This window comes from Trachypithecus francoisi, unplaced genomic scaffold (genome assembly GCF_009764315.1).
Source record: "Trachypithecus francoisi isolate TF-2019V2 unplaced genomic scaffold, Tfra_2.0 Lachesis_group10, whole genome shotgun sequence".
NCBI lineage: Eukaryota > Metazoa > Chordata > Mammalia > Primates > Cercopithecidae > Trachypithecus > Trachypithecus francoisi.
Window position 1 is genome coordinate 86,962,879 of NW_022681455.1, and position 72,089 is coordinate 87,034,967.

Below are 72,089 nucleotides of genomic sequence, written 5' to 3' on the forward strand. Positions count from 1 at the left end.
AGAATTCAGCACTCCCATCCTTACAAGAAAGACCTGGACAAACTAAAACATCAATGACTTTTCCTGGACCCATCAGAACTGAGGTAGTGGGGCAAACCGCCACCCTGCAATCTGGAGACATACACAAATACAGAGCCACAGTCCAAATCTGCTTACACGAAGCATGAGAACCAGGCTCAGATGTGACTCTGGGATGATCAAACAGGGAAACAACTATGACTAATATGCTAAAGGCGCTAATGGAAAAAGTAGACAACATGCAGGAATAGGTGGGTAATATTAAGTGGAGAGATGAATACTCTAAGAATCAAAGGAGGCTGGGTGTGGTGGCTCATGCCTGTAATCTCAGCACTTTGGGAGGCCGAGGCGAGTGGATTATGAGGTCAAGAGATTGAGACCATCCTGGCTAACATGGTGAAACCCCGTCTCTACTAACAATACAAAAATTAGCTGGGTGTGGTGGCGCGTGCCTGTAGTCCCAGCTACTTGGGAGGTTGAGGCAGGAGAATTGCTTGAACCCGGGAGACAGAGGTTGCAGTGAGCCAAGATCGCACCACTGCACTCCAACCTGGGCGACAGAGTGAAACTCCATCTCAAAAAAAAAAGAATCAAAGGAAATGCTACATAAATAAAAAACATGTAACACAGGCTGGGCGTGGTGGCTCACGCCTGTAATCCCAGCACTTTGGAAGGCCAAGCTGAGCAGATCATCTGAGGTCAGGAGTTCAAGACCAGCGTGGCCACCATGGTGAAACCCCATCTCTGCTAAAAATGCAAAAAATTAGCCAGGCATGGTGGTACATGCCTGTAATCCCAGCTACTCAGGAGGCTGAAGCAGGAGAATCACTGGAACCCGAGAGGCAGAGGCTGCAGTAAGCCGAGAGCACACCACTGCATTCCAGCCTGGGCAACAGAGGGAGAGTCCATCTCAAAAAAAAAAAATCAAAAAACATGTAACACAAATGAAGAATGCCTTTGACAGCCTCATCAGAAGATGGGACAAAACTGACTCCAAAAAGAATTGCTCGGCTTGAAAGTTTGTCAAGAGAAACTCCCCAAACTCTTATGCAGAGAAAAAGAAAACAAACAAACAAGAATATCCAAGAACTGAGGGATATTTCAAAAAGGAAACATGTGAGGCCGGGCGCGGTGGCTCAAGCCTGTAATCCCAGCACTTTGGGAGGCCGAGACGGGCGGATCACGAGGTCAGGAGATCAAGACCATCCTGGCTAACACGGTGAAACCCTGTCTCTACTTAAAAATACAAAAAACTAGCCGGGCGACGAGGCGGGCGCCTGTAGTCCCAGCTACTCGGGAGGCTGAGGCAGGAGAATGGCATAAACCCGGGAGGCGGAGCTTGCAGTGAGCTGAGATCCGGCCACTGCACTCCAGCCTGGGTGGCAGAGCAAGACTCCGTCTCAAAAAAAAAAAAAAAAAAAAAAAGAAACATGTGTTTCCTTTTTGAAATATCCTAACTGGATACCAGAAGGAGAAGAGAGAATGGAGGAAAAAAAAAAAAGTTGAAAGTAACAATGGCTGAGAATTTTCCAAAATTAATGATAGACACCAAACAAACAGAAGGCCAGAGAAAACCAAGAAGAATACGTACCAAAATATTTACCCTAGGCACATCATGTTCAAAGTACAGAAAACTAAAGACAAAGACAAAATCTTGAAAGCAGCCAAGGGGGAGAAAATACCTTATCTAGAGCGGAACAATGATGAGAATTATAGCAAACCTCTGTCAGAAAACATGCAAGCCAAGAAAGTGGAGTGAAATATTTAAGGGTTGAGATTTTTTAAAAACCAAAACTTAGAATTCTATACCCAGTGAAATTATTCCTCAATAGTGAAGAGGAAATAAAGACTTTCCAAGCAAAAACTGAGGGACTCCCCTGCCAACAGACAGCCTAGCAAGAAAGAAATGTCAACAGTTCTTCAAGGAGAGGGAACATGATGTAGGTGAGAAACTTGGATACATAGGCGGGGCACAGTGGCTCATGCCTATAATCTCAGCACTTTGGGAAGCCAAGGCAGGAGGATCACTTGAGGTCAGGAGTTCAAGACCAGCCTGGCCAATATGGTGAAACTCCACCTCTACTAAAAATACAAAAAAAAAAATTAACCAGGTGTGGTGGCGCGTGCCTATAATCCCAACTACTTGGAAGGCTGAGGTGGGAGAATCACTTGAATCCAGGAGGCAGAGGTTGCAGTGAGCCAGTTTCATACCACTGCACTCCAGCAGCCTGGGTGACAGAGCAAGACTATCTTAAAAAAAGAAAAAAAGAGGCCGGGCGCGTTGGCTCACGCCTGTAATCCCAGCACTTTGGGAGGCCGAGGCGGGTGGATCACAAGGTCAGGAGATCGAGACCACAGTGAAACTCCGTCTCTACTAAAAATACAAAAAAAAAAAATTAGCCGGGCGCAGTGGCGGGCGCCTGTAGTCCCAGCTACTCGGGAGGCTGAGGCAGGAGAATGGCGTGAACCCAGGAGACAGAGTTTGCAGTGAGCTGAGATCCGGCCACTGCACTCCAGCCTGGGCGACAGAGCGAGACTCTGTCTCAAAAAAAAAAAAAAAAAAAAGAAAAGAAAAAAAGAAACTTGGATACATAAAGAAAAGAAGAGGCCAGGCATGGTGGCCCATGCCTATAATCCCAAAACTTTAGAAGGCTGTGGCAGGAGGATCACTTGAGGCCAGGAGTTTGAGACCAGCCTGGCAACACAGTGAGACATTGCCTCTACAAAAAATTAAAAAAGAATGTTGGAGAAAAAATAATGATAAAATAAAATATTTTATTTTTCTTATCTTTAATTGATATGTAACTGTTCATGCCAAGTGTAGTGGTTTGTACCTATAATCTCATCTACTCAGCAGGCTGAAGCAGGAGGCTCACTTGAGCCCAGGAATTCAAGGCTGAGGTGAGCTATGATCACTACTGCACTCCAGTCTGGGCAACAGAGTGAGATCCTATCTCTAAATAATATTTAAGTATATTATTTATTTATTAGGTGATCACAGCACATAGATTAGTGAATAAATGATAGCAATGTTATAAGGGATAGAAAAGAGGAATTGGGAATGCTTTAAGGTACCTGTACTACACATGAAGTGGTACATTATTGTTTGAAAGTGAATTTTGATTACTCGTAAATGTATATCACAAACTCTAAAACCACCACTACAATTATTTTAACAGTAGTATAATTGAAACACTGAGAGGAGCGAAAACAGTCATAAAATGCTCAATTAAAACCAGAGAAAGCAGGAAAAAAGGGGGAGAAAAAGAAACAAGTGTAATAAACAGAAAACAGTTACAAATATGATAGACATTAGTCAAACTATATCAATAATCACTTTAAATGCGAATGGTCTAAATACATCAATTATAAGTCAGAGATTATCACAGTAGACAAAAAATAAATCCAACCATCAACCTACCTTAAATATAAAGCCCATAATTAGTTGGCTTTAAAGATTACCTTAAGTATTCTGAGTGAACTTGATTCAATCATTTGAATAGTCTTAAGGGCAGAGCTGAAGCTTCATTCCCCCAAAAGAAATTCCACCTGTGGACAGCAGCTTTACCCAGTGCCTAGCAGTTCCAGTCTGCTTTTCCTGATGGCTCCTTGCAATAAATTCCTTTTCTTTTTTTTTTTTTAGACAGAGTCTAGCTCTGTCACCTGGGCTGGAGTGCAGTGGCACAATCTCGGCTCACAGAAACCTCTGCCTCCCAGGTTCAAGCGATTCTCCTGCCTCAGCCTCCTGAGTAGCTGGGATTAAAAGGTGCCCACCACCGAGCCCAGCTAATTTTTTTGTATTTTTAGTAGAGACGGGGTTTCACGTGTTGGCCAGGCTGGTCTCGAACTCCTGACCTCATGATCCGCCCACCTCGGCCTACCAAAGTGCTGGGATTACAAGCGTGAGCCACCGTGCCCGGCCGCAATAAATTTCTTAATAGTTATCTCCTACTGATCCTCTTTCCTTGGTTGAACCCTGACTGACAATGCTTTACCCTCAACAGATAAAAGCAAAAAGGAAACCCTATAGTAAGATTATGGCATAAAACATTCAATATTTTGGCTGGGCGCGGTGGCTCAAGCCTGTAATCCCAGCACTTTGGGAGGCCGAGATAGGCAGATCCACAAGGTCGGGAGATAGAGACCATCCTGGCTAACAGGGTGAAACCCCGTCTCTACTAAAAAGTACAAAAAAAAAACTAGCCGGGCGAGGCGGCGGGCGCCTGTAGTCCCAGCTACTCGGGAGGCTGAGGCAGGAGAATGGCGTAAACCCAGGAGGCGGAGCTTGCAGTGAGCTGAGATCCGGCCACTGCACTCCAGCCTGGGCGACAGAGCAAGACTCCGTCTCAAAAAAAACAAAACAAAACAAACAAAAAAAAAACATTCAATATTTCAAGTGGCATCCTAGAGGGTTTTTTGGGGGCATCCTAGAGGTGTTTGCACTCCATAAAATGCTCCACAGTAAGATTCAGATGAGTAAAGGTTTCAACTTTATTTTGCCAGGTGGGGGAAGGACTAGAGAGAAAGGGGTAGTAGAAAGTAGAAAAGGGCCGGGCGCGGTGGCTCAAGCCTGTAATCCCAGCACTTTGGGAGGCCGAGACGGGCGGATCACGAGGTCAGGAGTTCGAGACCATCCTGGCTAACACTGTGAAACCCCGTCTCTACTAAAAAATACAAAAAAAAAAAAAAAAAAAAAAAACTAGCCGGGCGAGGTGGCGGGCGTCTGTAGTCCCAGCTACTCGGGAGGCTGAGGCAGGAGAATGGCGTGAACCCGGGAGGCGGAGCTTGCAGTGAGCTGAGATCCGGCCACTGCACTCCAGCCCCGGCGACGGAGTGAGACTCCGTCTCAAATAAAAAAAAAAAAAAAAAAAAAAAAGAAAGTAGAAAAGAACCTATATAATGCCATAGTAAATAATAAAATAGAAGTTGAGGTTCTGGAATTGCGTTCCTTAAAATTACCCGTTGGATGTAAATATAATAGAGAATAGAAAAACAATAGAGAGAATCGATGAAACCATAAATTGGTTCTTTGAAATGATCAACAAAATTAACAAATATTTAGCTAGACTAAAGAAAAAGAAGATGCAAATGACTAACGTCAGAAGTGAAAATGAGGACATTACTACTGACCATACAGAAACACAAAGGATTATAAGAAAAGACTATGCACAATTGTATGCCAACAAATTCAATAACCTAGATGAAACAAATTCCTAGAAACACACACACTACCTAAATGATTCAAGAAGAAATAAAAAATCTCAACAGACACATAACGAGAGATTGACTCAGTAATCAAAAACCTTTCAACAAAGGAAAGTCCAGAATCAGATGGTTTCACTGATGAATTCTATGAAACATTTAAAGAATTTTTCTTTTAATTTTTTGAGACGGAGTCTTGCTCTGTTCCCCAAGCTGGAGTGCAGTGGCATGATCTTGGCACACTGCAACTTCTGCCTCCTGGGTTCAAGAGATGCTCCTGCCCCAGCCTCCCGAGGAGCTGGGATTACAAGTGCACACCACCACGCCCGACTAATTTTTGTATTTTTAGTAGAGATGGGGTTTTGCCATGTTGGCCAGGCTGGTCTCAAACTCCTGACCTCAGGTGATCCCCTTGCCTCAGCTTCCCAAAGCGTTGGGATTACAGGCGTGAGCCACTGTACTCGGCCTAAGGAATTTTAATATCAAATACTTCCACAAAACAGAACAGGAGGCAACACATACTAACTCATTCTATGAGGCCAGCATTACCCTGATATAGACACGCAAAGACATCACAAGAAAAGAAAATTAAGCTGGGCGCAGTGGCTCACACCTATAATCGCAACACTCTGGGAGGCCGAGGCAGTAGGATCACTTGAGCTCAGGAGCTTGAGACCAGCCTGGGAAACCTAGTGACACCTCACCTCTACAAAAAAAATTTTTTAATTAGCTGGGTGTGGTGGTGTGTGCCTGTAATCCCAGCTACTCAGGAAGCCTGAGGCCAGAGAATTGCTTGAGCCCGGGAAATCGAGGCTGCAGTGAGCTGTGATCATGCCACTGCACTTCAATCTGGGTGAGAGAGCAAGACCTTGTCTCAAAAAAAAAAGAAAAAGAAAATTACAATAAACATTAGTAAGATGGCAGAAAAGGACAATGCTGACTTTATCTCCTCTCACAGACACACCAAATAAAAATCTACACACAAATTAAATCCCTCTGAGAGAATGCCAAAAACTAGTTGAAAGACTCTAACACACTGAGCAACTGAGAAAATATTCACATCAAAACAGGCAGTAAAAGCCGAGACACTTTTGTGCACAAACCCCACCACAGGGACAGCACTTTACAAACAGGAAGAATCCCCCAACTCCCAGCTTCTCCCTCAGGAATGAAGGGTTTGTTTGTGAGCTCATCTAGCTTGTAGAGTTAAAGGGCACTTCCAGTGGCTGTAGCCCACCCAGGACCAGTCCAGAGAGAATAAGCTAAGAGGCCCAGCTCCAAGTATCTCTCTGAAAGAGGTCTGTCTGCACACTTTTCCAGCTACTGCCTGAGGTTCGGGCTTCTGGGTAGTCTGTATCTTGGAGCAAACAGAGCAGATAAATAATAAACCTCTGAAAGGCTCAAGGGAAGAATGGGCACTTCCTGCACCTTCTCCCCCAGCTCAACTGAGTGATAAATCCAGGTCTGAAGATTTCCTGGAAAAAGTATATGTAGGCACCAAGTGCCCCAATTTTAACAGCTCCCATATGAGGAACTGATTCCTAAATCACCTAGCTCTGGCAGTTGACGGGGCTCTATATTCTGGAGTCTCCCTAGGACACAGAAGACAAAAAAAGCTGGTTGCTAAATGGGTGCACATCCAGTGGATTCCTTCGAAACTCAGAATGTGCAGACTGCATAAAAGTGCAGACATTTGCCACAGATCCTCTTCCAGGCTTAGGACAGAGTGAGTGGGAGATAAACTCTAGCTCTCAGCTTCTCCTTGAGGTAGAAGGAATTGGAACATAAATCTAGCACTCCGACTTTTCAAGCTGCATCTCAAGGGACTGACTTCTGGCTCACATATCTTGGGGCACTGACAGAACTTGGCACACCCTAGTATCCAAAGGGCCATGAAGAACAAAGCAATTTGGAAAAGCAAAAGGATATGAGAGGCATCTAGAGTTAGAATATCTGGCAGGGCTGGTTGGTGAGGTCCATCTCCCAGATAAGGCCAATATGACAAGACTAGAAGAGGTGGCTGTCTTACCTACTGTGCAAAAACCAACACAGAAAGTCAAGAAAAATGAAGAAACAGGGAAATATGTTATAAATATAACAAGATAAATCTCCAGAAACAGAACCTAGTGAAATAAAGATATGTGATTTACCTGATAGGGCATGTGAAACAGACGTTCACCAAGATTAAAAGAGTAATTCTTGAACTGAAAATTTCAACAGAGATGGGAAATATTTAAAATTATCAAGCAGAAATCACAGAGCTGAAGAATAACTGAACTGAAAAATTCAATAGAGTTCAACAGCAGACTAGATCAAGAAGACAGGGTCAGTGAACTAGAAAAGAGGTCAATCACAATTATGCAATCCGAGAAGCAAAAATAAAAAAGAATAAAAGAGTAAAGATAGCTTAAAAGACTTATTGTAAACCATTAAGTAGAACAATTTATGCATTACTGGAGTACTAGGAGGAGAGAGAGAGAGAGAGAAAGACATGGCTGAAAACTTCCCAAGACTGGGGAAGAAAAGAGAAATCTGAATTCAGGAAGCCCAAAGGATGCCAAATAAGAAGAATTCAAAGAGATCTACACAGAAACATATTATAATCAAACTGACAAAAGGTAAAGACAAAGAATTTTGAAGCAGCAAGAGAAAGGCAACTTGGTACATACAAGAAATCCACATTAGACTTAACAGTTTTCAGCAGAAACCTTGCAGGACAGAAGGGAGTGAAACAGTATATTCAAAGTATTCAAGGAAGAAAACTGCCAACCAAAAATATTATGCCCATCAAAACTATCCTTAAAAAACAAGGGGCTGGGCCAGGTGGGGTAGCTCATGCCTGCAATCCCAGCACTTTGGGAGGCTGAGGCAGGCAGGTCACCTGAGGTCAGGAGTTCGAGACCAGCCTAGCCAACATGGTGAAACCCCATCTCTATTAAAAATACAAAAATTAGCCGAGCATGGTGGCAGATGCCTGTAATCCCAGCTACTTGGGAGACTGAGGCAGGAGAATCACTTGAACTCGGGAGGTGGAGGTTGCAGTGAGCTGAGATCACACCACGACACTCCAGCAAGAGCAAGACTCCATGGAAAAAAAAAAAAAAAAAAAAAGAGGGGCTATAAAGACTTTCTCAGACAAACAAAAACTGAGGGAGTTTATCACCACTAGACCTGTCTGACAAGAAATAAGAAATGATATGCGGAGTCCTTCAAGCTGAAAGAATGCTGAACAACAACAGGAAAGCAAAACAAAGCATAAAACTCACTGGCAAATGTACATATACAGGCAAAACATCTTTTATTATTCCAACAGTGGTGAGTAAATGGACTGCAATCCTACTATAAAAGTTTAGGCCAGGCACAGTAGCTCACACCTATAATCCCAGCACTTTGGGAGGCTGAGGTGAGCGGATCACTTGAGGTCAGGAGTTTGAGACCAGCCTGGCCAACATGGAAAACCCCATCTCTACTTAAAAAAATACAAAAATTAGCTGAGTGTAGTAGTACATACCTGTAATCCCAGCTACTTGGGAAGCTGAGGCAGGAGAATCACTCGAATGTGGGAGGTGGAGGTTGCAGTAAGCCAAGATCAGGCCACTAGCCTGGGTGACAGAGCAAGACCCTGTCTCTTAAAAAGAAAAAGAAAAAAAAATCTTTCGAAGTATTAGGCCAGGCTCGGTGGCTCACAGCTGTAATCCCAGCACTTTGGGAAGCTGAGGGGGGCGGATCACCTGAAGTCAACATGGCAAAACCCCATCCCTACTAAAATTACAAAAAAATTAGCTAGGCATGGTGGTGGGCACCTGTAGTCCCAGCTTCTTGGGAGGCTGAGGAAGGAGAATTGCTTGAACTGGGAGGCAGAGGTTGCAGTGAGCCGAAATTGCGACATTACACTCCAGCCTGGGCAATGAGTAAAACTCCATCCCAGAAAAAAAAAAAAAAAAAGGTTTAAAGTATTAAAAACAACTAATACTAAAATATGTTAATGGATACATAATATAAATAGTAGACAATTGTGACATCAATAGCATAATGTGGGAAGAAAAGAGAGAAAAGCATTCTTGCATGCAAGGGAAGTTATCAGCTTAAAGTAGACTGTGAGAACTATATTCTGTGTAAGCCACTTGATAACCACAAAGAAAAAGGGAATCAAAACTTAGTAATGCAAAATAATAATAATAATAATAATAATAATAATAATGAGACAAATGACAGCAAGAAAAAAAAAGAGGAATAAAATAACCACAAGACAAATAAAACAATTAACAAAATGGCAAGAGTAAATCCTTCCTTATCAATAATTACTTTAAATTTGAATGGAATAAAGACATTAAAATCATGCTGAAGAGGTATCTGCACTCCCTTGTTTATTGCAGCATTGTTCGCAATAGCTAGATATGAATTCAACCTAAATATTCATCAACAGATGACTAGATAAAGAAAATATGGTATATACAACAATAAAATATTATTCAGCCTTTAAAAAGAAGAAAATCTTGTCATTTGTGATACTGTGGATGAACCTGGAGGACATCATGCTAAGTCAAATAAGGCAGGCACAGAAAGACAAATGCCACATGATCTCACTTATATGTGGAATCTAAAAAATGTCAAACTGACAGTACTAGAGTAGAAAGGTGGTTATCAGAGGCTGGGGATTGGAAGAAGGAGAGAACAAGGAATCAGAGTATCAAATAAATTATCTAAGAGTACAAAGTTTCCATTAGGATGTAACAAATATATAAGATCTAATGCATAACTATAGTCAAGGATAATGCATTATGTATTTCATAATAGCTAAGAATAAATTTTAAAGGTCTTACAACAAAAAAATGAGGTGATAGGTATGTTAATTAGCTTAATTTAATCATTCCACATTATATAATACATCAAACCATTACATTGTGCCCCGTTCATGTATACAATTATAATATGTCAAATAAAAATATTTTTAAAAAACAAAAAAAAGTAAATGGAATAAACTCCACAATGGAAAGATGTAGAGTGCCTGAACAGATTTAATATTTATATGTTGTCTACAAGAAACTCATTTAGATTCAAGGACACACAAAGGCTGAAAGTGAAGGGATGAAAAAACATATTGCATGCAAATGTTAACCCAAAAAAGGTAGAAGTGGCTATACTCATATCCAACAAGGCAGACTTTAAGTCAAAAACTGTCACTAGACACGAAGAAGGTAATTTAACAAAAAATGGGTCAACAAGATATAACAATTAAAACTATATATGTACCAAACATAAAAGCACCTAACAAAGCAAATATTGACAGATCTAAAAGTACAAATTGACAGCAACAGTGGTAGGAGACTTCAATACTCCACTTTCAGTAACAGACAGGACGTCCAGACAGAAAATCAGTAAGGAGTGGACTTGAACATTATAACAAATGGACTTAACAGACATAAAATAGAACTTTTCATTCAACAGAATATACATTCTTCTTCTTCTTCTTCTTCTTTTTTTTTTTTTTTTGATACAGGGTTTCACTCTGTCACCCAGGTTGGACTACAGTGGTATGATCAGAGCTCAGTGTAATCTTGAACTGGCCTCAAGCAATCCTGCCCCTTCAGCCTCACAGTGCTGGGACTACAGGTGTGAGCCACCAAGCCTGGCCTACACATTCTTAAGCACACATAAAACATTCTCCCAGATAGATCACGTTAGGCCACAACATGTCTTAAATTTAAGGTCAAAATCATATCACGTATCTTTTCCAACTACATGGAGTGAAATTAGAAATCAGTAACAGCAAAAAAAAAAAAATTAAAAAATAAAAAAAAGGAACATTCACAAATATGTGAAAACTAAATATAAACATACTCTTAAATAGCCACTGGACTAAAAAGGAAATAAGAAAATGGACCTCACCCTCTGCATGCCGCCGCCCACCCAGCTCCGCCCACCATGCTACTGCGATGAGCTGCTGTTCCGGAAAGGCCCCGCCAGCTCTGCCTCCGCGCTCAGCCTCTTCCCCGCCGGGAGAGGGTGAGGGTGCGCGGGCCAGCTGCACACCAAGGGCCAGCTGCTCCGGGAGGTGCGCGCGCTCGGGGTCCCCTGCATCCCCCGTACCCAAGTGGATTTGTGGCTGGTGCACAGCGTGGCAGCTAGAGATGCAGACATGGCCCACGGGCTGCTCGGCACCACCGCCACGTTGACCAGAGGAGTTGGCGCCAGCCAGGCTGTGCAGGAGCTGGGCAGTGGGGATCCCCAAGCAGCTCGGAGTAGCCCCTGGGCCGGCGGGGAAGAACAAGGAAAATGAGGCACTAAGAAAAGAGCATGAAGCTGGGGCTCCCAGTTCCCAGCACGAGGAAAATGCGTCAACCCAGAAGAACTCATTACAAAGCAGAACAATGAAGATGAAAACAAATAGCAGATAAACATGACTGGGAGGCAGAAAAAACCATTGAACCTAGAAATGAGCCATCTGAATGGGACAGATACTTTCTCTCTGAAAGATTGTTGTTTTCATCACAGCCTGAAAATTCACCGGAGGGATCTCATCGGGAGATACCCCTCTTCTTCCAGGCAGTATCAATGATAGCATGAATTTCTTCAGCACATTATAATGGAAACTTTAGCCAGGCTATAACTCATGATGTCAATATTCATGAGGCCATGTTGCTGTGTCCCAACAATACATTTAGAAGAGATCCAGTAGGAAGGACTTCACAGGCACAAGAACCATTTCTACAGTTACATTCTCATACCACCAATCCTGGGCAAACCCTTCCTAGAAGTAATTTGACAGGATCTCTTCCACATGTTGACAATCAGATGAGGAATCTAAAAAGCCAAGACCTACTGTATTACCTTCCCATAACTACATTTGAAAAACTTAATGTCATTAGCCACAGACAATGACTTTGATCCAATGGATGTTTCTCGGCTTTTTGACGAACCAGATTTTGATTCTGGCCTTTCTTTAGACTTGTCACAATAGCACCTTATCACTAAGTCTAATTCTTCTCACTCTGTGAAGATGCTATAGGTTTTAGTATAGTCTCATTCCCATGATGACTAAGAAGGTGCTGTAGGAGGCTGCTACCCAGAACCCAGTATGCTTTGTCACATGGATCACAGTAGTGATTATAGTTTCCATGGGGATCTTGCAATTCAAGACATATTTCATAACCACACTTACTACTTACAGCCAAGTGTACCAGAATCTACTTCTGAATCTTTTTCAGGCCTGGAAAGTCACAGAAAATGAGTAGGTACCTCAATGACACAGACAGAAACTTGAGCTGTGATGAATGGCATGCTAAAACTTTGCATATCCCTTTTTCTGTAGATGAAATTGTCCACATGCCTGTTTTTTTGTTTTTTGAGACCGAGTCTTGCTCTGTTGCCCAGGCTGGAGTGCAGTGGTGTGATGTCATCTCACTGCAACCTTCACCTCCTGGGTTCAAGCAATTCTGCCTCAGCCTCCCAAGTAGCTGAGATTCCAGGAATCCGCCACCACGCCTGGCTAGTTTTTGTATTTTTAGTAGAGACGGGTTTTCACGATGTTGTCCAGGCTGGTCTCGAACTCCTGACCTCAGGTGATCTGCTCAGCTCGGCCTCCCAAAGTGCTGGGATTACAGGCGTGAGCCACTGCGCCCAGCCCACCTGTTGATTCTTTCAATAGCATATTAAGTAGGTATTATCTGACAGACCTACAAGACTTGCTCATCTGTGATATCAGATGAAGAAGGAAAAATAAAGTTGCTGCTCAGAACTGTTATAAATGCAAATTAGACAATTTTGAATCTAGAGGATGATGTATGTAAATTGCAAGCAAAGAAGGAAACTCTTGAGAGCAAGCCCAATGTAATAAAGCTATTAACATAATGCAACAGAAACTGCATGACATTTGTGTTTTTAGATTAATAAGAGATGACCAAGGTAGGCCAGTCAACCCAAACCAGTATGTTCTTCAATACAGCTGTGATGGAAGAAGAGCAAACACTCAGGTAAGAAGAAGCTGTAGCAGGAAATATAAGTTGAAAGAAAATAAAAAAAAGAGCAACCACTGGGGATCTAATTATTTTAAGATATATTTTAGATTTTATGATTTAAAATGCAAAATAGCCTTATTTTCATTTAGTTTGTTAGCACTGAAGTATAGTGGGCTTTTCAAACACTATTTTAGTTTAATCTTTGTATTTAGCTTATAAATTTTTCTATATGGAAATAAACTTTATATGCGAATTTTTTAAAAAAGAAAATTTTAAAATATCTCAAGCTGGAAATGGTGGTACATACCTGTAGTCTCAGCCACTTGGGAGGCTCAGATGGGAGGATTGTTAGTTTGAGTTCTGCCTGGGCAAAATAGCAAGATCCTGTGTGTATACATACATACATATACATACATGTATACATACATACATACACACAAATGAAGACAAAAATACTACCTATCAAAGCTTATGGGATGTAGTAAAAGCACTTGGGGAATTTTATAGTGATAAATGTCTACATTATAAAGGAAGAAAGATCCCAAATAACCTAACTTTACCCCTCAAAGAAAAAGAACAAACTAAACTCAAAGTTAACAGAAAGAAGGAAATAATAAAGATCAGGACAGAAATAAATCAAAGAGAGAACAGAAAAACTGCAGAAAATCAACAAAATCAGGTTGGTTTTTCAAAAAATATAAAAGTTGACAAACCCGTAGCTACACTAAGAAAAAAAAGAAGACTCAAAATCAGAAATGAAAGAGGGGACATTACAACTGATGTCACAGAAATAAAAAGGACCATAAGGGACTATTATGAACAATTATATGCCAACAAATTGGATAACCTAGAGAAAATGGGTATTTCTAGAAACATAGAACCTACAAAGATTGAATCAAGACCAGAAAACCGGCCGGGCGCGGTGGCTCAAGCCTGTAATCCCAGCACTTTGGGAGGCCAAGACGGGCGAATCACGAGGTCAGGAGTTCGAGACCATCCTGGCTAACACGGTGAAACCCCGTCTCTACTAAAAAATACAAAAAACTAGCCGGGCGAGGTGGCAGGCGCCTGTAGTCCCAGCTACTCGGGAGGCTGAGGCAGGAGAATGGCGTAAACCCAGGAGGCGGAGCTTGCAGTGAGCTGAGATCCGGCCACCGCACTCCAGCCTGGGCGACAGAGCGAGACTCCGTCTCAAAAAAAAAAAAAAAAAAAAAAGACCAGAAAACCTGAACATACCAATCACAAATAAAAACATTAAAGTTGTAATAAAATACTTTTCATCAAACAAAAGCCCAGGACCAGGCCGGGCGCGGTGGCTCAAGCCTGTAATCCCAGCACTTTGGGAGGCCGAGATGGGCGGATCACGAGGTCAGGAGATCGAGACCATCCTGGCTAACACGGTGAAACCCCGTCTCTACTAAAAAAAATACAAAAACTAGCCGGGCGAGGTGGCGGGCACCTGTAGTCCCAGCTACTCGGGAGGCTGAGGCAGGAGAATGGCGTAAACCCGGGAGGCGGAGCTTGCAGTGAGCTGAGATCCGGCCACTGCACTCCAGTCCGGGCGACAGAGCGAGACTCCGCCTCAAAAAAAAAAAAAAAAAAAGCCCAGGACCAGATGGCTAAGAATTAATACTGACCAGGTGCAGTGGTTCAGCCTGTAATCCTAGCACTTTGGGAGGTTGAGGCAGGCAGATCACCTGAGGTGAGCAGTTTAAGACCAGCCTGGCCAACATGGTGAAACTCCATCTCTTCTAAAAATACAAAAATTAGCCAGGCATGGTGGCAGACGCTTGTAATTACAGCTACTCAGGAGGCCAAGGCAGGAGAATCGCTTGAACCTGGAAGGCGGAGGTTGCATGAGCCAGGATTGCACCATTGTATTCCAGCCTGGGTGACAAGAGCAAAACTCTGTCTCAAAAAAAAAAAAAAAAAAAATTTATACCAATCCCTCTTAAACTCTGCCAAAAAGTAGAAGTTCCAAACTCATTTTCTGAGGGCAGCATCACCCTAATACTAAAGTCAGACATCACAGTAACATAACATCCTTTTATGATAAAAGAACTCTCAACAAAATAAGTATAGAAGACAAATTTCTCAATGTAATAAAGGCAATTGATGAAAAGTCCACATTCTCAACTAATATCATTAATGGGGAAAAAACTGAAAGCTTTTCCTTTAAGATGTGTATAAGGCAAGGATGCCCACTCAGTACTTCCACTCAACACAGTACTAAAAATACTAGCAAGAGCAATCAGGCAAGAAGGCATCATATCAGAAAAAAAGAAGTACAGTTATCCATTTGTAGATGACATGATCCTAAATATAAATAACCTAACAACTTCACAGAAAAAAATGTTAGAATAAATGAATTAATAAGTTGTAAGATACAAAATCAACATACAAGTATCAGTTGCATTTCTTTACACCGATAACAGTCTATCCAAAAAAAAAATCAAGAAAAAAATCACATTTACAGTAGCATCAAAAGAATAAAATAGTTTGGTTTTAAAAAAAAACAACAAAAAAAAAAACAGAGTTTCGCTCTGTTACCCAGGCTGGAGTGCAGTGGCACGATCTCAGCTCACTGCACCCTCCGCCTGCCAGGTTCAAGCAATTCTCTGCCTCAGCCTCCCAAGTAGCTGGGATTACAGGTACCCACCACCACACCCAATAATTTTTGTATTTTTAGTAGAGATGGGGTTTCACCATCTTGGCCAGGCTGGTCTTGAACTCCTGACCTCGTGATTCACCCAACTCGGACTCCCATAGTGCTGAGATTACAGGCATGAGCTACTGCGCCTAGCCCAGAAATAATTTTAATAAATGTAATAAATTTTAATAAATAATAATAAAGATCTGTTCCCTGAAAACTATAAAACATTGATGAAAGAAACCAAAGACACAAAAAAGGGAAAGATATCCCATGTTCATAGATTTGAAGAATACTACTTAAATGTCCATACTAACCAAAATGATACAGATTCAACACAACCCCTATCAAAATTCCAATGATATTCTTCACAGAAAAAAAAAAAGAAAAAAACTTAAAAACACAAAAGACCCCAAATAGCAAAAACAATCTTGAGAAAGGAAAACAAAGTTGGAGGCATCACAATTCATGATTTCAAATTATATTACAAAGCTAATCAAAACAGTATGGTACTAGCATAAAAACAGACACATACACCAATGGAAAAGAACAGCAGTTCCAGAAACAAACCCAATCATGTATGTTCAAATAATTTTCTACAAGGCCACCAAGAAGACACAATGGAAAAAGGATAGTATCATTAACAAATGGTGTTGGGAAAACAGGCTATCCATACGCAAAAGAGCTACACTAGACCCTTACCTTACACCATGTATAAAAAATCAACTCAAAATGGATTAAAAACCTAAACCTGGCCGGGCGCAGTGGCTCAAGCCTGTAATCCCAGCACTTTGGGAGGCCGAGACGGGCGGATCATGAGGTCAGGAGATCGAGACCATCCTGGTTAACACGGTGAAACCCCGTCTCTACTAAAAAAAATACAAAAAAACAAGCCGGGCGAGGTGGCGGGCGCCTGTAGTCCCAGCTACTCAGGAGGCTGAGGCAGGAGAATGGCGTAAACCCGGGAGGTGGAGTTTGCAGTGAGCTGAGATCCGGCCACTGCAATCCAGCCCGGGCGACAGAGCGAGACTCCAGCTCAAAAAAAAAAAAACCTAAACCTAAGACCAGAAATCATAAAATTACTAGAAGAGAACAGGTAACAAGCTAGAAAAACTCCTTGATATTGGGCTTGGCTATGATTTTTTGAATATTACACCAAAAGCACAGGCAACAAAAGCAGAAACAAACAAGTGAGACTACATCAAACTAACAAGCTTCTACACGGCAAAGGAAACAATCAAGAGTGAAGAGATAATCTCTTGAATAGGAGGACATATTTGCAAATGGGAGCACATACACCTAAGGGGTTAATATCCAAAATACATAAGTAATTCAAACAACTCAATAGCAAGAAAATAACCCAATTTAAAACTAGGCAAAGCATCTGAATAGACATTTCTTAAAAAGAAGACATACGAATGGTGTACACATATATGAAAAAGTGCTCAGCATCAGTAATCATCAGGGAAATGTAAATCAAAACAATAATATCAGCTCACACCTGTCAGAATGGCTATTATTAAAAAGACAAAAAATAACAAGTGTTGGTCAGGATGTGGAGAAACAGAAACTCCCGTACACTGTTGGTGGGAATGTAAACTAGTACAGCCATTATGGAAAATGGTATGGAGGTTCATCAAAAAACTAAAAATAGAACTACCTTATGATCCAGCAATCCCATTTTTTGGGTATATATCCAAGGAAATGAAGTCAGTACGTTAAAGAGATATCTGCACTCCCATTTTCATTGTAGCATTATTCACAATAGTCAAGATACAAAATCAATGTAAGTGTTCAACAGATGAATGGATAAAGAAAATGTAGTATATACACACAGTAGAATACTCTTCAGCCATTAAAAAGGAAATCCTGCCACTTATGACAATATGGATGAAACTAGTGAATATTAAGTGAAATAAGCCAGGCGCAAAAAAATAAGTATTGTATAATCTCACTTACATGTGGAATCTAAAAAAGTCAAACTGACAGAAACAGAGAGTAGAATGGTGGTTATCAGTGGTGAGGAAAGGGAGCTAGGAAGATGTTGGTCAAATGAAACAAACTTTCAGTTAGGAAGCATAAGTTCAACAGATCAATTATACAGCATATAGACAATAGTTAATCACATATTGGATACTTGAAAATTGCCAAGAGAATTGTTCTAGCCACAAAAAATGGTAAGTATACATGATAATGCATATGTTCATTATCTTTACTTTAGACATCCTACAATGTGAACATACATATTGAAACATCATGTTGTATACAATATACAATTTTGTCAACTGAAATAATTTATTAAAATAAAACAAATGAACAGAGGTTCTGAGATCAGTGAGATAATACCAAAGAGTCTAACACTTGCATCACTGGAGTCTAAGAGGGAGAAAGTAGAGCAGAAAATATCTGAATGGCTTAAAACTTTACATATTTGATGAAAGGCATAAACTTACATTTAAGCTCAACAAATCCCAAAGAAAATAAATTCAAACACCCAGGCATATCATAATCAAACCAATAAAAATCAAAGACAAAGATTCCTGAAAATACTCTGAGAAAAATAATAGGTTTCATATAGGAAAATTATTACTTTAATGGCTGCACATTTCTCATCAGAAACCATGGAGGCTGAAAGAACAGAACTGTCAACACAGTATTTTATATCCAGCAAAAATATCTTTCACGAATTAAGGCAAAATAAACACATTCTCAGATAAAGAAAAATTAAGAGAATTAAATGTCAATAGACTTGCACTAAAAGAAATTTTCCAGATGAAAAGGACTGATACCGATGTAAACTTGGAACATCAATAATTAAAGAAGATAAATACAAATGTAAATATTGTGGTAAATGTGATCAACTGTTTTCCTGTTGGGTTCTTAAAAATATCTATGATAGGCCGGGCGCGGTGGCTCAAGCCTGTAATCCCAGCACTTTGGGAGGCCGAGACGGGCGGATCACGAGGTCAGGAGATCGAGACCATCCTGGCTAATACGGTGAAACCCCGTCTCTACTAAAAATACAAAAACTAGCCGGGCGAGGTGGCGGGCGCCTGTAGTCCCAGCTACTCGGGAGGCTGAGGCAGGAGAATGGCGGAAACCCAGGAGGCGGAGCTTGCAGTGAGCTGAGATCTGGCCACTGCACTCCAGTCCGGGCGACAGAGCAAGACTCCGCCTCAAAAAAAAAAAAAAAAAAATCTATGATAGTTGTAAGGAAAAAAGACATTGTCTGATGAGTCTTATTTTTTATTTTTATTTTTTGAGACCCAGCGTCTAGCTCTGTCGCCCAGGCTGGAGTGGAGTGGAGTGGAGTGATCTTGGCTCACTGCAACCTCTGCCTCCTGGGCACAAGTAATCCTCCCACTTCAGCCTCCTGAATAGCTGAGACTACAGGAACATGCCACCATGCCTAGCTAATTTTGTGTATTTTTTGTAGAGACGGGTTTCACCATGTTGTCCAGGCTGGTCTCGAACTTCTGGACTCAAGCAATCTGCTCGCCTCAGCCTCCCAGTCCTGGGATTACAGGTGTGAGCCATAGTGCCTAGCCAAGTCTTATGATTTATAAGAAAATTATAACATAAAGGGGAGAGGGTAAAGGAATGTAAACAGTGGTAAGATTTCTACATTCCACTTGAACTGGTAAAATATTGACTTCTAAGTGGACTGTAAAAAGTATGTTTATAGTAATCCCTAGAGCAAATACTGCAAAACTATTCAAAGAACTATAGTTTAAAAAAAAAAGTTAAAATCAGTAACAGAAAGATGACTGAAAAACAACTCTAAATATTTGAAAATTATAGTAATATCAAGAAAAATCAGAAAATATTCTGAATTGAACACAAAACTACAACACAATAAAATTTGTGAGATAAAGCAAATGGGAAATTTATAGCACTAAATGCTTTTGTTAGAAAATCACAAAAAGCCTTCTGATCAGTGCTGAATAAAATAAATAAATAAATAAATCATAAAATCAATGATCTGAGCTTCCGCCACAATAAGCTAGAAAAGGGGGCAAATAAACCCAAAGCAAAGAAAGGAGAAAATAGTAAAGATCAGAAATTAATGAAACTTAAAACAGAGAAACAGCAAAATATCAATAAACCAGAGCAGGTTCTTACAAAATAGAAATGCAGCCAGGCACGGTGGCTCATGCCTGTTATCCCAGCACTTTGGGAGGCCAAGGCAGGTGGATCACCTGAGCTCAGGAGTTCGAGACCAGCCTGGCCAACATGGTGAAACCCCATCTCTACTAAAAATACAAAAATAAGCTGGGCATAGTGGCGTGCGCCTATAATTTCAGGTACTCAGGAGGCTGAGGCAGGAGAATCGCTTGAACCCGGGAGGCAGAGGTTGCAAGGTTGCATTGAGCCAAGATTGCACCACTGCCCTCCAGCCTGGGCGACACAGTAAGACTCCGCCTCAAAAAAAAAAAAAGATAAATATAACTAATAAACCTCTAGTAAGACTAACAAAGAAACAGAGAGAGAAAACACAAATTACCAGTATCAGGAATGATAGAGGGAATATCACTGACGCCAAAGACATGAAATGGATTAAAAAAAATACTACAAACCCTTCTACACAGATAAATTCAACAACTCAGATGGACCAACTCCTTGAAAATCACAAAGTACCAAAACTCACTCAAATAGAACATTGAAATTACTCAATAACTGTTTTTAAATTTTAATTCATAGTAATAGCTTTCTAAAATAGAACTCTCTAGCAAATTCTACCAGACATTTAAATAATAACACAATTCTACACAATCTCTCCTGGAAAATAGAATGGAATGAAATACTTCCAACTCTCTCTATGAAATCAGTATCACCTGATTTTAAAACCAAAGACAATTTTTTAAAAACCACTATAGTCCAATATCCCTCATGAACAAAAATACAAAAATTCTCAACAAAATACTAGCAAACTGAATCCATCAATATGTAAAAATAACACAACCCAACCGAGGGTTATCTTGGAAATGCAAAGCTGGCTTCAATAACAACAAAAAAATCAGGCCAAGTGTGGCAGCTTATGCCTGTAATCCCAACACTTTGGGAGGCTGAGTCAGGAGTTGAAGACCAGCCTGGCCAACATGGTAAAAACCTGTCTCTACTAAAAATTCAAAAATCAGCCGGGCATGGTGGTGTGCACCTGTAATCCCAGGTACTTGGGAGGCTGGTGAGGGAAGCTTGAACCCAAGAGGCAGAGAGTGCAGTGAGCCAAGATCACACCATTGCACTCCAGCCTGGGTGACAGAGTTAGACTCCGTGCCAAAAAAAAAAAAAGAAAGCAAAAATCTATCAGTATGTTTCACCATATTGACATTCTAAAAGGGAGAAAAAAGGTCCTATCAATCCAGAAAAAGCATCTGACAAAATTCAACATCTGTTCCTGACAAAAACTTCCAACAAGCAGAAATAAAAGAGACTACCCTCAATCTAAGCAAGGGTATTTTTTTAAGCCAACAACAACAACAAAGTTATTTAATGCTTAATGACTAAATGTTTCCCCCCTACAATTGGATCAAGGCAAAAGGTCCCAACCAGTGCAATAAGGCAAAGAAAAAAATAAAGAAATTATCAATAAAAGAACAAAACAGATTCCTTAATAATGCAAAAGGAAAACATTTGACTGGCGTAAAAAGAATTATTCTATTCCAGACTCTATTATATGTCTCACACTTTTAATCCTGGAGAGTCTGCTTTGTATGTTAGGATATTTATTAGTATAGTTGTGATCTTTGAGCAGTAAGTACTACTAATATTCCAACTATAATAACTGGGTTAAGGCGGCACAAAAGAATAATTTTAAAAAATAGTTCCCTAGAAAATAGATCCTGAGAATAAAAAGAAATATATAAACATATATATATGTACTTCCAAATGTAAAAATAAAGCTTGTCATATAGTAAAAGAAAAAAACCCAGCTGCACAGAAAAAATTTTAATTAACTTAAATAAGAGATTTGTTAACAACAATATGCCTTAAAGGCTAGAAAGACAGAAAATACTAGAAAAAAAAATGCTTTTAACTAGCAAGAATATAAGGCACCAAACCAAACTAGAAGGTAAAGTGGAAATAATTAAGAATGAGTTTCAAAGAATGATGGACAAAATGTTTTAGAGAAGAACACAATTTGGCAGAATGACTACCTGTATCTAGAGCGTATTTTGAAAGTGGAATCAAACAAAATTCAATTAATACTTTTATTTTTCAGACAGGGTGTTTCTTGCTCTGCCTCCCAGGCTGGAGTGCAGTGGCAGGATCATCACTCACTGCAGCCTCGAACTCCTGGGCTCAAGTGATCCTTTAGCCTCAGCTGCCTAGTAGCTGGAACCACCACACCCAGCTAATTTTACGTTTTGTAGAGACGTGGTCTCACCACGTTGCCCAAGCTGGTCTCAAACTCCTGGCTTCAAACAACTCTCCTGCCTTGGCCTCCCAAAGTGTTGGGATTACAGGTGTAAGCCACCATGCCCAGCCAATTAATATTTTATATAAAAGAAGTAAAGAGCTTAATTTTTCTAAATTTAAGACAAACATGCAGATTAAAAGGCAAGCCAAAATTAAATATTGCCAAGTCATTTTAATGGTCAGAATTAGAGAATCAAGTGCAATTACTAGAGTTGAAGAAGTCAAATACTTTTCAATTTGAAATCTTATCTGAGGAAAAACACTATCTGATTACTTTTAGGAAGCAACTCGGAGTTCATACTGACCTTTTTTTTTTCCTTAAGTATTTCTGAAATTTAAAGAAGTAAGAATAGATTCTGGCTAAATTTTCAGGTCATTTGCAATTTAAAATTTTCTCATCATAAACTGCTTCAAGCTCTTTGATCACTTCCACTGATTACTACACAAGAAATAATTTGCAGAGTTTCCCTTTTATATCATTTACATTTAAATACAAGAAAATGCCCATAAAAATCTAAGAAATGTTCATTTCAAAAACTACAAAATCAAACTATAAGTATTTAAGTGCCCACAAAACCATTTTGGAATACCATGAAATTGAGTAAGGCAGGGAGTAACAACTCTCAAACTACTTTTATTTAATCTTACTTATATTTAAGAATAAATTACCTTCAACAGACCTAATCTAATTGTGGAATCATTTCAAGGTATTTTGAATAATCATATCATTTACAGATATCAGAGCAGAACAAATTGGATTAAGTCAAGAACTATAATTATACTCTTAGGACATTTGCTGATGACAGAGGTTTCTCTGACACCAGTGACAAAGTAATATTTTCTGAAACTATTACGACATACCTAGACAAATTAAATTTTTTAGCTTTATAACAAGAAAGCTCATAAATGTATCTCAGAGGATACAATTTTTTGAAAAATTGGTTAAATAGGTTATGTCACAGAGGAAACCTAATTTGCCTCTCTGCCAAGGAAATTTTTAAATAAGCCAATAATTTAACATTATGAGATCTGAAGTAATTACTTTTCTACACGGCAAGCTCCAGCCCAGTCACCAGTACCTCCTTTACCATATCCAATGAATATTTTAACATGATTTCCCTCTAATGGTCTTCAGCTTTACATGGATAGACTCTGACATCGATAATTCCTTAGAGAGGTGCTTATTCCACATGCTGTTCTTGCTTTTCCTGAGGACATATATATGTATACAAGCGTTTTTAGATATTAATCATTTTTAAGTTTTTTTGCTTAAAATCAAAAGTTTCCTTACAGTATGTTTCAAAGATAAAATCACATTACATTATTGAGGAAACTACTAGTTAAGACTCTAAAATGCATACAAGGCTGGGTGCAGTGGCTCATGCCTGTAATCCCAGCACTTTGGGAGGCCAAGGCAGGCGGATCACTTAAGGCCAGGAGTTTGAGACCAGCCTGGCCAACATGGTGAGACCCCATCTGTACTAAAAATACAAAAAAAAAAATTGGCCGGGCCTGGTGGCGCTTGCTTCTAGTCAGTTACTCAGGACACTGAGGCATGAGAATCACTTGAACCCAGGAGGCAGAGGTTGCATGAGCTGAGATAGTGTCACTGCACTCCAGCCTGGGCGACAGAGCAAGACTCTGTCTCCTAAATAAATAAATAAAATGCATACAAAATAGTTGCGGTAGTACCCGCAGATAGATACAGAATTAAAGGAAAAGGAATCCTTAGGAAAATTCTATATCCTATCTAGAGTACCTCTTAAGCTCCCTCTGCTGGCTACCATTTAAATAAAGTAGGAAAAAATGTTCCTTTTTTCTTTGAGGGGGTGATGGGAGATGCAGGATGAAGGATGAAGTTGATAATGTTACTACTAAAATTGAAAGGAGATTCTCTTAAAAGGGGGCTAAATCTAACTGATGACTATCTTCTGTAAGAAGGCTTTAAAAGGATTTCCAAACAGATTGGGGGAAGAGGGACTGAAAATAAGGGGAGTGACTGCCAAGTTTGAGTATGTTAATCATTAAATTGATATGCCAAAATGCAAAAGCATTTAGTATAAATCAACTATAAATGATTATGACTTAACACTAGAAAAATTAAGAATTTAAATATATTTCACAAACTTCACCAGAACAAAAAACTTTTATCACACTATTTAATCTACTTAGTTTCAATATTAAGGTTTATTTTTTCTTCCAGAGTGAAAGGAACAATTTAAATAATTATCAGGATGTATAAACGAATATCCATTCAGATAAAACATTACTGCTTAAAAGTGGCTATCTAAGAAATATTTTGCATGTAATAAATATATTTCATGTTTAGGTTAACAGGCACCATCTTGAGAGCAGAAGTTTTTTTTTTAACTAATAAATAAATTACATTCAAGAAAACAAGGTGTTTATATCTGAGTATATCATTAAATGTTTTTCTTCATATAGCACCCAAACTTCAAACTGTCTAGAAAGTATCTCCTAAAATATAACTCATACCTTAAGTAATAAAAATAAAGGCCAAGAAAAAAAATCAATTTAAGACAAAATGTACAGTTTATATTCTTAATTCCCCATTCAATAAAATATCAATTGCCAATTTACTAAATGAACTGTATAGATGCAATCTGTTAGCACTGAAAATCTGAAATATATATTTTTAAAAATCACTCTTTCTGACAGTATTTAAAATATTGCATCTCTGGTGTCAAACCTGAAAACAATCAAGCATCTTATTACCCTAGTTTTCATACCTACCCCACACCCCATCACTTTTTATCCTTTACATCCATCCAGTATTTTTTTTTTTTTTTGGCAAATACACTTACTTATATCCCAAACACAAAACACTGACAATACTCCTTGGTAAACAAGGAAATCCCAGAACAGTCCAAACCTACACAGCTTTGCTCCAAAAGTGTGGCACAGGCTAAACGACAGGAGAGAAACAATCAATGGCCCTTATTGATGCAGTCAGAATGCTCCTGAGAGTCCGTAACTGTGAGAATTTGTTGATGTAATCCTGACAGAAGTTTCGGCAGGTTTGGCAGACCAAGTATCAGAGAATAAGTCTTTGATTGATAATTTTTCTATTTATTTCTGCCAAGGCGACTGAAAACACGAAAGCCTTTTCATCAGACAGGTTAGCATAGATGTCAATTTCCTTTTCCTGTTTTTCTGTTAAAAGAAAAAGGGAAAGTTTAATACAAAGGCAGTAGATGCAGTAAATTTAAATTTTTTAAGCTTTCAAGTATTTCTTTAAATGACAGTATTATATATAATACTACAGTATACATTAAATGTTACTATGCTACTGAACTAAAAGTTTTTTTTTTTTTTTTTTTTTTTTTTTGAGACGGAGTCTCGCTCTGTCGCCCAGGCTGGAGTGCAGTGGCCGGATCTCAGCTCACTGCAAGCTCCGCCTCCCGGGTTTACGCCATTCTCCTGCCTCAGCCTCCCGAGTAGCTGGGACTACAGGCGCCCGCCACCTCGCCCGGCTAGTTTTTTGTATTTTTTAGTAGAGACGAGGTTTCACCGTGTTCGCCAGGATGGTCTCCATCTCCTGACCTCGTGATCCGCCCGTCTCGGCCTCCCAAAGTGCTGGGATTACAGGCTTGAGCCACCGCGCCCGGCCCTGAACTAAAAGTTTTTTAAATTATACAAAGGAGTTACCGAAATGAAGATTAAATGAAGACAATATATATTTCTATACACAGGCGCTCTAACAGATATATCATTTCTCTAAGAGCCTCATACATTTCTATCTCCTCACTGTCTCAATCAAAATGAATTTTCTCTGCTAGACGAAATTAATTCTGAGAGATAGTCCCCTTCTCAACATCAATGGTGACTTTATGAATACATTAACATATTCATCTTCATCTTCTTATACAGGAAATAACATTTATTTCTATCTTTCCCCTCTCGTTTACAAATGTAATCCAAGTTCACAGAAAATTTGAAATAGAAAATAAAAATCACTCATAATCTCATGAGTCAGCAAGAATCACAATTAACATCTTGGTATGCATTATTCCAAGTTACTTTTTCAGGATCCCCTGATTCTATTTTTATTTTGTTTTGACATTCTAATCAAAGTTAAATGCATATAATTTACTATCAAATCATTTTTATAAAACTTGTTGGCCGGGCGCGGTGGCTCAAGCCTGTAATCCCAGCACTTTGGGAGGCCGAGACGGGCGGATCACGAGGTCAGGAGATCGAGACCATCCTGGCGAACACGGTGAAACCCCGTCTCTACTAAAAATACAAAAAACTAGCCGGGCGAGGTGGCGGTCGCCTGTAGTCCCAGCTACTCGGGAGGCTGAGGCAGGAGAATGGCGTGAACCCGGGAGGCGGAGCTTGCAGTGAGCCGAGATTGCGCCACTGCACTCCAGCCTGGGCGACAGAGCGAGACTCCACCTCAAAAAAAAAAAAAAAAAAAAAAAAAAAACTTGTTAAACAGAAGCCCTTTGCCCCATGCACATTTCCCATTCTCCAAATGCAACTACTTTTTTTGTGACCTTTTTTTTCCAGTTGTTCCTTTTTGCTTTTACAAAAACAAATCTCTAAGTAACATCTGTACAAGATGCTACTTCAGGGTTTTAGGCATTACTGATTCACTTTCCCCCATGGAAAATAAGGGTTACACTGTTTTGCATCTCTTGCCCCAATAAACACCCTGCCCATCCCTCATCTTCTCACTATAGTTCAATCATAACTTCAGTAACATCAATTTTCAATGATTACATTATTATGCCTATGGTAAGTGATTTCACTTTTCCTTTACATTGTTTTCCCTGAAGTGATTCTCTTTTTACTTGCTTAGTTCTCATTTCTAACTCAACACAAAGTCTTTCCTAGTTGTATAAATTTTTCAGGATGTTTATACATATAAGGTATTTTATCATTTTTATCTTGTGGAAGAAATCTCTCCAAGTCTTCCAACCTGCTCCAGTATGAAATGGTTGCTCTCTAGGCCTACTGCACAATTATCATCTTGTGCTCTTTCATCAGCATCATGCTGGAGACTCTCATCTCTAGAGTCGCGTGGACCCACCTTTGTCTTGAATCCAAAGATCCTTTCTTGGTTTACTTCTTTATTTTGGTAGCAGGTAACTTATAGGGGCTTCCTGAGAAAGGGAGTATTGGTAGCAAATTTTTTGAGACCCTGAATGTCAGAAAATATATTTAGTCTACCTTCACATTGATTCATGGTTTGAGTGAGTATAGACTTGTAGGTTTCTGCTTAGAACTGTGAAGGTAGTAAATTGTCTTCTGACTACTGGTGCCACTGTTGAGAAAACCCAATACCTTTTTTATAGTTATTTTTAAAATCAATGATAAATTTACATAGAGTGAAATACACAGATTCTCTATGTGTTCAACTGGAGGAGTTCTGACAAACATATACAAACATGTAACCCATGTCACAATCAACATATAACAAATTTCCTCCAGAAATCCCTCATGCTTCTTTCCAGCCAATCCCTCTCTACACCTACAAGCAACCACTGTTCTGATTTCTATTACCATAGAATCATTCTGTCTATTGCTAAACTTCATATAAATGGCATCATATATAGTATGTACTCTTTTGTGTCTAGCTTATTTTGCTCAACATGTTTTTGACATTCATTGATGTTATTCATATATCAGTAGTTTGTTCTTTGCTGGACAATATTCCATTGTATTAGTTCCAACATCATTTTGTTTTTCATTTTTCTGAAAACCTGAGGAATTTTCTTTTCTTTTTTTTTTTTTGAAATGGAGTCTCGCTCTGTCGCCCGGGCTGGAGTGCAGTGGCCGGATCTCAGCTCACTGCAAGCTCCGCCTCCTGGGTTTACGCCATTCTCCTGCCTCAGCCTCCTGAGTAGCTGGGACTACAGGCGCCCGCCACCTCGGCCGGCTAGTTTTTTGTATTTTTTAGTAGAGATGGGGTTTCACCGTGTTAGCCAGGATGGTCTCGATCTCCTGACCTCGTGATTCGCCCGTCTCGGCCTCCCAAAGTGCTGGGATTACAGGCTTGAGCCACCGCGCCCGGCCGGAATTTTCTTTAACCAAAGAATATGAGATATAATGACAAACTCTGGCATAATTTATCTTTTTAACCATCTGTTAGACTGGGAATTTGTAGGCCCTTTTAACAAAGACACTCAATGTCCTTCAGGTTGGGAAAATTTTCTTGAATAAATAATTGTCATTGTTAAAGTCATTGATGACTTCCTTCTCCTCCATCTTCCATGTTCTTTATCTGAAACTTCAATTATTTGCAGATGTCAGACCTCACACTGGTCCTCTAAATTTATGGTTTCCATTCTGTTTCTTCCATCTCTTTTCAATTGCTATACTTTCTGGAACCTTTCTTCAATTTTATCTTTAAGCCTTTTATTAAAGTTGTTCATTTCTGTGTATCATCTATGTTTTGGGATTTTTTTGGAATATTTTAAAGCTCATATTCCAACTGGCTTTTTGACCTCTGCGATTTCCTTTTAAATATCATCTTGTTCGTTTTACAATTACAATCACTGCTTTTGCTAAAGATATTAATAATAGTTTATAGTTTTTCTTTTCCCTGCAAAAACTTGTTGTTTTCCAAGTTATTTTTTCTCTCCTGTTGATTTGGTCTTAGCCTTTCATACTATAATATATGGCTTTCTTCCAGATATCTGGGTAATTCTTGGCAATATGCTCATATATAGGAGAGTGACCTGATTAGAGAAGAAGCTGATTAGAAACATTTACACATATGTGGAGCTTGACTGTAGTCATCAGATTACGATGATCCAATTAGGCCACTTCTCTGGGAATCTCTAATGAGCGTATCTTTATTTGGGGCCTTTTCTCTTGGGTCCTTCAGATTCTCTAGAGAAGATATGTTCCATCTTTTTTTATCTGGACGCTAATAAGCCAAACTCAAGAACTCAGTTTTTACTATGTCCTATTTTCACCTAGGCTTCCTGATCTTAACATGGTATCCTGGCCGTCAACAGACACCTGGTGTTCCTGAGACCAAAGACTGTATTATTTATCTTTTTCAAAGGATAAAGTTGGGGGATAAGAGGGTAAACAGTCCTAGTGGGCTATTCATAAAAAGACTTGCAAACAATCTTCTCATTTTTAGCCTCAATTCCACTTCTATTTCCAGACATAACTGATACACAAATTCCTGACTTTTAGGTAATAAAAATCAGTTTCTTTCTTAGATTTCCCCAAAGGAGTTTAGAGCTAGATGTGTTTCTTCAATCCACCATCTTCAGCTTGAAGTCTACATTCATTCTTTTTTTTTTTTTTTTCCGAGACAGAGCTCGCTCTGTCGCCAGGCTGGACAATGATGCGATCTCAGCTCACTGCAACCTCTGCCTCCTGGGCTCAAGAGATTCTCCTGCCTCAGCCTCCCAAGTAGCTGAGGCTACTTGGGAGACGCACACCACCACACTCGGTTAATATTTTTTTTTTTGTATTTTTGGTAGAGACAGGGTTTCACCATGTTGGCCAGAACGGTCTCGATCTCTTGACCTCGTGATCTGCCCGCCTCCGCCTCCCAAAGTGCTGGGATTACAGGCATGAGCCACCACACCCGACCCATTCATTCTTAAGTTCATTAATATGATGTTCAGAATTGCCTAACATATTTTAATCAATCAAAATGTCACTTCTATAATATCCAGAATACCCTTATATATAAAATGAAGACTTACATCAGACTAACAAAAATTGTTGTTTAATGACTTGTTTTTATGACTTTATAAAGATATATTATTATGATGATGTCTAACAAGCTTTCCTTTTCCATTCTTCCTTCTTATTCTGTTTCAAAAGAGAAGTCATTTTTTTCCCCTTCGGACCTCTCATCTGACTAGATAGAAAAGTCTATTTTTTTTTTTTTTTTTGAGACAGAGTCTCACTCTGTTGCCCAGGCTGGAGTGCAGTGGCCGGATCTCAGCTCACTGCAAGCTCCGCCTCCTGGGTTTACGCCATTCTCCTGCCTCAGCCTCCCGAGTAGCTGGGACTACAGGCGCCCACCACCTCGCTCAGCTAGCTTTTTGTATTTTTTAGTAGAGACGGGGTTTCACCATGTTAGCCAGGATGGTCTCAATCTCCTGACCTCGTGATCTGCCTGTCTCGGCCTCCCAAAGTGCTGGGATTACAGGCTTGAGCCACCGCGCCCGGCCTTGAAAAGTCTATTTTTAAGTTAGGTTTTTTAGACACATTGTCAGGTTTTCCTTAATTCATGTGTTAAAGTTAAAACTTGCTTCAAATTTTTCAAATGCTCTAAGAGCAAGGAATCAATAAAAACCAACGAAATAGCTATTTAGCACTAAGAAGCATATCCAAGAAATCTATTCTAAAACACAGACATTTCAAAAGTTCATGTTAGGTTGGTACAAAAGTAAAACAACAATTACTTCTGCACCAATCTAATAGTTCTTGTCCATATTATATTTAAGAGTACAACAGTTTACAACAAAGATTGGCAAACTAGGCCAAGTGCAGTGGCTCATGCATGCCTGCAATCCCAGCACTTTGGAAGGCCAAGCTAAAAGGATCACTTGAGCCCAGGAGTTTGAGACCAGCCTGGGCAACATAGTGAGACCTCATTTATACTAAAAGTAAAAAAAAATAGCCTGGCGTGGTGGTATGCACCTCTAGTCCCAACTACTTGGAAGGCTGAGGTAGGAGGATTGTTTGAGCCCAGGAGTTCGAGGCTGCAGTAAGCCATGATCACTCCACTGCACTTCAGCCTGGGTAACAGAGTGAGACCCTATCTCAGAAGGAAAAAAAAAAAAAAAGCAAGGAAAGAAAAAGAAAGAAAGAGATTGGCAAACTATAGTACAAGTACCAAATGTGGCCCACCACCTGCTTTATAAAGTATTACTGGAACACAGCATGCCCATTCATTTATGCATGGTTTATGGCTGCTTTCCAGCTACAATGCCAGAGCTGAGTAGTTGTGAGAGAGATAGTATGGCCCACAAAGCCTAAAACATTTACTATCTGGCTCTTTACAGAAAAAGTGTAATGACTTCACAGTCTACGTAAGATTTCAGTTTGTGCTACAAAAACTAATTTAAGCAATTTCCTGCAATTTGTATCAAAAACAAATAAATTAAAAGCATATATTACTCTAGAAATAGCTTTCCTAAAATTTTTCTGTAATAAACAGAAAATGCCTAAAAAATATTTACAGCCAAATAAATGCTTCTTTTTTCAAGTAATCATGAAATAAAAGCTGAAATCCTGCATATATACAGTTCTACCACAAGCATACAGACTTCATTTCCCCAGCTAAAGACTGTCATTATCTGCTTTCTCATCTTCTCTCAACCAACACCAGAAGCATTCTCTTCTTTCAGCTGCATTCCCTCTACTTCAACTGAAAAGAATGTTGTTTTCTGAGCCAAGCAGTATTTCTCTCTTTTCCTTTTTCTCTGTTGACTTTTCTTTAACTAGTTTCCCTTCTAAAATAGTCCTTGGCATAGGTTTTCTGCACCCTATTGTTAAAGAAACATTCACATTGAATAAATAACTCAAACCCTCTGGAAGAGCATAATAGAAAGAAAGAGAAAAGCAGTAAAATTACCCAAAGAATAAGGAGTACCTCAGCACAGCCTTCCTAGAATACAGTAAAAAATGATATAAATCTTATTCCTTTAGCCATACAACAGTAAGACACCTTTAACTTTGATAAAAGCTAGGAATGGCTATACTGGTAAAGCTGTTTTCTAGCAATAGTAACTTTACTCAAATAAAAGCACATAAAGCAGAGAGAAATAGTGAACTGGTAGAATGTTCTCATTGTCTAAAGTAAGTGAAATTTACATTTATACAAAAAGCACTTGAGTAAGACAGAACATCTGAAAAGCAAAGCATAACTCACAAATAGTGTAAGAAATTATAAATGCATTTCAATGAAGATGAAATCATTTTGACAGAGGTTTTTAAAGCACAATAAAGAGCAACTATCCCTTTTTTAAATTAACTCCTGGCTTGAAAGTCTCAATTTTAAAAAGATATTTGTGGACATACAGAGGTTCATTATACTATTTTCTCTACTCTTGCATATGATGAAATTTTCCATAAGTTTTTAAAAAGATGCATACATCAAAGAAAAAGAGAAACTGAAGTTTTAATGTCTAAAAACAAGTTATTGGTAGATATTTGTCAGAAGAAAGGAGAAGACCTGTAAGGAGAAAAAGAAATATACTCTGGACCAAGAATTCATCTACACAAAAGCTGCCTCAGAGTAGGAAGCACACAAATCGCCCAATAAGCAGTTAAAAACTCCACCAAGAACACTTTCAATAGCAAAAATTTAAAACTCCCAGTATAACAGTTTGAAATAGTCTTAACAGAACTCAGACTTGTCTTAAAAAGACAAAAAAAAAAAAAGGTCCCAAGACGGGAAGCCGAGGAGGGCAGATTGCTTGAGCCCAGAAGTTCAAGACTAGCCTGGGCAACATGGTGAAACCCCCTCTACAAAAAAATTAGCTAGGCATGATGGTGCACACCTGTAGTCCTAGCTATTCAGGAGGCTGAGGGAGAATCACCTGAAACATGGAGGTTGAGGCTGCAGTAACCCATGATTGCACCACTGCACTCCAGCCTGGGTGACAGAGCAAGACCCTGTCTCAAAAAGGAAAAAAAAGAAGGTACAATCATTTTAACAGGCTTCTCCAGGATGTCATATACAAATTACCTTTGAACTCTATTATCATCAGTTTATAGCAAGGTAAATTTACCTAACTAAGCCTTTAGGTTTCCAATAAGAATTAAATTCCTGTGATTAAAAAAATAATAAGCATCTACCATAGAGGAAATGCTTTCAAACTAAAATATGAGTTGTGATTTTAAGTCCAGGAACTCAATGCCTCCACTTTCTTCACTACTACCTAATTAAGATCCCAGATCAATTTAATACTTGGAAAAAAAAAAAAAACTGCTTGATTTATTTCATACCTCTTTCTTCCTCATGCTTTTTGGCAGATGCACTTTTAGGTCTTCCTCTTCCTCGTCTGATATGATCTGAATGGCTGTTACTTCGAGACCTCTTTCTGTTTTCTAAATCTTTATTTACTGTAGAATTTATCTTCTCTCTCCTAACTCTCTCTGTTCGCCTCCTCTTGGCCTCATGCTTGTTTTCTGTATGGATGAATAAAAGTGATATATTTTAGGGCTTAGCAAGAACTGTTTGCCCAAGTTCTCATTGTCTTCCTTTTTCTTTCTAAATAGCACTACAGTATGCTTCCTGGCATATTTCATAGAACTACAACCATAACATGTATGTCTCCCCCACACCCATATAAGAAAAAAAGAAATTCAATAGAATTCAGATGGCAATAACACATGAAGTAGGAGGAATCTTGGAAGAGAAAACAAGTTTCTTCATTTGGCAGCTTAAATTTCAGCCTCTACAAGTTCACACAATTCCACAGCAACCTGTCTGCCTTTTTCTTCCTGTTTAGAGGCTAAAAGTAGTGAAATATTAAGAAAAGAAAAAAAAAATTTCCATACCTTTTTGCCCTCTACCTGAATTAAAGATTAAAACATGTGAAATATGCAAAAGTAAAACTGATCTTAGAGACAATATATTAAGGTTACAATAAAAATCAAACAGAAAGCATCCATAACAAATATAAAAACCCTAGGCAAGTGAGTAGTTTTCACATTAGCCACAGATAAGGTAATTTCTTATATAAGAGCATGTTGCTCCATAAATAGAATAGCAATAGGGAAACTTTACTAAATATGGTGATTTAATTAATGCAAGAAGCCACTCCTCCCACTCTAAACAAATCAAAATGTTGGATAAGACAAACAATAAACTTAAAGAAAAAAATATATATGATACCCTGCTTTAACACATACCTGCAATCAAAAGCAAGAAAGAGAATTCCCCAAATGCCAAAAATCACAGTGGTAAAGGGGCAAAACAAACAGAAAACTTCATATCCAAAAAACTAAAGGGAATAATGTGAAAGACTATAAAATAAGTATGCTAAATAAACTGCTGTAAAAAAATGAAAAGTAAAATAGTAATATTATCTCCAAATAACATATCCTTGGAGAATTAATCTGAAGTTTCAAATTAGACATATACCAGATAATACAAGAACATTTAATTACCCCAGATTGCAAGAAAGTTATTAAAGACAAGCAGGGTGTTGTTAAGACTCAGGCTAACATGAAGAGGTTCCTACTATTATAGGACAATTTGAGTATCAACAAAAATAATAACTGTTAATAGACTGAAATATATCAAGCATATGAATATATTAACATTAAAAACAAAAACTACTTGGCCACCATACGAAGATACTAAAGAAGCAACTCATTACTTTGAAAACTTAAATAGAGGGAAAGAACAAAGCATTTCTTCTGCTTTTTCTATTTAAACTGTGCTACTCACAGGGTAACCAAAGGGCAGATGAAGAGGTTTCTCATGTTAAAGCTAATAAACGAAGAAGGAATGACAGAATCAGAATATCAACACTTTTCAACCTGCAATGAATTAAAGGTTCTAAGCACTAAACATCAGCAGGTACTAACATCACTAAAAGAGAGAGAAGCAGGCCAGGCACGGTGGCTCACGCCCGTAATCCTAGCACTTTGGGTGGCCGAGGTGGGTGGATCACCTGAGGTCAGGAGTTGGAGACCAGCCTGACCAACATGGCGAAACCCCGTCTCTACTAAAAATACAAAATTAGCTGGGTGTGGTGGCACATGTCTGTAATCCCAGCTACTTGGGAGGCTGAGACAGGAGAATTGCTAGAACCTAGGAGGCAGAGGTTGCAGTGAGCTGAGATTGTGCCATTGTATTCCAGCCTGAGCAACAAAAATGAACTCCATCTCAAAAAAAAAAAAAAGAAAGAGAAGCAGACTTTAAGCACCTCCAGATAGAGGTACACATCACTACCTATTAAGTAGTCTTGTAAAAAAAAAAAATTCCAATCTCTCCAGCCTTTAGATCTAACTTACAACTAATAGGAAAAAGAGAAGTTATTCAAGGAATATGTTAACTGACACCATGGGGATACAAACAGCACACACAAATGAACAGGTGATGCCATTTCTTCAACATCTAACTTGCAAGGAAAAAAAGAGAAAATAGTAAATAATAAGAGGGTTAAAAAAAAATCATCTAGCCAGGCTCAGTAGCTCATGCCTGTAATCCAAAAGCACTTTAGGCATTTGGGAGGCCGAGGCAAGAGGACTGTTTGAGGTCAGGAGTTTGAGACCAGCCTGGGCCACACAGCAAGACCCTGTCTCAGCCTGGGTGACAAAGTGACACCCTGTTCTTACACAAATGACGGGGAGTGGTGGCACATGCCTGTAATCCCAGCATCTTGGGAGGCCGAAGGGGGTGGATCGCCTGAGGTCAGGAGTTCAAGACCAGCCTAGCCAACATGATGAAACCCTGTCTCTACTAAAAATACACAAATTAGCCAGGCATGGTGGTGTGCACCTGTAGTCCCAGCTACTCAGGAGGCCAAGACATGAGAACTACTTGAACCCAAGAGGAGGAGGCTGCAGTGAGCTGAAATTGTGCCACTGCACTCCATCCTGGGTGACAGAGCGAGGCTCTGCCTAAATAAATAAATAAATAAATAAGATAGCACCCATATGCAATTTGTGGACCTTATTTAAAATCTGTTTTTAAAACTCTAAGGTAATTTATGAGAAAAGTGAAAATGTGCATACAAGTTGGATATTTAATAACAAGGAATTATTAATTTTTTATGTTATAATGGCATTGTGCTTACATTTTTTAATGTTGATCTTTTGGAAACATAATGAAATGTTTATAACTGAAATTATATGGGATTTGCTTCAAAATGATGCAAGGGAAGAGGTAGACAGGATTGTGGATGGGGCAGGGTTGGTCATTTTCTACTTTTGCATATGCTTAGAATTTCTCAAAAACATAAAGGTTACGAGAAATAGTGATAGATAAAGCTTTACATAGTATGCCTATTAAAGTCTAACAGTGAATTAATTTAGGTTTGTTCCCCCAGCAACCCAGTCATCTCTGCAAACTTCTTCACAGCCAAACTTCTCAAAAGAGGTGCCTGTACTTTCTGCCTTCAGTTTCTCATCTCCCATTCACTCATCAAATCTATTCCAGTATAGTTCCTATCCCAATGAAACTGATTGTCAAAAACAACAAAAGGACACATGCACATGTATGTTTATTGCGGCACTATTCACAATAGCAAAGATTTGGAACCAACCCAAATATCCATCAATGATAGACTGGATTAAGAAAATGTGGCACATATACACCGTGGAATACTATGCAGCCATAAAAAAGGATGAGTTCATGTCCTTTGTAGGGACATGGATGAAGCTGGAAACCATCATTCTCAGCAAACTATCGCAAGGACAAAAAATCAAACACCGCATGTTCTCACTCATAGGTGGGAATTGAACAGTGAGAACACTTGGACACAGGAAGGGGAACATCACACACTGGGGCCTGTCGTGGGGTGGGGGGAGGGGGAGGGATAGCATTAGGAGATATACCTAATGTAAATGACGAGTTAATGGGTGCAGCACACCAACATGGCACATGTATACATATGTAACAAACCTGCACGTTGTGCACATGTACCCTAAAACTTAAAGTATAATAATAAAAAAAAACCTGTTATCAAATCTTAATAGACACCTCACTTACCATCTTACACCATCTCTCAAAACTTCAACAAAGATGACTACTACTTTCCTTGAAATTATTTCGCTTGATTCTCAGGCTCCCCTAGTTTCCTCATCTCACCAGCCACTCCTCCTAATTGCCTTTGCTGTGTGCCCTTCCCCCAGGTGCTTTCCCAATCTAATGTCAAAGCCCCAGGATTCTGTCCGGAGGCCTCTTCTCTTACTTAGACTTTGCCTAGATCATCTCATAAACCCACAGCATTAAATACTATTGTTATAATGGCTACAAAGTTTTCACCTTCTGCTTGATTTCTTCCCTAAACTCTAGATTGCCTACCTGACAAATTCACTTGAACGTCTCAAAAGCATTTCAAATTGAATCAAAAAATAACTCTTGATTTGCCCTCTCCCAGATCTGCTACTCCTCCTACTTTCATCATGTTAGTAAAAAGCATCACCTGGTTGTACAAGTCAAATAACTTGTAGTCATTTGTGACTCATCTTGCTTCCTGTACCATCGCAAAGGCCCACAGGTACTCCTTGCAAAATATACCCATAATCTCTTCATTTCTCTCCACCTCCATGGGCAACATCCCAGCCAAACCTATTATCTACATATCAGTCAACATTATCTTAAAAAAAAAAAAAATCAAACTGCATAGCTTCCCTTCTAAAGCCTTTCATTAGCTTTTTTCCATATTTAAAGTAAAAATTCCTTACCAAAGACAAGTCCCCAACAGATCTGGCATTTGCCTCTTTCTCCAGTCTCATGATGCTCATGCTCACCACTTTGCTTACTACACTCCAGACGTGCCTTTCTTTTAATAAAATGAGCTCCTTCCTCCACTGAGTCTATGTATATGCTAATCCTTCTGCCTAGAGCTCTCTTCCCAAGGCTCTTCATGAGATAAGCTTTTTTTTTTTTTTTCTTTCAGATATCCATATACAGGTCACTTGCTCTGATTCTCCCAGCCCAAGTCACTTCCGGTAATCTACTACAGCTATAATCTGTTATTTATTTACTTACATGCTCAATACGTCTCCTAAAGCTCAAAATACAGGCTTTATGAAAGTTAGGAATCCTTTGCCTACCTTATTTGCAGAACCTAGAACATTATTTACACAGACTGTTGAATAAATAAAATCGGATAGGACACACATTTACCTCACCGCCTTCTCAAAATCCCATTGAATGAGAAGAAACATGGGAAAAGGGGAAGGAGAAAAAGGAAAATATATCTGTGGTGCTGGAAACAAGAAAAAGGTACTATTAATGACCCAAAATTACAGAATTTCAGCAAACTGGCAACCTGATGGTTCTGATAAGAAACAACAATACAATAAACTACAATTCAAAAATAGGAGTAAGTGATAGCTGCTATAGAAGGGAGAGCTGTTCCTCCCAAAGGAGGATTCTCAAGGATAATCCCAGGGCAGGACAAAAAGTACAGTAAGGGAGAGCAGGCCACCAGGTGATCATCAAAATAACTAGAGACTACTGCAGTACAGTTGGGTCTATGTATACAGAGCAACTGACATAAGGAAGCTCTTATGAACAAAGCAACGTGCAAGAGAACTTCAAACCTCCATAACATAGGAAAAAGCCAGCTCCTCACAGGAATGAAATATTGTAAGAGATTTCACATTCCACCCCAGAATGAAGCCTGCCTTATTTTGGCAATAAGGGAATTCACCAGTGTATTGCCTGCTCACCTCCTGCCACTAAACTCCCAGTTATACACTGAAGAGCTCTGTTGTCAAGACAGACGTTTAAAACAGTGTAGGATATTCATTAAACTTATCTACACTGATAAACCAAGTCCTTCATTTGTATCAAACCAACAGCCAATTAAACATTACTAGCTATAAGAAGAAAATAAAAGTCGAGAGAAGAGCCAAAATAAAACAGGAAGAACAAAGATAGTTCAACAACAACAACAACAAAAAACATTCTAATGCATACCTTGAGAGATCTGAAAGGAGATTATCATTAAGAATAAAATTATTTTTGCAGAAACAGAAAAACCCATCCTAAAATTCACATGGAATCCCAAGGATTTCCAAATAGCCAAAACAATCTTGAAAAAATTCAAAGTTAAAGGTTCCACACTTCTTGATTTCAAAACTTACTACAAAGCTATAATAATCAAAACAGTATGGTACTGACATAAAGGAATAAAAATAAAGCTCAGACATAAACACATACATACAAAGGATTTTCAATAGGAGTCTGAGACAATTCAAGGTAAAGTACAGTACCTTCCACAAGTTGTAACAGGAAAACTGGGTATCTACACAAGGTAGCATAATTCACATTAGCCAAAAAATGAAGTTAGACCCTTATCTTACTCCATACACAAAAATGGATCAAATATCTAACTATAACCACTAAAACCATAAAATTGCTTTAAAAATCTTGGAAAAGCTTCATGACATTGGATTTTGGCAATAATTTCTTGGCTATGATACCAAAAGCGAAAGCAAAAGCAATGAAAGAAAAAAAAAAAAACAGACAAAATGGATTTCATCAAAATTAAACTTCTGTGTATCAAAGGACACTATCAACAGAATGAAAAGGCAACACATGGAATGGGAGAAAATGCGTGCAAATTATTACAAGATAAGAGATTACTATTCAGAATAATATAAAGAACTTACAAGTCAACAACAACAAAAAAATCCCCAATTCAAGAATGGGCAAAGGACTTGAATAGGTATTTCTCCAAAGATGATATATAAATGGCCACTAAGCACATGCAAAGATGTTCAATATCACATGAATAAGAAAATGCAAATCAAAACCACAGCAAGATACCACTTCATACTCATCAGATTATTATAAAAAGCAAAGCAAAACAAAACCAGAAAATAAGTGTTGGTGAGGATGTAGAGAAACTGGAACATTTGTACACTGCTGGTAGAAATGTAAAATGGAGCTGCTATGGAAAATAGCAAAGTCAGTCCCCCCAAAATTAAAATAGAATCAACATATGATCCAACAATTCCTCTGGGCATATACTCAGAAGAAATGAAAGCAGAGATCAGGACAGATATTTGTATACCATGCAGCATTATTCACAATAGCAAAAAGGTTAAACCAATCCACGTGTCCTCTGATTAATACATGAATAAACAAAATATGGCATATACATAAAATGCAATATTATTTAACCTTAAAAAGGAAATTCTCATGCATGTTACAACATGGATGAAACCTTGAGGACACTGTGTTAAGTAAAATAAGCCAGACCCAAAAGGACAAATACTGTATGATTCCATTTACATGAGGTGCCTAGAGCAGTGAAAGTCACAGACAGAGAAAGTAGAATGGTGGTTGCCTGGGGCATGGGGGAGAAGGAAATGGCAGTCATTGTTTAATGGGTACAGAGTTTCAGTTTGGAAAAACAAGTTCTGGAATTGGATGGTAGTGATGGTTAAGAATACAATATGAATGTACTTAATGCCACTAAACTGTACATTTATAAATGGTTAAAATAGTATATTTTGTTATATTTTACCACAATAAAACTATTTTCAAAATTCTATGAAAAAGAAGAAATTAGAAAACAAGATACCCTGCTAAAGTTTAGGTGCTAATAAGCTAAATGGTGGACATGCTTGATGACAAAATTATAGATGTAGAAAAGAAAATCAACAAAATGTCCTGGAATAAAGCAAAAAGACAAAAAGAGAATGTGACAGAAAGTAAAGAAAAATGAAGGAAAGATCCAAGAAACCTAATAGATATCCCTATGACAGAACTGCTAATTATCTACCCATTATTCCTTCTCCCCGTCTTCATTAAGAACAGAATCTTGTTCTGTTAAAGAGGGCAATATGCCTAAAATCGGTATACATTCTCAAGACTCTCCCTGCAGGTGAGGTGGCATCTAGCTCTAGCCAATGACAGGTAAGTGAAACTGGGTAAGGTTTCCAGAAAGATTTTTTCTAGGGAAGAAGCACAGCTGGCATGCCCCTTTGTTTCTCTGCTCTTCCCTCTTCTTCCTTCTTGAAATGTGTATAGGATGCTTAGAGGAGCAATAAGAACTACCTCAGAACAATGAGGGTAAGCCACATCTTCTTAAGCTGGAAGAAAGTGAAGAGACTAAGTCTTTGATGAAATCATTGAGCCACTACCCTTGTACTGCCTATCTTTATCCTCCTTCCAATACAGTGTCAATTTCCAATACAGTGTACAACACAATCCTAACATGATCCTATAGGCATGCCAGAATGAAAAGGAAAGGAAATGGGGGGAAAAGCAATAATGGATAAAAACCGACTTGAGTTGAAGAGCTGAGCTTTCAGATGGAAAGGACCCACTGAATGCCAAGGAAGAATGAGAACAAAATTAAAGTGTGAATGCAAAACAAAGGCACTCTCCACAATATAAGATAAGAAATGTACCATTATGTCTTTTCTGGAAAAGTTTTTCCAGGAATAAAACAATTTCTGGGAAATTTGTTCCAAAAGTAAAAACACATGGGTTAAAAGGAACAAACACACAGTATATAAGAAAGAGTAGTACCAGGCGCGGTGGCTCACCCCTGTAATTCCAGCACTTTAGGAGGCCGAGGTGGGCAGATCCACCTGAGGTCAGAAGTTCAAGACCAGCCTGGCCAACATGAAGAAACCCCGTCTCTACTACAAATAAAAAAATTAGCCGGGCATGGTGGCACATGCCTGTAATCCCAACTACTAGGGAGGCTGAGGCAGGAGGATCATTTGAACCCAAGAGGTGGTATAGTGAGCCGAGATCAGGCCACTGCACTTCAGCCTGGGTGACAGAGCAAGACTCTGTCTCAAAAAGAAAGAATAAAGAAGAAAGAAAAGAAAAGAAAGGGATTATCCTGGGAGTACAATGGAAAGAAATCCTAGTACAATAGCTGTACAGCAGACCTAAAAACAATCAGTCTTAATTAGAAGTCAAAGAACCCTATGAAAAGTGTTTTGAAGATGAATATAGATATCATAGACTGTATGATTAAGAACCTAAAAGTACAGGCTCAGAGGTAAAGGTATGCATTTTTTTCATCAAAAGGCAAAAAAAAACCCCACAAAAATAAACTACATAAAAGCCATGTTCCATATAGGAACGTACAGCACTTTTATGCAATTAGCAAGTAAGGAACGAGGCTTGCATTTTTTTTTTTTTAATTTTTGTATTTTTAGTAGAGATGGGTTTTCACTACATTGGCCAGGTTGGTCTTGAATTCCTGACCTCAAGTGATCCATCTGCCTCAGCCTCTCAAAGTGTTGGGATTACAGGCATGAGTCACCGCGCCCGGCCAGCAAGTAAAGAACAATACTTGGCCGGGCGCGGTGGCTCAAGCCTGTAATCCCAGCACTTTGGGAGGCCAAGACGGGCGGATCAAGAGGTCAGGAGATTGAGACTATCCTGGCTAACACGGTGAAACCCCGTCTCTACTAAAAAATACAAAAAACTAGCCGGGCGAGGTGGCGGGCGCCTGTAGTCCCAGCTACTTGGGAGGCTGAGGCAGGAGAAGGGCGTAAACCCGGGAGGCAGAGCATGCAGTGAGCTGAGATCTGGCCACTGCACTCCAGCCTGGGTGACAGAGCAAGACTCCGTCTCAAAAAAAAAAAAAGAACAATACTTTCTGAATACCAAAACCAAACCTCCACAGTCAATTCAGAGTTGAGGACCACTTATACCACTGAATTAATACTCAATCACTTTGGATTTATAAAAGGTACAGGTGATAATCATTTCTCCATTTTTTTCCCTTAACTAAAAGTGAACTTGTCATTTATAAACTTCTTTGCTTATCAGCCTTAGCCTATTAACTTATATTAAAGAATAATTTGAAAACTAAGCTTAGGTATTTTTCCCTTTTTTCTTTCTCCCAGTAAAAAAATGAGGAGGTTATTTACTTGACTATGCTTACCCTAAACCTTTTACTCATTGAAAATTACACAGTTAAAATTCTAATAAGCAATTATAATTTCCTACTGTCTCAACTATTTTTTCTTTCCTTTACAGGGAACTCTAAATTTTTAATTTTATTAAATTTTAAATTCTAAATTTTATGAACTAGTGTCTCATTTAGAAATTTATTTTCTTCTATAGTTTTTATAATTAAAATTTTCTTCTTTTTTAATTTGAGATAGAGTCTCACTCTGTCACTCAGGCTGGAGTGCAGCAGCGACATCACCGCTCACTACAACCTCTGCTTCCCAGGCTCAAGCAATCCTCCCACCTCAGCCTCCCAAGTAGCTGAGACAACAGGCACACACCATTAAGGCAAAAAAATAGGGTCTGGAGGCAGGGAACGTAAGGCGATCTCACACTTCGGCTATAACAGGAAACATCCTCTTCACAGGACATAGGCCAAGTAAATGACTTTGTAACTTTACTTCATCCTCTCTATAGCGGGTAGGCCAAGTAAATGACTTTGTAACCTTACTTCATGCTCTCCTTTTACATAGGGTGTGCCCCAAATAGAGGGTATTTAAACTCACAAAAACTCTGTAACAGGGCCTTTGAGACCCTATGCTCCAAGCCCACTCCCACGCTGTACTTTCATTTTCAATTAAATCCGTTCAATCCTTCCTTGCTTTGTGTGTTTTGTCCAGTTCTTTGTTCAAGACACCAAGAACCTGGACATCCTCCAGAGTTAACATCACCACGCCTGGCTAATTTTTTGTATTTTTCTTTTTTAGAGACAGGGTTTCGCCATGTTGCTCAGCCTGGTCTCGAACTCTTGAGCTCAAAGGAATCTGCTCGCCTCGGCCTCCCAAAGCACTGGGATTACAGGTGTGAGACCTTGTGCCCAGCCTAAGCATTTCTTTCTTTTTTTTTTTTTTTTTTGAGGTGGAGTTTCACTCTTGTTGCTCAGGCTGGAGTGCAATGGTATGATCTTGGCTCACTGTAACCTCTGCCTCCCTGGTTCAAGCGACTCTCCTGCCTCAGCCTCCTGAGTATTTGCGATTACAGGTGCATGCTACCACGCCCAGCTAATTTTTGTACTTTTAGTAGAGACGGGGTTTCACCATGTTGGCCAGGCTGGTCTCAAACTCCTGACCTCAGGTGATCCACCCGCCTCGGCCTCCCAAAGTGCTGAGATTACAGGCGTGAGCCACCGCACCCGGCTGAGCATTTCTTAACACAGTGTTACTGCTAACACGCATCTCTTTCTCTCACCAAAATTAATTTTAAATTTTAAAAAATTCATTAATTCCACCTGGTGCAGTGGCTCACGCCTGTAATCCCAACACTTTGGAAAGCCGAAGCGGACGGATCACCTGAGGTTGGGAGTTTGAGACCAGCCTGACCAACATGGAGAAACCCTGCTTCTACTAAAAGTACATAATTAGCCGGGCGTGGTGACAAATGCCTGTAATCCTAGCTACTTGGGAGGCTGAAGCAGGAGAGCGGCTTGAACCCAGGAGGCAGAGGTTGTAGTGAGCAGATATCGCACCACTGCACTCCAGCCTGGGCAACAAGAGCTCTCGCTCAAAAAAAAAAAAAAAAAAGATTCATTAATTCCTATAATAGATTTTGCTTATATATACGTATTTTCAGCTACATTAAGTTCTATATAGTTTTACTCTACCACCTCCCTATTTCTATGAATGTTATGAAGGTATAATTGATTAGTATTTATGAAAAACATGAGTTTTAAACAATTCATATCTAGCTAAATCTAGTCAGCCTAACAGATTCTTTTCTTCCTGCACATCACAAACTGCGTACAATAATTAAATAAGAGCTTTCAACCTAGTGAAATTTTAAAAATATCTTTTATAGCTTTATTTTTAAAATCAATGAGCTTTAATTGTAGTCCCTTTTTTAAAAAAAGATGTCTACTTATGCAAACAAGTCTTCCTTGACTCTGTACTTGTTATATAATTACCTATCTATCCATTTATGTATTTCCTTATTAATACTACATGTAGAAATCATTTTGTGGGGTTTTAAAAACAAACAAGCTCATACTTCAAGTACTGTTTTGCAGTTTTTTCTTAAATTAGCAATGTTTTAGAGATCTTTCTGTTTCAGTACATAAAATCTGTATCATTCTTTCAAACTAGCACATACTACTAACTAAAAGATAATTTAGTTATTTAATTTAACCATTCCCCTATTGATTACATCTGGCTTACTAACAACCTTCTGCTATTATAAAGTGTTGCCTTGAAAATCCTAGTAAATGCTTAATTGTGTATATAAACAATTAGGCTCTCTAGGCTACCTACCTACTGATTCTAGGCTCTGCATTCTAGGCTATGTGTATTTAAACCTTTTAACAATTACTGGTAAGACTGGTCTCCAAAAAGGCTGTACAAATTTTTGTTCACACCAATAGTATGAGACTATCCATTTTCCCATACTCATGAAAGTACTTAGAAATTCTTTACACTTATGTGAGCTGTGGGCAAAAAGAATGGCATTTCGTTTCAACTGCATTTCCCTGATAATAATTAGTGAAGTTGGTTATCTTTCAGATATATAGTATACACTTTCATTTCTTCTATTAATTCTCTACTACTTTCCTTAAAACTGAAATGTTCTAGATCTCACTAACAACACTAAGCACTTGATAAATTGTAGTGACCTTAAACTCTTCTCAATGCCCTACATACTATGGGATTATCCAAGGCAAATCTTATTTCTAAGAAATTTAATTGTAAAAACGAGTATTACTGAGTACCTAAAACTTAACATGCTTTGCAAATGTTAGACATTTTCATACGCACTTCAATCCTCTAACACTGGTTCTATAAATCTATCTTATAAACAAACAACAGTTGCTCACGGAGGTTAACTAAGTTGCTTAGAAAGGGACAGAATTTGAATCTGAAGCCAGGTTTTCTGACCCCCATGTCTGTATTCTACCAAACCGTTTTTGAGGCTTTGAATACTCTTAATCCTCTGCCTAAAATCTTTTCCTCCTGTGGTTTCTATGGCACAGCCAATCCTTGACGTTTCTCCTTCCTTTCTGGTTTGGTTTTGCTGCTGATTCTTCCTCCTGCAGGGATTTCTGGGCTTCAATGTTTCATCTTCACTTCAAAGTCAAAAGACCACTCTTATTAAACAAGGAAATCTCAGGAAACTCCAAATATAAAATAATAGTGAATTGCTTCTTAAAACTCACTCATTGCCACGACTTATGTAACATTGTGCTGTTGGTTTTTCTCCTACGGCTGACAATTCTTCTCAGTTGATCTGACCTGTCTGTAAAATTGGTGTTTGTCAAAGTTTAGTCCCTGAATGCCTTCCTCTTCCTAACTTACAAACTCTGCAGTGCCAGCTCATCCATTTTCCATGATGACAACTACCATCTAGTCACTGATTGCTCAAAAGTTTTATCTGCAGCTAAGGCTGCAGACTATATGTCCAGCTGAAAAAAAAAAAAAACTACATGGATGATGTTTCTATACCCAAAATTAAATTCTTCTTCTTTCCCCCACAGCCTGTTTTCCCTCTTACATTCTCTTCTAACTAGCAATCCAAGTCAGAGATCTGGGAATCTTCTAAATTCTTCCCTGTGGTTTAACTGGTTAAACTTAACAACTCATTAACACTTGTATCATCTGTTCCTTCTTTTATTTATTTTGTTTTACACAAGGTCTCACTCTGTCACCCAGGCTAGAATACAGCAGTACGATCACAGTTCACTGCAGCCTCAACTTCCCAGGCTGACGGTGATCCTACTGCATCTGCCTCCCAAAATGCTGGAATTACAGGCACAAGCCATCATGCCTGGCCCTGTTCCTTCTTTTATCTTTGCTGAGTTTCTTTTTCTTTTTTTTTTTTTTTTTGAGACGGAGTCTCGCTCTGTCGCCCAGGCTGGAGTGCAGTGGCCGGATCTCAGCTCACTGCAAGCTCCGCCTACCGGGTTTATGCCATTCTCCTGCCTCAGCCTCCCCAGTAGCTGGGACTACAGGCGCCTGCCACCTCGCCCGGCTAGTTTTTTGTGTTTTTTTTAATAGAGACGGGATTTCACCGTGTTAGTCAGGATGGTCTCGATCTCCTGACCTCCTGATCCGCCCGTCTCGGCCTCCCAAAGTGCTGGGATTACAGGCTTGAGCCACCGCGCCCGGCCTTTGCTGAGTTTCTTAACTCATTTCTCATCTGAATCACTGGTACATAAAATGAGCTCAAAAATACTTGAATAAAAAAAATAAGCACTTTGTCTCCCTAAGAACAAGGACCATGTCTTACTCATTTTTAGAAACTCAGCACTGAGCTGACATGCCACCCTAAAATAGCTACTGAGTGAATCATCATTTCAGAGTTCCTTTATCTAAACCAAACTCTCACAAAGTAAGATCCAGAAAAGCATTTTTAACAAGCTCTTCTGGATCAATCCTATACAGCCAACCCAGCAACTGCCTTTAAGAACCAATGAATTATGTTCATTCTCATGATTAGAAGAGAACTGAAACAGTGACAGAAATGGAACTAAACAAGTTTCCTGCCACTTCTATATAGACCTAAGATAAATAAACCTCTTAAACATAAATAAAAATTATTCTTGAATCATCTGCTACTATAATCACTCTAATTCAGTATCCTTAGTTAACCTACTGCAATAATCCACTTCCATATTTGTACCCCTACAAACTGTTCTCTACACAGCAGCTGGAATGATCTTTCTAAAACTCAAATCAGAGGATGCCATCTTCTCCTCACTTCATCCCACCCCGTCTCAGGGACAGTTTCTCCTCACAGTTTACAAACAAAATCCAAACTTCTTACTCTGGTTTACAAAGCCCTATATAATCTAGCCTCTGCCTAGCCCTCTGAACTCATCTTCCACTCTTCTAATTATACTGTCTACACTGCCATCACAATGGTCTTTTTGTTCCTAAAATATACAAAATTTTGTCCAACCTTAGAACTTTTGCACTTGCTATTGCCATCTGTCAAGAACACTCTTCTCCCTGACCTTATCATGGCTAGCCCCTTCTATCCACTGAGACTCCATTTAAATGTCACCTCCTCAGAGGGACCTTCTGTAACCACCCAATCAAAAGTAGCCTTCCAGTCACTTGATAGGACTATAAAGCATTTATCACAAGGTTACATTTTCTCTGTATATTTGTTCACTGTCTATCTCCCACCCACAAGAATATAAGCTCCATGACAGCAGCAAATCTGCCTTAACAGTAGAATTCAATGCTTTGTGCCCAAGGCTTGGAACCGTGTCTAGCATACAGCAGGTGTTCAGTACGTATTTGTAATCAACCTACTCTTATTTCGAGGTCACCACTGTATGAAGGTCTGCTTTTAGCCATAAGTAACAAAATTGTATCTTTTAAAATTAATAAATATGTCTATTGAACAAATCCAATTTGTCTACTTTAATGGAAAAGCAACAAGTTCAAACAAAATCATTTTTTGGATATCCTCGGTCAGGGAACTGTAAAATATGGCCAACATGTCTAGAAACGTTTTTCATACCAAAACCAAGTTATATTTTTCAACGGTCACTAGTTTAAAAAAAAAGCAAAACTTTAAAGTTGCTGCAAATTTTACCAGCATTGTAAGAGAAAAAACTCAAATGTCCATCAACAGGAAAATGGACAAACAAATCTCCATACAAAGACTTCTACTAAGCAATAAAAAAGAATGAACTCTTATTGGTACATACAACATGGCTGAATCCTAAATAATTATACTCAGTGAAAGAAACCAGGCAAAAAAGAGTACATACTGTATGATTCCATTTATATGAACAGTGACAGAAGGAAGATCTGCAGTTACCTAGAGTGGAGGTAGCAGGAAGGAGGGATTACAAGGGGAACTAAGACACTTATGAAACTGATGAATGTTCATAATATTGATTGTGGTGATTAACTGGTATATACATATGTCAAAACTTATCAAACTGTGCGCTTCAAATACATCCAATTTACTCAATGTCAATTATTACTAAAACTATTTTTTTTTAAGTTTTTGTATCAGATCAGGTCACTTGCTAAAACCTGTCAATGGTTCTCCAACTTCAAAAATAAAAAATTTGTTACAAGCGTTATCAGGTTGTAAGGGACTTAACATTTAAATGCAATGCACATGAAACCAATGTCATAAACTAATTCCAATAGTTAATAAAAGTCAAAGACACTTTAATAGATTTAAACTTTTAACTTCAACAAAAAAATGTAAATAGTAAATTCACAAAAATTAACTTTGTATTTCTACATCAAAAAGCTAAAAAGGTATTAAACTCATGATTACCTGTAGAAGGTGGTGATTTCTCTGAGTGTTTTGCATTTAAAAGTTTTCTGCTAATAAATATGTAACCACAGGGACATGATTTACATGCAACAGGAACCTGTAGGAAAAAAAGAAAAATATATATTATTACTATTTTTCTATTGTTAAATTTCTCAGTGTCTATGTGGTCTCCTCAAATGAATGATAAATTACTTGAAGTAGGAATCACGTATTTATTTAAACCCCAACTCCTTACAACAAATTATCTGAGATGGGTATCATATCACATATTCACATTCTCTTTTTTTTTTTTCTTTCTTTTTTTGTTTTTTGAGACGGAGTCTCACTCTGTCACCCAGGCTGGAGTGCAGTGGCGTGAGCTAGGCTCACTGCAACTTCTGCCTCCTGGGTTCAAGTGATTCTTCTGCCTCAGCCTCCCAAATAGCTGGGACTACAGGTGCCCGCCACCATGCCCAGCTAATTTTTATATTTTTAGTAGACACGAGGTTTTACCATATTGGCCAGGTTGGTCTCGAACTCCTCACCTCATGATCTGCCCGCCTCAGCCTCCCAAAGTGCTAGGATTACAGGAGTGAGCCACCACGCCCAGCCTGATATTCATATTCTTCTACTGCTTAACAAAACCATGAGGACCATACCAACACCATAAAAAATAAATGCATATTAAATATGCACTGATGTGAGCGACCGATAGAAAACTGTAATAGGGTCAGAGCAAGGGGAAGTATGTGGGGAAAAAAGGAAGCATTTCCTAAAATGTTAAGTTTGACAGCATTTTATGGTATAAAACAAATTTGAAAAGCGTGAGTGGGCAGGAAGTCATTAAAGTAACCCTGGTAAAAGATTATGAAGGACCAAGTGGAATAGTAAGAATGGAAATGGAAAAAGGTAGATCTGCCAGAGTTTCAAAGGCAAGAAAAACAGACAAAGGCCCAAACTGATGACTGGTGAAAAAGTGGGAAGAAGTGAAAATAACTCAGGATTCTAACATGAGAGGAGAACATATCAACTACTACTGACAAAAAAGAATACAGAATAGTTTACAGCAACCAGTTTTTTCTTAAATTGTTGTGGGTAGATAGCAGGTGTACATGTTTATGGGGTACACTAACACAGACATGCAGTGCATAACAATCACATCATGAATCACACATTCATCCTTTGTGTTACAAACAATCTACACTTTTTAAGTCATTTTTAAATGTACAATTAAAATTATTACTGACTATAAGACTGGGCGTAGTGGCTCACACCTGTTGGGAGGCCAAGGCAGGTGGATCACTTGAGGTCAGGAGTTTGAGACCAGCCTGACCAACATGGTGAAACTCTGTCCCTCCTAAAAAAAAAAAATACCAAATTAGCCGGGCATCATGGCGCACGCCTATAATCCCAACTACTTGGGAGGCTGAGGCAGGAGAATCACTTGAACCCGGGAGGCAGAGGTTGGTTGCAGTAAGCCAAGATCGCACTATTGCACTCCAGCCTGGGCAACACATAAGCAAGACTCTGTCTCAAAAAAAAAATTATTATTGACTATAATCCCCCGTTGTACTATCAAATATTAGGTCTTATTCTTTCTAACAACAACCAGTTTGAGAGGCAAAAGTATACTGACATAAAAAAAGAGAATGTAGGAGAAAGTAGGAATTTAGATCCAGAATCTTCTATCTTAGTTCCAGGAATGACTCTGGACAAGATATTTAAGATCTTCAAGCTTCTGCTTCCAAATCTGCAAAATACATAAATTTTCTTTCTCTACTCCAAACTTGTAACTGTTTTTTAAGCCAAGTGCTACTGAAAATCATTGAAAAAATTTTTTAGTTTTCCCCATAATCATTTCACCCATATCAAAATTAACAATCCTTGGAATCAAGACATGTTCACCAAAAGTCTGAAACTAATCTTGACGAAAAAGTATTTACAGAATAATTATAGTAAGAAAATTTCAATTTTCTTTGTAAGATAAATTCCCCCATTTGGCAATTGTTCTGCTGAAACTTTTTATCTATGTATGTACAGAATGCCTCATCTTACAGAATCTAAATACTTGATCTAATTGAGCTAAATTGAAATTTTGGCAGAAGAATTCCTTTTTTTTGTATAAAAACATTGAACAAAGGATCTCCAGTTTGTATTTAAGAAAAATAGCACAGAACTCAATAAAAATAATCAAACTCCAGATTTGTCTAACAGCTTGCTTTGTTAAAAATGTGATGAGATCCCTTCAAATCACAACCAAAAAAAGTTACATTTTTTAAATAGTGTAAAATCTGTCTAAAATAGATGTCTGCCATTTTCTCAAATTTCTTTTTTTTTTTTTTTTTTTTTTTTTTTTTTTTTTTTGAGGCGGAGTCTCGCTCTGTCGCCCGGACTGGAGTGCAGTGGCCAGATTTCAGCTCACTGCAAGCTCCGCCTCCCGGGTTTCCGCCATTCTCCTGCCTCAGCCTCCCGAGTAGCTGGGACTACAGGTGCCCGCCACCTCGCCCGGCTAGTTTTTGTATTTTTAGTAGAGACGGGGTTTCACCGTGTTAGCCAGGATGGTCTCGATCTCCTGACCTCGTGATCCGCCCGTCTCGGCCTCCCAAAGTGCTGGGATTACAGGCTTGAGCCACCGCGCCCGGCCCTCAAATTTCATATCTTCACATAAACCAAGCTCAAAGGCACTGACTCATTTCATTTATACCTAAACGTATTATTAAGGGCATCCACAGTAATGTAAATCGTTTTAAATTAATGCTATCCAAAATACACAAATGCATGTTCTTACTCAACAGCTCCTTTCCTAATCAGCAAGCATTTTCTTCCAGTTACTGAAACTCAATAAATTTGAATTTGGGTTTCAGTCTTATACAAAAGAACATCATATCAATCCATATCCAGAATTAACAGTGTTGCAGTTAGATGAGAAATGTACATTTGGCTTTGGGACCCAGAATGCACAAACACTAACTCAACTGATAGGTTGATTTTCATCCACAAATGAAAGTGTTTTATGCTCAATAAACCTTCATGTGCCTGAGTTAATTCATTCTATCATCCTGTTTAAAATAAAAAGTTCCTTCCCCACAACCTCTGCCCTGGAAAAACAAATAAACAAACACATCACTACCACCATCACCACCCTAGATCCTGTAAAAAGAATTATCAAATAGGTTGGACAACTTCAGTAATATTAACCTCATTTCATTCATTATAGTATAATTTAGATTTTAAACAAACACACTAAAGTTTCTTTACATTTCAGTTGATAATACTAAACATAACAGTAATGAAATTCTAATGTTATACTTTCAGGATTTTAAAAGGAAAGAAAATACTCAAAGTATTGTTTACTGCTAGTTTACTGGGTATTAATTCACTTTTTGAAAGAAAGATTTAGGTTGTTTGTATGTTTTACAAGTAAAACAGATTTTTTATTTATTTTTATTTATTTATTTATTTATTTTGAGACGAAGTTTACAGGTGCCTGCCACCATGCCTGGCTGATTTTTGTATTTTTAGTAGAGACAGGTTTTCACCATGTTGGCCAGGCTGGTCTCAAACTCCTGACCTCAGGTGATCCACCCATCTCGGCCTTCCAAAGTGTTGGGATTACAGGTGTGAGCCACCGTGCCCGGCCTGGATTTTCTTTTTTTTTTTGAGATGGAGTCTCGCTCTGTCTCCCAGGCTGGAGTGCAGTGGCCAGATCTCAGCTCACTGCAAGCTCCGCCTCTCAGGTTCACGCCATTCTCCTGCCTCAGCCTCCCGAGTAGCTGGGACTACAGGCGCCCGCCACCCCGCCCGGCTAGTTTTTTGTATTTTTTAGTAGAAACGGGGTTTCACCGTGTTAGCCAGGATGGTCTCGATCTCCTGATCTCGTGATCCACCCGTCTTGGCCTCCCAAAGTGCTGGGATTACAGGCTTGAGCCACCGCGCCCGGCCCGGCCTGGATTTTTTAAATCTGCAAAAAAAAAAAAAAAAAAAAAATCTGGTCCTATAGTGTTTCACTGATTTTTCACCTTTTTTTTTTTTTTTTGAGACGGAGTCTCTGTCGCCCAGGCTGGAGTACGGTGGTGCGATCTTGGCTCACTGCAACCTCTGCCTCCCAGGTTCAAGCGATTCTCCTGCCTCAGCCTCCCCAGTAGCTGGGACTACAGGTGCATGCCACCACGCCCAGCTAATTTTTTAGTAGAGACGGGGTTTCACCGTGTTAGCCAAGATGGTCTGGAACTCCTGACCTCGTGATCCACTAGCCTCTGCCTCCCAAAGTATTGGGATTACAGGCGTGAGCCACTGCGCACACCGTTTAACTTAGATTTTTTAAAAGCTCTAAATAATTACATTACAGATAACTCATTTAGATTCTTTATTACTGAGAGAACCAAAGGAACTTATACCAGACATATTTGCTATCCATCACATAAAATTTCCTTTACGGCCGGGCGCGGTGGCTCAACCCTGTAATCCCAGCACTTTGGGAGGCCGAGACGGGTGGATCACGAGGTCAGGAGATCGAGACCATCCTGGTCTACACGGTGAAACCCCGTCTCTACTAAAAATACAAAAAACTAGCCGGGCGAGGTGGCGGGCGCCTGTAGTCCCAGCTACTTGGGAGGCTGAGGCAGGAGAATGGCGTAACCCGGGAGGCGGAGCTTGCAGTGAGCCGAGATCGCGCCACTGCACTCCAGCCTGGGCGACAGAGCGAGACTCCGTCTCAAAAAAAAAAAAAAAAAAAAATTTCCTTTACATTAAAAAAATGCTGCTCTATTTTTTTAAAAAAGACAAAAACAGAAGCATACACAAAAGATACCAGAAAACTGACAAGAATCTTGAGTACCACTGCACACAAAATGGCTCAGTAATTTTGAATGACTGATGGATATGAAACCCCTTGAAAATGAAAAGTACTGTGGTTTAATATGTTTTAGAATGATATGTTCAACAGAAGCCTGCAAAGGAGATGTTACAAAGCAGTTGAAAATCTAGCTTTTTCGGCCGGGCGTGGTGGCTCAAGCCTGTAATCTCAGCACTTTGGGAGGCCGAGACGGGCGGATCACGAGGTCAGGAGATCGAGACCATCCTGGCTAACACGGTGAAACCCCGTCTCTACTAAAAATACAAAAACTAGCCGGGCGAAGTGGCGGGCGCCTGTAGTCCCAGCTACTCGGGAGGCTGAGGCAGGAGAATGGCTTAAACCCGGGAGGCGGAGCTTGCAGTGAGCTGAGATCTGGCCACTGCACTCCAGTCCGGGCGACAGAGCGAGACTCCGCCTCAAAAAAAAAAAGAAAATCTAGCTTTTTCTTGTTTGCTGATCTCTGTACCAGTCTTTCAAACCTATACACACACACACACACACACACACACACACACACACAAGTAAATCTAATCAACTGGGAAATCTCAAATTTAAAGATTTTACATTTATGTTTATAAACTAAATTCTAATTTAATGTTTTTTAGGCAACTTAGAATCATAGCAGTAATCTAATGTTTAGAAAATGGTTTTCTAGATTATAATCATATTCTGGTTTGTAACTAAAAGAAGCCAGTACTTTTAAATTAGAAAGCTAAAATTAATCCACTATTTCTTCACGTCAGGTTCATATCACCAAAAGTTTTAATTAGTCCTTATACACATTATATTCACTTAAGTATTTGGAATAAAGGACAAAACAAACCAATTCATTAAATTATGTACTAGCTTGCTATGGGCAGAATTATGCGCCCCCCACATACCCAAATTCATATATTGAAGCCTTAACCCCAATGTGATGATATTTGGAGATGGGGCCTTTGAGAGATAATTAGATTTAAATTAAGTCATGAGGGTGGGGCCTTTTATGAGGGTGTGATTAGAGACCTTTTATGAAAAGGGAGAGAGCTTGACCCTCTCTCTGCCATGTGAGGCCACCAAGAAGACAGCCCTCTGCAAGCCAAGAAGAGAGCCCTCACCAGAACATAACCATGCTTGCACCATTATCTTGGACTTCCAGCCTCCAGGACTGTGAGAAAATAAATTTCTGTTGTTTAAGCTACCCAGTCTATGGTATTTTGTTATTACAGCCAAAGCTGGGAAAGCTGATTTTATATGAAAGAATAAATATGGGGGAGGGGGTGTAAATAAAATGAATGTGATCTTTCCAAATAAAACCCTTATCCTGTTTTGTTGAACAGTTTTTCAGAAACTCCTATAAGTTTAGTATCCTTTGCTCTTTTATATAAAAATAGTCATAAAAAACTATTTTTCCCAAAAGGTTGCTTTATGCCAATTAGAACAAAGTCAGGATTTGCAAATTCTTGTGCCTTACAGAAACTGGAATGCATAACGCATACCCCATGTAAATCTTACACTTCTACACAATTAACTGGAATAACTGGAAATGATTTAAACACTGAAATAATATCCTGCAAAGAGTCACATCGCAAAGACCAGTTTTGTCAAAATTTAACAAATTTAGTTTAGTAGTAAGAATGAAAGTAACTCTTTGGAAAACATGACTGAACTGTTTTTATACTGCATACCGGCATAGCTCCTACACTGTATTTCTTGTACAACCTTTTTCTGATGAGCGTTTGTACTACAGCCCATAAAGGATACTTAATAAAACATGTAACATGTTTTCTGTTACAAGATTTGAAAAACCTACAAGAATTATCCTTGAAAAATGCACTAAAATCAGCTTATTAAAAAGTCTCCAGCCATTTCAAATTACTCTTGATTTAAAAAAAAATTTTAAAAGACGGGGGGAGGGGAGGCGAGAAAGGTAGTCATTTTGAAAAAATTCACTCAGTGGAAAAGGAAAAAACACACCCAGATCTACATGCTGTTAACAAATGAGGGCCTTACGAATGCTTTTAACTGAAGGAATTTTAACTCATTCGATGTTAAGGCTTAAAGGAATGTCCATTATTCCAGTAAAGAATTGAGACACGCTTCAACACAGCGAACACTGAAATGAGATGTTTTAAATTACAACTATTACACCATGAACTCAATGTAGAAAGGAATCGTTTCAAATTCAAGAAACCAGATAGAGAGAGAAGGAGGGAGGGAGGGAGGGAGGGAGAGAGGGAGAGAGAGAGAGAGAGAGAGAGAGACAGAGAGAGAGAGAGAGAGAGAGAGAGAGACAGAGAGAGAGACAGAGATATAGATCTAGAAGCAGACAGGCCAAATTTGTAACAGTGGATACTGCAAGGGGTGGGGAAGTAACGAGCGCCCAAAAAGGAGGAAGGGCTTAAACGGGAGCCTTATTCAATCATGAACCATTAAAAACAACGTAAATGCAGGATTCGCGATTGTACAGCAAAAATATAATAAATACATGAGGAGGGGAAAAAAAAATCTCCAAATTCGCCGAAACTCAAAATCATTACACGCGGCCCGCTTTGTCCCACTCAGGCGCCCGCCCCGGTCGCTGAGGCGCCGTTTTGGGGGAGCCCAGCACCCGTCGGAACCGGGAACAAAGCCGCCCGGGCCGCAGGAGGGGCTCTCGGAGCCAGGGCCTGGCCTGGGAAGCGGGCGCACGGCGCACTCTCGCTGGGGCTGCGGCCCGCAGGCTCCCATCGCTGTCACCGCCGCCGGCGAGAAGAGTCTGGGGCGCCAGACAGCCGCCCAAGGAGCCCACCACAGACGTGCTCCCCCCGCCGCCGGGACACAGCAGGAGGGGCTCGGCTGTCTGGCCGCAGCCAGGCGGATACTGGCTGGCCACGGCCCCGGGCTTTTCCCGGGAAACCCCTCGGTGCAGCCCGACCGGCCCCGGACCCCGCCGCCGCCGCCGCCGCCGCCGCGGCCGGGCCCAAGGACCTGCCCACCGCTCGGCCACCAGGAGCCCGGCGAGGTCCCCCTCCACAGACAACGGCCGCCAAGCCACTGCCGCCCGCCCGCGCGCCCGGCCCCCGGCACCCACCTGTTGGTCGCACTCGGGGCATGACTTGGTGGCCATCTTCACTTTCTTGGCTCGAGTTGCAGACATGCTCCTCTCCCTCAGCGGCGGCGGCAGCGACGGCTCGGGCTCCTCCCCTCGCACTTCGGCGGCCCGGCCTCCGCCCGCCCAGTCTCCGCGAGCCTCACCAAGTCTCTGGTGGGTGCGCGCGCGCGTGCGCGAGCTCGCGCGGAACCTGCGCGCCAAGGGGGCGGGGCGGGGCGTCGGCCGGCGGCTCCTGGGGACCGCGACACGTGCTTCCACTACGACTCGCGACCCACCCGCAAGCTCGCCCAGAGTATCACTGGAGGAGAGGAGACCTCCCGGACCGCCCCGGCGCGGCAGTGGCCACGCCTCCTCTCGGCCTGGCCGACTACGAGGGGGCAAGGCCTGGGCGGGACTCGGCAGTAACGGACGTCGAGCTCGACCAACGAATGCACAGGTAGGACGGGCCGTAGTGCTGGGCACGCCCCCTCCCCGTGGAAAGAGAACGTGGGAGCGAAGGCTGGGGAATGAATGGTGAAGGGAGTAGCGTGGATCCTGGCATTTAATAAACTTAAGTAGGCTGGGCGCGGTGGCTCATGCCTGTAATCCTAGCACTTTGGGAGGCCAAGGCGGGCGAATCACGAGGTCAGGAGATCGAGACCATCCTGGCTAACACGGTGAAACCCTGTCTCTACTAAAAATACAAAAAACTAGCCGGGCGTGGTGGCGGGCGCCTGTAGTCCCAGCTCCTCGGGAGGCTGAGACAGAAGAATGGCGTGAACCCGGGAGGCGGAGCTTGCAGTGAGCCGAGATCGCGCCACTGCATTACAGCCTGGGCGACAAAGCAAGACTCCGTCTCAAAAAAAAAAAAGGCAAACAAAAAAACTTCAGTAGATATTACCAAGGCTAATCGTTGAGGAATTATGATAGACATTTTATGAGAGCATTGGACCTAGCAGCAGAGTGAATTGCCTAAGTCCCACTGTCAGGAAAATTTGAATAAAATGCAGTGTCAGCCTTCTAGGAGCAGCCTAGCTGTGCAAACCAGTGCTACTCACTATCAAGATGAGGGATCAGTTGTTTTTCTTTTTCCAATCTGTCGGTGCCTGATACTTACTAAATTAACATTAAAATTAAATTATTCGAGGCTGGGCGCAATGGCTCACGCCTGTAATCCCAGCACTTTGGGAAACCCAGGCGGGCGGATCACTTAAGCCCAGGAGTTCGAGACCACCCTGGGCAACATAGCGAGCTCCCCATCTCTACAAAAAGTAAAAGATTTTAAAAATTTAGCTGAGCATGGTGGCCCATGCCTGGAGTCCTAGCTAGTAGAGAGGCTAAGGTGGGAGGATCGCTTGAGCTTATGAGGTTGAGGCTTCAGAGAACCGAGATTGCGGCCACTGCACTCTAGCCTGAGTGATAGTGGGAGATCCTGTCTCCAAAAGAAAAAAAAAAGGCCGGGCGCAGTGGCTCACGCCTGTAATCCCAACACTTTGAGAGGCCTAGGCAGGTGGATCACCTGAGGTCGGGAGTTCGAGACCAGTTTGGCCAACATGGTGAAACCCCATCTCTAGTAAAAATACAAAAATTAGCCGGGTGCGGTGGTGCACGTCTGTAATGCCAGCTACTTGGGAGGCTGAGGCACGAGAATCGCTTGAACCTGGGAAGCGGAGGTTGCAATGAGCCAAGATTGCACCACTGCACTCCAGCCTGGGCGACAGAGCGAGACTCTGTCTCAGAAAGAAAAAAAAAAAAGGCCGGACGCGGTGGCTCACGCCTGTAATCCCAGCACTTTGGGAGGCCGAGGCTGGCTAACACAGTGAAACCCCGTCTCTACTAAAAATACAAAAAAGTAGCCGGGTGTGTTGGCGGGCGCCTGTAGTCCCAGATACTCGGGAGGCTGAGGTAGGAGAATGGCGTGAATCCGGGAGGCGGAGCTTGCAGTTAGCCAAGATCGCGCCACTGCACTCTAGTCGGACTCCGTCGGAAGGGGAGGGGAGGGGAGGGGAGGGGACGGGAGGGAAGGGGAGGGTGGAGTTAAAAACAACTCTGCAAAATGTAAGCTTACTTTTAAATATTTAATTTGACATACCCAAAGTTATGCTTAATAAACAATCAGAACAAACATAACAGAAAGAAAATAATTTACAAACTGTACACGCTGCTCAGAGAAAATTTGCCAGTATGCATTTATTACAGAGACTGGCTATTCCACTGATAACTTTTTATTCTACAATTGTTAACTAAAGCAAAGTTATGAGTTACAACTGTATATAGCAAATGCCTGTAAGCACACTTTGTGTAAATAACAGGTATATAAATGTTTAAAGCTTTTAATATGAAACCCACGAGATTGCTTCCTGTTTGGTCATTTACAGGCATACCTTGGAGAGACTAGGGGTTCAGTTCCAAGCCATTATAAAAAAGAGAGCCACACTCAATTTTTTTGTTTCCCAGTATATATAATAAACATGTTTCCACTATACCATAATATAGTAAAAGTACAATAGCATTATGTCTAAAAAACAGTGTACACACCTTGATGTTAAAATTGGGCTAAAAATCCTGGGCAAAGTGGTGAAACCCGTCTCCCAAAAAAATTTAAAAATAACCAGGTGGTGACAGTGCATGCCTGCAGTCCCAGCTACTCAAGAGGTTGAGGTGGAGGATCCACTGAGCTCAGGAAGTCGAGGCTGCAGTGAACCATGATTGTGCCATTGCATTCCAGCCTGGGTGACAGAGAGAAACCCTGTCTCAAAAAAAAAAAAAAAGGAGTTAATCCTGCCACTGCTTTATCAACTAATATTTATGTAATATTCTAAATCCTTTGTTGTCATTCAGCTATGTTCACAGAATCCTCCCCAGGAGATTCCATCTCAAGAAACCACTTTCTTTGCTCCTTTATAAGAAGTAACTCCTCATCTGTTCAAGTTTTATCATGAGATTGCAACATTAATCCAAGCACTTTGGGAGGCTGAGGCAGGAGGATTGCTTGAGCTCAAGAGTTCAAGACCAACCTGGGCAACATGGTAAAACCTCATCTTCACAAAAAAATACAAATATTAGCTGGGTGTGATGTGCATCTGTAGTCCCAGCTACTTGGGAGGCTGAGGTGGGAGGAATGCTTGAGCTCAAGAGGTCAAGGCTGTAGTGAACCATAATCGTGCCAATGCACTCCAGCCTGGACAACAGAGTGAGATCCTGTGCCCAAAAAAAAAGAGGAGAGAATGAGATTGCAGCAATTCAGCCACATCTTCAGACTCTACTTCTAATTTGGGTTATATCTTGCTATGTGTCCCGCATTTGCAGTTACATCCTCCACTGAAGTCTTGAACCCCTCGAAGTCATCCATGAGGATTGTAATCAACTCCTCCCAAGCTCCTGTTAATGTTTATATTTTGACTTGCTTCCATGAGTCATGAATGTTCTTAATGCCATCTAAAATGGTGAATCATTTCCAGAAGATTTTCAATTGACTTTGCCCAGATCCATCAGAGGAATTGCCATCTATGGCAGCGATAGCCTTACAAAATCTATTTCTGAAATAATAAGACTTGAGGCCGGGCGCGGTGGCTCAAGCCTGTAATCCCAGCACTTTGGGAGGCCGAGATGGGCGGATCACGAGGTCAGGATATCGAGACCATCCTGGCTAACACGGTGAAACCCCGTCTCTACTAAAAAAAAAAAATACAAAAAACTAGCCGGGCGTGGCAGCGGTCGCCTGTAGTCCCAGCTACTTGGGAGGCTGAGGCAGGAGAATGGCGTGAACCCGGGAGGCGGAGCTTGCAGTGAGTGGAGATCACACCACTGCACTCCAGCCTGGGCAACAGAGTGAGACTCGGTCTCAAAAAAATAAATAAATAAATAAATAAGACTTGAAAGTCAAAATTATTCCTTATTCCATAGGTTACAGAATGGATTAGCAGGCATGAAAATAACATTAATTTCTTAAACCTCCATCAGAGCCCTTAGGTGACCACGTGCATTGTCAATGAGTAATAATAGTTTGAAAAGAATCTTTTTTCCCAAGCAGTAGGTCTCAGCAGGGGACTTGAAATATTTAGTAAACCATGACAGATGTGCTGTCATCCAGACTTTGTTATTCCATGTATAGAGTATAGGCAGAGTAGATTTAACATGTCTCTTTTTTTTTTCTTTTCTTTTTTTTTTTTTTTTTTTTTGAGACAGAGTCTCGCTGTGTTGCCCAGGCTGGAGTGCAGTGGCCGGTTCTCAGCTCACTGCAAGCTCCGCCTCCCGGGTTCACGCCATTCTCCTGCCTCAGCCTCCTGAGTAGCTGGGACTACAGGCGCCCGCCACCTCGCCCGGCTAGTTTTTTGTATTTTTAGTAGAGACGGGGTTTCACTATGTTAGCCAGGATGGTCTCGATCTCCTGACCTCGTGATCCGCCCGTCTCGGCCTCCCAAAGTGCTGGGATTACAGGCTTGAGCCACCGCGCCCGGCCTTTTAACATGTTTCTTAAGGGCTCTAAGATTTGGGGAATGGTATATGAGCATTGACTTCAACTTAAAGTCATCAGCTACATTTGCCCCTAACAAGACAGTGAGCCTCTCTGTTGAAGCTTTGAAGCCAGGCCTTGATTGCCGCCTTCTCTCCAGCTATGAAAGTCTTAGGTAGCATATTCTTCCAGTAGATGGCTGTTTCACCTACAATGAAAATTTGTTCTTCAATGTAGACACCTTTACTAATAAAATTAGCTAGATCTTTTGGATAACTTGCTGCAGCTTCTACATCAGCACTTGCTTCCACACCTTTTACTTTTACATTATGGAAATGGCTTCTTTCTTTTTTTTCTTTTTCTTTTTTTTTTTCTTTTTTGTGATGGAGTCTCGCTCTTTCACCCAGACTAGAGTAAAGTGGCATGATCTTGGTTCACTGCAACCTCCACCCCCACGAGTTCAAGCGATTCTCCTCCCTCAGCCTCCCCAGTAGCTGGGATTACAGGCACCTGCCACCATGCCTGGCTAATTTTTGCGTTTTTAGTAGAGATGGGGTTTCACCATGTTGGCCAGGCTGGTCTCAAACTCCTGACCTCAGGTGATCTGCCCTCCTTGGCCTCCCAAAGTGCTAGGATTACAGGTGTGAGCCACTGCGCCTGGCCAAGTTGGCTTCTTTCTTTAAATCTCAAGAACCAACCTCTGCTAGCTTCAAACTTTTCTTCTGTAGTCTTCTGTAGAATTGAAGAGAGTTAGGGACTTGATCTGGATTAGGCTTTGACTTAAGGGATTGTTGTGGCTATTATGATCTTTTATGCAGACTACTAAAACTTTCTTCATGGCCGGGCGCGGTGGCTCAAGCCTGTAATCCCAGCACTTTGGGAGGCCGAGACGGGCGGATCACGAGGTCAGGAGATCGAGACCATCCTGGCTAACACGGTGAAACCCCGTCTCTACTAAAAATACAAAAAACTAGCCGGGCGAGGTGGCGGGCGCCTGTAGTCCCAGCTACTCAGGAGGCTGAGGCAGGAGAATGGCGTGAAACCCGGGAGGCGGAGCTTGCAGTGAGCTGAGATCCGGCACTGCACTCCAGCCCGGGCGACAGAGCAAGACTCCGTCTCAAAAAAAAAAAAAAAAAAAAAAACAAAACAAAACAAAAAAAAACTTTCTTCATATCAGTAGTACAGCTGTTTTTCATTCTCATCATTTGCATGTTCACTGGAGTGGCACATTTGATTTCCTTCAAGACTTTTTCTTTGCATTCACAACTTGGTCAGCTATTTATCCTAAAGTATAATAGTTAAATTTTAAATTATCTTCAGTGGAAAAATTGATCTCAGATCTATGATTTTCCTATGCAGGAATTTTCTTTTGAGGGAAATAAAATTCAAACTGTTCTATCACATTTGTAAAATGTTTAATTATACCATTCACAGAGGTGCAATATCAAGTTCATTGCCTTTTTAATAATTACTGTAAAAACATGGAACATATTATAATAATATGTAGGCCGGGCGCGGTGGCTCAAGCCTGTAATCCCAGCACTTTGGGAGGCCGAGACGGGCGGATCACGAGGTCAGGAGATCGAGACCATCCTGGCTAATACGGTGAAACCCTGTCTCTACTTAAAAATACAAAAAACTAGCCGGGCGACGAGGCGGGCGCCTGTAGTCCCAGCTACTCGGGAGGCTGAGGCAGGAGAATGGCGTAAACCCGGGAGGCGGAGCTTGCAGTGAGCTGAGATCCGGCCACTGCACTCCAGCCTGGGTGGCAGAGCAAGACTCCGTCTCAAAAAAAAAAAAAATAATAATAATAATAATATGTAAAATACCTGTTATTTCAAGTTTCTTACTTAAATTTGCATCTCTCAGTCGTAACTACCAGGGAAAAATATGCTGCCCTCCTTACTTGCACTAAAATTGTAAGATCCAAAACTCCTGCACAGAATACTAGCAAGCCATCTTCAGCACAGTTTGAAGGGATTATACATCATGATAAAGGAGGATTTATTTCTGTAATGCAGGAATGATTAAACATACAAAAATCAATCAAAGTAATATACCACATTAATAGAATGAAAGGGAAAACAACATGACCTTTTTGAGATAGATTCTCACTCTGTCACCCAAGCAGGAGTACAGTGGCTCGATCTCGGTTCACTGCAACCTCTGCCTCTCGAGCTCAAGTGATCCTCCTTCCTCAGACTCTCAAGTAGCTGGGATTACAAGAATGTACCACCATGAGCAGCTAATGACATGACTATTTTGATTGATGCAGAAAAGGCATTTGACAAAATTCAACACCCTTTCATGATAAAAACACTCAATAACAGAAAACAAGTGTTGATATGGATATGGATATGGAGAAAATGGAACCCTTGTGGAATGTAAAATGGTGCAGTTGTTGTGGAAATACGGCCTGGAGATTCCTAAAAAAATTAAACATAGAATTACTATTTGAGGCCTGGTGTGGTGGCTCACACCTGTAATCCCAACACTTTAGGAGGCAGAGGCAGGCAGATCACTTGAGTTCAGGAGTTCGAGAAGCCTGGCCAACATGGTGAAACCCCGTCTCTACAAAAAATACAAAAATTAGCCAGGCATGGTGGCATGTGTGCGTAATCCCAGTTACTTAGGAGGCTGAGGCATGTGAATCACTTTAACCCGGGAGGCAGAGGTTGCAGTGAGCCAAGATCGTGCCACTGCACTCCAGCTTAGGTGATAGAGTGAGACTCCATCTCAAAAAAAAAAAAAAATTACCGTTTAATCTGGCAATTCCACTTCTAGGCATATACACAAAAGAGTTGAAAGCCGATATTCAAGTAAATACTTGTATGCCAATGTTCACAGCAGCATTATTCACAGTAGCCAAATGGTAGAAACAACCCAAATGCCCATTCACAGATGAATGAATAAACAAAATATGTTACATACCATATGTCACGCACCATATAACATCATTCCAGACTGCACATTCGACAGTGGTCCCATGAGATTATAATACTGTATTTTTACTGTACCTTTTCTATGTTTAGGTACACAAATACCATTGTGTTACAGTCACCTACAATATTTAATATAGTAACATGCTGTGCAGGTCTGTAGCCTAGGAGCAATAGGCTACACCACATAGCCTAGGTGTATAGTAGGCCATATCATTCAGGCTTGTGTAAGTACACTCTACGATGCTCACACAATGATGAACTCACCTAATGACACCTTTCTCAGAACATTTCCCCATCGTTAAGTGACTCATGACTGTGCATATAACAAAATATTATTTAGCCATAAAGAGAAAGGAAATTGTGACACCACAACATGGATGAGCCTCGAAGACAGGATGCTAAGTGAAATAATTCAGACACAAAATAACAAATATTGTATGATTCTACTTAGATGAGAGACCTAGTGTCATGAAATTCATAGAAACTGAAAGTAGAACAGTGGTTGTCAGGGCCTAGAGGAAGGAGGGAAGGGGGCATTATTGTTTAATGGGTATGGAGTGATGGGATGATGAAAATGTACTGGCAATGGATGCTGGTGATGGTTACACAACAATGTCAATGTACTTAATGACACTAAACGGTACATTTTTAAATGGCTAAAATGGTAAATTTCATGTTATGTATATTTTATCATAATTAAAAAGAAAAAATATTCAATAAACTAGGAATACAAGGAAACTTTCTCAACCTGTTAAAGGCCGTATATGAAAGACCCACAGCCAACGTCATACTCAATAGTGAAAGGCTGAAAGCTTTTCCCTTAAGATCAGGAACAAGACAAGTTTGCCTGGTTTCACTTCTATTCCACATAGTATTAGAAGTTCTAGCCAGAGGAAATTAGGCGAGAAAAATAAACCAGAGGCATCCAAATTAGAAAAGTAGTGGGCCAGGCGTCATGGCTCACGCCTGTAATCCCAACACTTTGAGAGGCCAAGGTGGGCAGATCACCTGAGGTCAGGAGTTCAAGAACAGCCTGGCCAAAATGGTGAAACTCTGTCTCTAATAAAAATACAAAAATTAGCCAGGTGTGGTGGCACACGCCTGTAATCCCAGCTACTCAGGAGGCTGAGGCAGGATAATCTCTTGAACCTGGGAGACAGAGGTTGCGGTGAGCCGAGATCACACCATTGCACTCCAGCCTGGGTGACAGAGCAAGACGCAGTCTCAGGAAGAAAAAAAAAAAAAAAAAAGAAGTAAAATATTAGGATCATTAAAATACTGAAGATATTAGAAAAATTAGTACATCTGATTGACCAATCCTTATCTTTAAAAGTTGGCACTTGGCCAGGTGCAGTGGCTCACGCCTGTAATCCCAGCACTTTAGGAGGCTGAGGCAGGCAGACCATGAGGTCGAGAGATTGAGACCAGCCTGGCCAACATGGCAAAACCCCGTCTTTACTAAAAATACAAAAAATTAGCCGGGCGTGGTGTTGCGTGCCTGTAATCCCAGTTACTCGGGAGGCTGAGGCAGGAGAATCGCTTGAACCCAGGAAGTGGAGGTTGCAGTGAGCCGCGATCACACCTCTGCACTTCAGCCTGGGTGACAAGAGCGAACTCCATCTCAAAAAAAAAAAAAAAAAAAGTCATGGAGAATTGCTCCCACTGAGTTCTATTAGTAAAACAGGGCTAGGCTATATTCACTGGCCTGGTGGAAGAGAGTTACACAAAGACATGCAGTTGATTCTTGTTATTTGCAGTAGTTATGTTCTAGAAAGTCACTGCGAACACTGAATTAGCAAATTCAGACCATTGCTCCCAGAGAATATGCAGGATTCGTTTCCTGCAAGCCTCTGGTCACGTTTTTCTCAACAGATTAATAGAGAACCTTAGTCTATGTGTACTTCTGTTTAAAAACACGTTAGTTAATATATATTGTTCATCCAGTAACATTGAACTCGGCCAGCAGCACAACAATTTGTGCCTGAAGCTTCTCCAACACACGTATTTTTTCTGTAAAGCCCATCAGGCTTCTCGCACTTTGGAACACGAGGCAGCACGTCAGCACTGTGCTTGGAGGCATTTTTTGTTTGTTTTTTTTGAAAATTGCTCTTGTTCCCCAGGCTGGAGTGCAATGGTGGGATCTCTGCTCACTGCAACCTCCATCTCCAGGGTTCTTGCGATTCCTTGGAGGCCATTTTAAACAGCAAAATCACTAACAACAGCCCCTCCCCCCACCCAAAGTGTCACTAAATAGACCACAAAATGGGACATTTGTTTACAGTATGAGAGCAAAAACAAGAAGCAAAGCATCAACTTTGAACACTGCTGGGAATGGGAGTGTCAGTCAGCTCAATTTTTTTACCACTCTGAAAATGTCCACAAATGACCGCAAAAGCACTTTAAGTATTGATTTTGGGATTACAAATAAATTTTAGTGAGTAGGCTAATTTGCAAATACAGTATCCATGAATAATAATAATTCATAAATAATAAAGGTATCAGGACTTGCTACAAGCTACTATGGCATACAATAACAATTATGATCATCTTCCATATTATCACCTAGCAAAAAGAATAATCTCGAATTTAATGCATTCACTTTTACATAATTCGCAATTTTTACTATATGCCTAAGTGCACTGTTTATTTCAGCTGACTTTCTTTTCATAGCATGACTTTCTTAAGGAAAGAATCATTGTTTTCACTCACATTTTGATCTCTGCTCCTTAAACTGGTTACCTACTCCAGGGTATTTTATGTTGCAGATGTGCCATCCACACACACTTCTCCACAGTTCTAAAGCTCCACACCACATTTGTTGACTGTGTCAGAGCTAGTTATATTTGTGACCAAAGAAGCAGGAAAACAATTTTTTTCTTTGTATCATCTTCATGTTCAAAGTGCACATCCTAGCAATATCTCAGCATGTATTATGTTGCAAGGAAAAATACTTTGCTAGCTTCCTTTTTTCTATTATTATTATTTTTTTTTTTTTTTTTTTTTGAGATGGAGTCTTGCTCTGTCACCCAGGCTGGAGGGCAGCGGCGCGATCTCAGCGCACTACAACCTCTGCCTCCTGGGTTCAAGCGATTCTCCTGGCTCAGCCTCCCGAGTAGCTGGGACTACAGGCATGCACCACCATGCCTAGCTAATTTTTTTGATTTTTTAGTAGAGATGGGATTTCACCATGTTGGCCAGGCTGGTTTTGAACTCCTAACCTTAAGTGATCCACCCGCCTCGGCCTCCCAAAGTTCTGGGATTACAGGCTTGAGCCACTGCACCCAGCCCTTGTTCTATTATTCTTGCCACAGATTCACACAATATTGTGTGATGGCAGGATCACTTGAATCCAGGAGGTTGAGGCTGCAGTGGGCTGTGATCGTGCCACTGCACCCCAGCCTGGGTGACAGAGCGAGAGCCTGTCCCCCTCCCCCAGCCCTGCTCCCCACCAAAAAAAGAGAGACTGAGAGTAAGGGTGCAATTACTTTCATTACCAAGTCTCAAAAGTCACAAACCATCATATGTGCTATATTCTATTTATTAGCAGTAAGTCAAGTCCTGCCCACATTCCAAGTAAATATCTTTGTCATCTTATGGTTTTATTTATTTTATTTATTTGTTTGTTTGTTTATTTATTTATTTTGAGACAAAGTTTCACTCTTGTTGCCCAGGCTAGACTGCAGTGGCACAATCTCAGCTCACTGCAACCTCCTTCTCCCAGGTTCAAGCGATTCTCCTGTCTCAACCTCCTGAGTAGCTGGGATTACAGGCGCCTGCCACCATGTCTGGCTAATTGTTGTATTTTTAGTAGAGACGGGGTTTGACCATGTTGGCCAGACTGGTCTCGAACTCCTGACCTCAGTTGATCCACCCACCTTGGCCCCCAAAGTGCTGGGATTACAGGCGTGACCCACCTCACCCGGCCTATCTTATGGTTTTAGTGAACCTTTATAAGAAGCTGAAAAGCAGTAATGTTTATGTGGGAAATACTGAATGTCTGCTTCTGCTGGCTTTAACAATAGCTTTATAGAGATATAATTCACATACCACTTAAAGTGTGCAATTCAGTTTTTAGTATATTCACGGAGTTATGTAACTGTCATCACTATTTAATTCCCAGATATTGTCATCCCTGCAAAATGAAACCTTATACCCAATAGCAGCCACTTCCCGTTCTCTATTCTCAGCACCTGGCAACCACTAATCTATTAATACTTTCTGTCTCTTTGGATCTGCCTATTTTGGTCATTTCCTATAAATGGAATTCTATAGTATATTCCTTTTGTGTTTGATTTCTTTCATTTAGCATAATGTTTTCAAGGCTTACTATGTTATGGCATCTATCAGTACTTGATTCCTTTTGATGGCTGAATAATATTCTGTTGTATGGATATACCACATTTTATTATCCAAATGATGTATATTTGGATTGTTTCCACTTTTTTTTTTAGGCCAAAACTCTAGTTTATTTCAGCATTGGCATTTTTTATCTTATCATAAAAAAATAAACTCTAGCAATGGTGACGGAAGTCTCTACAGCAAGGCTAAGGGCTCGCCAGGTGTCCAACATCAGGGGTGCATGGCAGGCACTGGCCTGGTGATAAGTTAGGAAGCAGCAAGGGCTGGTGGCAGGTGCGGGCTGGGCAGGCATTAGGCCATAGGTGGCCTGGCCCTGGTGATGCCACTGCTCCATCTCAATGAGCAGCTTTATGACACCCACCCACATCTGCACCAGTTCTACCTCCAAGAAGCCCCGGAGATCACCATTGGATACGTCCAAGGCCCCACCCACCACGGCCACATCCACACCATCTGTCCCTTGCTTCTGAAGTCACAGCCTCTTTTTTTTTCCTTTTTTTGAGACGGAGTCTCACTCTGTCGCCAGGCTGGAGTGCAGTGGCACGATCTCAGCTCACTGCAACCTCCGCCTCCCAGGTTCAGGCTATTTTTCTGCCTCAGCCTCCTGAGTAGCTGGGACTACAGGCGCACGCCACCATGCCCAGCTAATTTTTGTATTTTTAGTAGAGATGGAGTTTCACCATGTTGGCCAGAATGGTCTTGATCTCTTGACCTCGTGATCTGCCCGTCTTGGCCTCCCAAAGTTTCGAGATTACAGGTGTGAGCCACCACGCCTGGCCGTTTTTTGTTTTTGAGACAGAGTTACGCTCTTGTTGCCCAGGCTGGAGTGCAATGGTGCGATCTCTGCTCACTGCAAACTACTCCTCCCAGGTTCAAGCCATTCTCCTGTCTCAGCCTCCCAAGTAGCTGGGATTACAGGCATGCGCCACCACACCCAGCTAATTTTTTGTGTCTTTAGTAGAGATGGGAGTTTTTCCATGTTCGTCAGGCTAGTCTCAAACTCCCAACCTCAGGTGATCCACCTGCCTCGGCCTCCCAAAGTGCTGGGATTACAGGCATGAGCCACCGTGCCCAGCCACAGCCTTTTTTTTTTTTTTTTTTTTTTTTGAGACTGAGTCTTGCCCTGTCGCCCAGGCTGGAGTGCAGTGGTGTGATCTTGGCTCACTGAAACCTCTGCCCCCCGGGTTCAAACGATTCTCATGTCTCACCCTCCCCAGTAGCTGGGATTACAGGCGTCCACCACCATGCCTAGCTAATTTTTGTATTTTTAGTACAGACGGTGGTTTCACCATGTTGGCCAGGCTGGTCTCGAACTCTTGACCTCAAGTGATCCGCCCACCTTGGCCTCCCAAAGTGCTGGTATTACAGGCGTGAGCCATCGCGCCCAGCCTGAAGTCACAGCCTCTTAAGCACCTCCGAGAACTCGTGCTTGCCGAGGTGGGGCAGCCTGATGTGCACACTTGCTCCCGCAGCCCTGTGCCCCGGTTGGGAGGGCAGGTGAGGATGGAGCCCAGGTGAGGGTTCCACATGAACTCGTCGTTCCTAGACTTGAAGAGTTTCAATCCCGGAGAGGCCAGGGCAGAAGCAGTAAACGCCTCCTTCGTGTTGCCCCCCAGCTGCACGGAGATGACCCGCAGGTGATCCTCATCGCTGCCCCACACCGGGAAGGTCTTAACTGTTCTTGTGCCAGATGCCGCGGGCGTTGGGCTTTGCCAGAGGCCAGCAGCAGGGGCGGTACGGGCTCGTGGAGGAGGAAGTGGCTGTCGAGGAGCTGCTATTGCTGTCGGTCCTGCTCTTGCGCGCGTCGTCCGGGACCGCCAGGTCGCCAACCAGTCTCTAGGGCGTCCACCGCGGGTCCCAGAGGAGATAGAAGCCGCCGCCGTGCGCACCGCGAGCTCAGCACAGTTGGGGGCCAGGTGGCCGCCGCCCGGCAGGTTGTCGGGGTTGAGCTAGGTCTTGTGCTGATCGCTGAGCTTGTAGTGCCGTGCGGGTCCTCAAGGATCGGGCGGAAGAGATCCTTGAACACGTCGTAGGACTCCTCGTCGGCCGCCACGCGGCCCACGGCCCTGAGTACGGGTGGCCTGGGCTGTCCACGCGGGTCTGGATGGCGTCTCCAGCGCGAAGCCACCCGTGGCAAGCAGCTGCGCGTTCAGTTGGGGCAGCGCCTCAGCCACTGGGTCTTGGTGTCCGCTCAGGTCGGAAAACTCGTCCTGAACCGGGAAGCGCAGCTTCAGCGCCCCGCGGCTGTCGGAGAAGGGCGTGCACTGGCGCTCGGTCCGTCCGCAGCTCTGAGCGTGGCCACTTTTTAAACGTTATAAATAATTCTGCTATCAACATTCATAGGTACACTTTTCTCATGAGCATATTCTTAATATTGAAATTGTGGGATCATATGGTAACAGTAGGGTTTTTTTTCCCCCAGACTGGAGTGCAGTGGCGCTATCTTGGCTTACTGCAACCTCCCCCTCCCAGGTTCAAGTGATTTTCCTGCCTCAGCCTCTGGAGTAGATGGGATTACAGAAGCCTGCCACAACACCCGGCTAATGTTTGTGTTATTTTAGCAGAGACGAAGTTTTACCATGTTGGTCAGGCTGGTCTCGAACTCCTGACATCAAGTGATCCACCTGCCTCCGCCTCCCAAAGTGCTGGGATTACAGGTGTGAGCCACCGCGCCCAGCTTCTATGTTTAAATTTTTAAAGAACTGCCTGTTTTCCAAAGGAGCTGCCCTATTTTTCTGTTTTCTCTTTAGCAATCTTTGTTTTAAAATATTATTTTGGGGCTGGGTGCGGTGGCTCAAGCCTGTAATCCCAGCACTTTGGGAGGCCGAGGCGGGCGGATCACGAGGTCAGGAGTTCGAGACCATCCTGGCTAACACAGTGAAACCCTGTCTCTACTAAAAAAAAAAAAATACAAAAAAAGCTAGCCGGGTGAGGTGGCTGGCACCTGTAGTCCCAGCTACTCGGGAGGCTGAGGCAGGAGAATGGAGTAAACCTGGGAGGCGGAGCTTGCAGTGAGCTGAGATCTGGCCACTGCACTCCAGCCCGGGCGACAAAGCTAGACTCCGTCTCAAAAAAAAAAAAAAAATATTGGCCGGGCGCGGTGGCTCAAGCCTGTAATCCCAGCACTTTGGGAGGCCGAGACGGGCAGATCACGAGGTCAGGAGATCGAGACCATCCTGGCTAACACGGTGAAACCCCGTCTCTACTAAAAATACAAAAAACTAGCCGGGCGCGGTGGCGGGCGCCTGTAGTCCCAGCTACTCCGAGGCTGAGGCGGGAGAATGGCGTGAACCCGGGAGGCGGAGCTTGCAGTGAGCCGAGATCGCGCCACTGCACTCCAG

The 72,089-nt window shown here is 40.9% G+C and overlaps 1 protein-coding gene and 1 pseudogene across 2 annotated transcripts; one reads left to right on the forward strand and one right to left on the reverse strand.

Annotated features, from left to right (window-relative positions):
* The first annotated feature begins 11,233 nt into the window (after positions 1 to 11,233).
* Positions 11,234 to 24,490, forward strand: LOC117088592 (annotated as a pseudogene).
* On the reverse strand, positions 24,407 to 57,352 carry CUNH16orf87 (chromosome unknown C16orf87 homolog). 2 transcript variants are annotated; one of them, XM_033218302.1, is made up of 4 exons: positions 56,992 to 57,352; positions 49,106 to 49,202; positions 33,205 to 33,387; positions 24,407 to 25,422 (listed from the first exon to the last, which is right to left on the reverse strand). In XM_033218302.1, the coding sequence occupies exons 1-4, from the start codon at positions 57,055 to 57,057 to the stop codon at positions 25,304 to 25,306; spliced, it is 465 nt and encodes a 154-aa protein (XP_033074193.1). In that variant the 5' UTR covers positions 57,058 to 57,352; the 3' UTR covers positions 24,407 to 25,303. The 2 variants fall into 2 exon arrangements, with proteins under 2 accessions (XP_033074193.1, XP_033074194.1); XM_033218303.1 differs by lacking the exon at positions 33,205 to 33,387.
* Positions 57,353 to 72,089: the final 14,737 nt, after the last annotated feature.

Excerpts from the sequence above, each read along its gene's own strand:
- CUNH16orf87 (XM_033218302.1), bottom strand. The coding sequence starts at position 57,057 with ATGTCTGCAACTCGAGCCAAGAAAGTGAAGATGGCCACCAAGTCATGC. Across the intron at positions 49,203-56,991 it reads GCCCCGAGTGCGACCAACAG|GTTCCTGTTGCATGTAAATC; the intron begins GTGGGTGCCGGG and ends TTTTTCCTACAG. Across the intron at positions 33,388-49,105 it reads GAAATCACCACCTTCTACAG|AAAACAAGCATGAGGCCAAG; the intron begins GTAATCATGAGT and ends TCATCCATACAG.